The 58717-nt window shown below is 41.8% G+C and overlaps 1 protein-coding gene across 1 annotated transcript; it reads right to left on the bottom strand.

The window, feature by feature from the left end:
* Positions 1–5505: 5505 nt before the first annotated feature.
* SGPP1 (sphingosine-1-phosphate phosphatase 1) lies at positions 5506–25844 on the bottom strand. The gene is made up of 3 exons (XM_065636715.1): positions 24980–25844; positions 13136–13225; positions 5506–11843 (listed from the first exon to the last, which is right to left on the bottom strand). The coding sequence occupies exons 1-3, from the start codon at positions 25595–25597 to the stop codon at positions 11292–11294; spliced, it is 1260 nt and encodes a 419-aa protein (XP_065492787.1). The 5' UTR covers positions 25598–25844; the 3' UTR covers positions 5506–11291.
* Positions 25845–58717: the final 32873 nt, after the last annotated feature.

Consider the following 58717-nt stretch of genomic DNA (forward strand, 5'->3'; position numbering starts at 1 on the left):
TATAGTTCAGGTAGGGAGAACACTGCAGGCAAGTACTTCTGGTTTCCTGATCATCCTGTCTTTCTGAACACCTATGCTAGGGGTATACATGTTGAGATGTTGTTTGGTTTTGGTTTGTTTTGAGGTTTTTGTTTGTTTGTTTGTTTTTAATTTGTAATTGTTAATGGCAAGAACCCCTTATTCCTCCCTGAAGCAGAAATATCAAACTGGACACTACAGCAGGAGGTTTCCCTCCGAGTGGTAGCAGAGGGCACCCAAAGTACACCAGGAGCACTGTCAGTTCTTTTTGTATTTGTGCAAAGACTACACAGGACAGCCTTGCTTGAGCCTTTACCTTCTTCCTGGCTTTTCCCAAGAACCTCAGGATTAAGCCAACACATTAATGTGTGAGGTTCCCAAATACAGCACAGGGAGGCATTATGAGGCAGCTCAAATCTGCCATCTATTGAATTTTAGGGGGAGTAATTTCTTAAAAGCATGGATTTGTCAGATTCCATGTGCTGTACACTTTTTAATTGGGGCTGGCCTTCTAACTTAAGTTGAAATTGGTTGACACAGAGATCAGTTACAGAAGACTAGACCCCCAAAGTCCAAGTTCAGGAGAGAGAAGCGCTAGGCCATCAGACCAGATACATATTTCTGAACTGCTGTAGCAGAGATACAGTGTTTGCATAACTGCTGAAGTGCCTTGTGTATACATTTTGCAATATACATTTATTTGCATTGACAAGAAAGAAATCTCAGCAACCAGATGTTTAAAAAAAAAGACACCTGGGCATGCCTCTAAGTGAAAAGAGCCAAACCTGACCGTAAGAATTTTTAAAAAATTTTTCTTTCAACTATATATTAATGAGGTTAGTCAGCCTGAAGTCTAGACACAATACCAATACTGTCACAAGGCCAATGCATCAGGAAAGAACAGAACTGCTGTTGCAAGGCCAAGCACAATGCAGTGCTAATTAGCACTGCTATGATACCAGTCTGAATGCTAAACTGGTTGACTTTGTGCTTTTAGTGCTGTCTTAAAGATGCTGGCAACTTTTTCTCCTTCAAACCTTATTAAAAAAATAACAGAGACAGCGCTATGTCATATAAACATCAGACCAGAGAAAATATTCTAAGTCAGAAAGCAGCAAGTGTCAATTTGAGTAATAGCTTTATTTAATTTATAGGTCCAGCGTCTGCAACTGATCCACTACAGTCCGCTCTAATAAGTGCTAAGCAATTAGTAGTCATTCCAGCATGAATAATGCTGTGAACGGTAAATCACCAAAAATGAACGTGTACAAAAGTACATGCTGTACACAGTGGAAGCGTAGGTAACAGCCTCTCTACATTTTCAGTTTAAAAATCTTTACAGGTTAGTAGAAATCTGGGTCACCTTGTTCTGAAGTGTAATCATTTTGTACAAGGCAAACATGATCACATCCCTTTGCTTAACAGCATCAGATTGGCAATTGCAAAGTAACTCTCATAACAGGCATTTTTTTGGCAATCTTCCCAAGGCAGTTGTGAACTTGATTAGCCACCAGGACTGAATTCTTAACAGCAGGAATTATCCAAATACGGCTCCTGGCATACCAGGAGAGATGATAAAACGTGATGGATTAAATAATTCAGAGGATTTTTTTGTCTTCAGTTGATACTTTAATGTACATTCTGTTTATGCTTGTTAAGCTATCACGTCACATTAGCCTTATACATTTAAGGGGAAAAGAACTCTCAGAAAACAACCTGTTTGTCTTTAAGATTCTGAGAAGATTAACTGAATCCATCTACAAACCCAAATCTGAGACTACCTGGAATCAAACTGCATTAGAACTAGTACAGGCGATGGACTGTTCTCTAGCTACCACAACCCTTAAGCCAATATAGCTCCCCAATGTCCAGCTTTGGGAAACTCTAACTAGTACCTTTTTAATATTAAATAAATCCAGATTAGGGGAGAAAAAAAAAGGGGAAGGGAGAAGGGCACAAAAAGGAATTTTAAAAGTAAAAGACTATGAAGATGGAATTTTTTTCCTAACCCCAAGGATATTCTGAAAAAGGCAAAGGATTTACAGCTCGTCCCTTCTTCGCAACTCCCAATTTCTTCCACAGCCTACTGCTTCCCAACACCTCTCTTAATCCCTTATGTCCCCCTCCCCTTACCCATTCCCACCGCCTTTTTCTCCTCCATATGCCAACACGTTACCTCTGCTACACACAAGCTCCTCCCCGCCTTTCTGTTTCCTATCATCTACAATTTTAATCTGCATGTTTTGGACCAGCCAGTGTTTCACACAGAATGGATACCTGACGTTGCAGAGGGTGAACACCTGAAGGAAACCAGTTTGGCACAAGTTCTCTCCATTGCGAGTTGAAGGAACCTTGCACTGTGTCGTATCCCTGAGCAGCAACCCCGGCTGGAAAGCTGGGTAGGATGCTGGTCTTTGGAGCTGCTTGAAGGGAAGAAGCTTGAAGGGTAGATGAGAAGTAGGTGTCCAGAAGTGAGGAAAAGCGGCTTGTGGCACAGGGGAAGGCTGCACAGAGGGAAGTGCCAGATGGTGGGAGGCAGGAGTGACCACTTGTGCAGAATCGGGGAATTGTTCCTCTCTCACCCAGGAAAGGCTGATCAGAATGTAGTTGTAGGTAATTGCACCTACTGCAGACTTGCTGTTTTCTATCACCAATTCATAGGGTTTTCTAAAGTAGAACAAATGGCTTTAGTTCTGTTGAACTAATAAGTTTAGGATAGTATCCACATTTAGGATAGTATCCACAGAAACAAAATTCTCTTGTTGAGTTTGTTCATCAAAACTTCAATGAATTTCATTATGAAGCATCTATTTTAGCAGCAGCTTTTCACTGATTTTTATGGCAGTGGTAAAGAAGTTTGCAACTTTTCTCTTGAGATTAAGAAAACGACTTTGGCTCCCAGACAAATTGCTGCAATGTATGTGCACTTAGGGGAGGAAGAAACACCCAAGCTCCACAGATTCTTAGCAGATGTAGAATCCTTTCTCATACCTAAAAGATTTATTATGTACTTTAAAAAGATTTCTCTTTAGTATGTGATCCATGCTCAATAGTTGTGGGGACAGAAGAAACTATTAGTCCCAGAATGGGGAGGGAAGGTCAGATCAGAGGTAAATAAAAGCAGCCGTACTGACAGAGGGCTGCTCCATACCATACCAAACCCACATCATCTCTAAACGAAGGATTTGCCACACCATCTGGAGAAGTTATTGCACATGGTCGGAATAAGTCACTTGTATAAAGCCAAAGCATTCAGTTAAGTCAATAATAAAGGGTGTCATAAATATTTGACAATTAAAGGAGCAATAAGAAAATCCTTCAGAAAAGAAAAACAATTGTTCTTCACAGACTAAGGTTAAAGCACAGGGAAAGCTCTATTGCAAAATGTAAAACGGAGGAAGGGACAATTCCCAGTGTGCTGCTGGTTTAAGCTTTCGGACAGGAACTTTTAACCACGAGATACTTTCTGCAAAGTAATTGGCAAGGAAAAAGTCAAATCAGATGATCTATATGCAAATCACTGCTAAACTGATGTCAAAAGGCTGTTAAACATGTTTTATGTCTATAAAGGTTTATGCAGTTCTCCATCTGGTCCACTCTCGTGGTCTAACAGGAAGATACAAATCTCAGGTCTATAGAGACTTAGTTACCAGTTCAGTAATATCTGGCCAGGATGGGCTGCTCAAAAGGGTTCAAATTACACCTTTCTGCTTTCAGTTCTTGTAATAACTAGAACTGCCATGAGTGTATCATTAAGCTCCGCCAACTGTTGAGAAGCAACGCACACTCCAAATCCCTTCGAAATTATTTTATTTAGAATGAAGAATTAAGAAGACCAAGCACTTATGAGTCATTTTATGAAGCAAGGGACCAGAGCTTTGCTTTAGTAACAACTTAAGTCCTTATAATAAAACTTTGTTTCCCCAGCAAAGACCATAAACAGTCACAAACAGTGGAATGACAAATTAAAGATCTAGCCAAAGAGGTGTGATTTAGGTACATTTATTGAGGCTTTCATCATGTACTTTCTTTTGAGTTTATGCTTTTTGGGGTTCTTCAAGTGTTTGTGTGTGTGTGTGTGTTGGTGGTGGTGTTTTTTCTCCTTTCTCTCAGCCTCTTCAAAAATAACTTGAAACTTACAGAACAAACTAATAAGCAAGAGATCATACATTTCTGTGGTCCTTGGAATTAACATCCTGGTTACCTCATTTTTTGACAGCTCTAACGAAGTGCAAAAAGGCCTTGGTGGGACATAAAAAAACCCCACAAAAAAACCAAAACCACAGCAATCTCAACACACTGTAGATTTGCTTAGCTAAGAGTTCCTTCCTTATGTAACAAGTAGAATTTTGTGCACCAGCTCCACATAAAGCCTTTCAGTTAGCAAAACAAGGAGCAACGCTGTACAGTGGCCAATAGTTTCGAAATAGCGTAGAAATTTCCTTTTAAGGGGCAGTTCCCACTTCTTCTAGTGTATTCTGCAATACTTTTCAGATACGTTATTTAACCGCTCAAACCTTCTCACTGCACATTGTACAACTGCAGGAAGAGAGGAAGCAAGAGTTATACTAATTTTTTTTTTTTGCTGTGCTTCTCCAAGTAATTTAAGGCTACCTAATACAAACGAACTAATGCTTTCTCATGCTTGTATATTACATCGCAGTTAAAACCTCTTGAGACCATAGTAAAGCAAAATTCACAGCATTTGAAATTAATAGTATTCTGCAATTAGTCTGCTTTACTACGCAAAACTCATGCAAATATACTGCCTACATACATTCCACGAAAATCTGTAGATGTTCTTTTGGGAAAAAAATACCTCCACTTGGCCAATTTTCAAAGCAGAGGTGAGCAAAGTTACTGGGAGGTGACCCAACAGGATACTCACTCATGTGGTGGTTTTCTCTGAGGATTCTGATTACAGGTAAGGATTGAGCTGTCTCATTAAACTAAACCTGCAGCGTAAGTCCAAGCAGCCATCAGATAATCAGATATCCACTGGAAAACCAAACTGCAGTAGTTCCAGAACTTGTGAACCTCTTTGTTCCCCACAACAGGCGCTTTCCTAGAAAGCCAGTTTCTTCTCAGAGTAAGAGCACGTTTCCATATTCATTTATCAGCGTGCAGCAAGTGACAAAAGCTATAGAAAGATGCAACTTAAATCTTTGATCAATAGTTTGATCAATAGCTTCTTTTACTATTTAATACATGAAACAAACCAGTCCAGATTTTAAGGCAGTGGAAAAAGAAAAACCTAATTTCAGTATTTCCTCATATTTTTTCCCTAAACTTTTGCATCTAAACCCCACACCTCCAAAGACAATATTGTTGTAACAACTATTCCTATACAATAATGTGAATGTCAGTTTTCTTGTGATGAGTGTTTTATACTTGTGGTATGTGTCCAACCACGTGTCCCAGAGCACTGGAAGGAAGACAACAGAACACACCTGAATCCAACAGTAGTTTATTACCCACTCGTTGCAGATGAAGTTAAGACACTTCAGTCACCAGTCATTATGAGTTTAAATATTAGTTGACAACTGCAGAAAGTGTACAATGAGTACAAAACCATTAACAATAATATAACGAAAAGTTCTGATGTATTAATTATTAAAACAGTTGTACACTATTATACAGCAACCATTATATGATCCTCAATTAACTCAGGGCTTACATTTGAAAGTACCTTTTTTTTTTTTTTAAATAAAGTAATCCAAGAGGTTGAGAGACTGGGGGTTACAACTGCATTGTTTCCCAAAATACTAACATACAGCCTTACCTTACACAGATACAGCTGTTTTGTATTTTATGAACACTTGCTTTTACCAGGGAATGCAGTAACAATTAAAAAAATCTATATATTAAAAAATTAAACTCCAATACACAATATATTATATATCTATATTGTACCACAGATTTCATATAAATCAAGTATAGGCCAAATTTTGGCATCATTTTTAAGTGCATTAATACAAAATCCCCCTCAGATTTTGCTCTTGCTTTTCAGGTCACAAGCTCCTGAACTGATCTTTTGCAGTTATGATACTTTAGATATCTAGAACTGTCTTAAGATCTAATTTCCATTTCGGGAATATCACCATTTTCTTTCATTACACTTTCTAACAAAAATAAAGTTGTGGGAAAAACACAGTGACTAATTTAGTCAAAGTTTAGTGTCTAACAAAATGCTCCAACTTGATAGGGCTTTTTATTTACATTTACTGGTCAGTATCTTTAAGGTAATATTCCTCTACATATTCTTCTTTGATCCACAGGAACAGTTCCTAATTATAGGCTGCAAGCACATACTGCTTTGCTTCATTTTGTTAAATGGACCCTTACCAACACACAAATTATTTCTGGTGCAGAATGGAGTGCAAATATTTTTTTCTAATGCATAGTTAAATTTGTTTCAATTCCAGCATGTGATATTCACTTTTTAGAGAACAACTGAAAAGCTACATCATCTCCACCACACTACATCACATTTTGTTTCCAAATTAAGCTTTGTTTTGCCTTTGTTTCAAGAAGTGTTACAGAAAGAAAACCAACTTTAGTGACGCAACTAATCTGTTAATTTGACAAATATGGTATTTACAGTAAATTTTAAAATAGGTTTATCTATTTTTGCCAAAACAAAAGGCCACTTAAGCTTTCCACTAGAATAAAGTCCTGGTGTGAAGTCATTCAATGAGACCTCCTCGCACAAAAAAGTCAAAGTTTTTTCCAAGTCATTTGTAGAATATAGCAGTAAATTATATAACCTAGAAACATTAGACCAAAAATCCACCCAAGAATCAATTACAGCAAGTTGAGTCACTATACCCCAAGAATCAATTCTCCTGTCATCGTTTTATCTCCTGACATTATTCTGGGACCTTGTCATTCAGCACAATTATGGTACAGAGGAAAAAGCATCAATTACGTGTTGCAAATGTACAGCCAGTTCCAGCTGCTGAGAAACAGCTTCCCAGTTAAGCCCTTTAAAAAAATCTTGTAAAAACTGGGCTAAGCACGATTTTAAAAAGAACAATCTCAGATCTCAAAAGCAAGGATCTCACATTTCCACCTTAGAGGGCAAGACCCTCCACAGCCACTGCTTGGATGCAGGTTCGAGCATGGACGTGACCTTCAGGGTTCATTTTCAATGCGATACGGAAGGAACTGGTGCAGAACTCCAGTAAAATTAACAGGAGTTAGACATCAACGCCCCTTTATACCATTGATTTATTAAATAACTCATGTATTGTGTGGGAAGAAAAAAAAATTTTTTTTTAAAAATCACAATTTTATATTGAGAAAGCAAATACAGAAACAACTTTTAGCACAACAGATGTATTTACTTACAGCATGCAAGGTTTGTTTGTGTGTATTCGAGCAGCTAACTGCTATTAACAGCCCTTAAGTATTTACAAGTTCAAACTTACAATCTTCGCGTAAGTAGCAATTGCTTACAAAAAGTTCAGGACACTCCCTGGGAAATAAGCAAGAAATGGAGTAAAAAATACCGAAACCAGAAATCAAAACTAGTAGCAACAGAAAATGTAATAGCTTTTAAAATCCAGACAATTTAACACTGTTCTGGTAAAAACAAACCAAACCAAACAAACCCACAAACAAACAAAAGAACACACACACACAAAAAAAATCACAAACATCACACATCACATTTTAAGAGAAACACTTTTTTTTTTTTTTTTTTTAAAGGAGAAAAGCTGTACATAAACTTAAGAAGTAAATAAAGAAAATACAGCTCCCTTTGGTTTGCCAGTTTGTCTTAAAAGGGCTTCTCCACCTCCCCCCATTTGCAATGTGCATGGTAAGGGAAATGTGATCAGAGGCCGAAGAGCTTTATTGGTGATCACACAGGAGAAAGATGCTTCAACCCCACTTCATAGTATGGGAAGCAAAAGTAACAGCTTTTTTATAAACATGAACATGAAAACTTGTTTTCGTTTCAAAATAGTAAATCCTAAAGTTTACCCAAGATGCAATAAAGATGTTAGTCCTGTTTGAGAGCCAGGTCAGAAACAAATCCTGCTGCTATGTTTACGGCAGTCTAAGACTAATTGGAGTCTCTTCAGCCTCTTGGAAAACAGAATTTTGTGCCAAGTTCCACTCTACGTGACAGTTTCAGGTTTTATTTCATACAGTACTCAAATAAGACAAATTTAACTCATAGCTTTTTGTAATAAATGTGTATCTAGATGTGCTTCTATAAACTAGTATTTCTCTTTTCGGAACTATACAAACTGGAACTGAGGAAGTTCATTAGCGCTGACATATAAATGTGGTTTTGCACCACTGCACGAAAGGGTTCAGTTGTGTTGTCCTTAAGAAAATACATTTAACTACCTTTTAGATCTATGTTAAATTTACTTATAAGTAATTTGGTACCAGCTGATGCTCATACTAGAAATGTTTTTCATGTTCAACTCTAGCAATAGCTTAGGGCAAAGAAAGTGCTCCGGTTTCACCTGCTGTTTTGTCATGCCTGATTTGAAGGAATCTTAACTTGTTATTAAATAGAAATACACTAAAATACACATATTTAAGTTGGATTTTTAAATTTTTGCATTTCTGCTATTTTTTATTCCAGAGCAGTATTCATATTGCATGATATTTTGTGCTAAACTGCCCTCTTGAGCCTAGGCCCTTATAAAACATGAAAACAGACCAGTAATACTTTTTCCATGTAAACTTCAGCGAAGTAGCTGCAGTCTTAGAGACAGGGTTGTAAAGGTGCTGTATAAACATTCTGATACACATTTTCCTGTGTACTAGACTATGGATATATGGAACGTGACATTTTGAAGTTACCCAGTGTAATGTATAAAAATAGAAAATATATATTTATGACTAACAATAGAATAAACTACAGTGCAATTATCCTTAGCCTATTGAAAGCCCTACCTGCATATGATTTTTTTCACCCATTCTAGATCTTCCACAGTAATTTTTCTTCATTATGAGCAAAACAGAGCAAGCACAGCTAGAAAAGTCAGCTTTAACACCACTCTTATGCTGCAAACTTGCAGTTCCTAGAAGTCAAACACGTACCTTAAAAAATTAGTTTTGCTCACGTGTCTCTTCTGTGCTAGAATTTAAACATTCTTTGCTACAAGCTGTAAAGCTAGGATGTTTAAGGAGAATATGCCCTAAATTTCATAGGAAGTTATCCTACTATTTTCACCAGTCCTCAGACTAGTTTAATATCATTGGAACTACCTCACTGGCTTAGGCTTTAAGCATAAGGCATGCTGTGTACATTCCCCCCAGCTATTTATTTATTTTAGTGTGCAAAGCCAAACCAGTGGAAATCCCTCCCTCACAACCTTGCACATCAATTTACCTTTTACTGCATATTCAGCATAAAGCTGCAAAAGAAGAACAGATTTTTAAAAATAAATCCAGAAATATGCACTGAAACGAGGTAAACATTTTCTTCTAAGGTCTTTTCAACTATAGTTGTTTAACGCGCTATCAGTTCTGGATACATCAGTTTGAATACATTCATAGAAGTGCATTCTGAATGCACTGAAGAACTGCATCAGAAAAGTTCGCTTTTCACATCACCTAATGCCAGGGTACCACAGCTTCCACTGCTTTGAGGAAAGAGATACAAAGTTAATTTTGTTAATTTACATATTACCAGTTTGGAGATATAAACTCCAATACAAAAACCTTTCAACTCCAAATATTGTTTACAAAACCGTAAGTTTTGTATTCTATCTAACCACTATACTTCCCAACCAAACTATGTTTTTCCGGAAAAAAAAAAAAAAAAAGTACAATACGAAACTGAATAATTCATGTCTGGCTGAACAATGAGACAGGTTTTGCTGCAATATGACAGTTCCTGATGTGGGAAGAACAGATTGGGCAACAAATTAACACAGACAAAATGAAAGACAAGAGGGGCACATGAAATTACAGTTCAAGGGTCATATTCTACTCATCACTGGAAAAAGGATCATGAAAAGCTGAAAAGTGCATAATAATTCAGTAAAATTTAGATATGGGCAAATCATTTATGCATTGACCGTACTGTCCTGACTGCTCACTACCTGCCTATCAGAGTGATTAAAAATTTAATTATACTGTCTTCTAGCTATCTAAATAGAGTAAAAGTGATGATCACCTTTAAATATAGTATGTTAATGCATAAAAATACATATTTTTTTTCCAGAATAAGTATTATATTTTCCAACCAATACCTAAAACCAATGGTCTTTCTAAATTGTCTTGGAATAAATCAGGCCCATTTCTTTGCAGAATGGGGTAGTTTTATTGTTTATATTTAGGTAATTAATTTTGAATATCTGTCCACTGTATAAACAATCTCCAGAAAAATATATCCTCTTCCAGTAACTTACAATACACATTAAAAATACATACAAAAGGGATTATTGTCCATTTACAACATCTTGAGCTAAAGGATGTGATTCTTGGGTCATTTCATTTATGCAATTTTGATCAGGCTAAAATGAACATTCCCATTACCTAGAACCATGCCAGCAATGTGGACAATCTAACATTTAAAAATATCTGCCTAACTATGTAGTATTTTAAATAAAATCAGGCATTTTTACATCATAGTATATATGGCATTTCTTAATTTAGCAACAGAAAGGCACAGTTATTAAACCATAAAATACAGTACCTGAATCATATATACTCTAATGATATCTACCAATGCCAATCCAGACATTTTACTCTATAGAGGGGACTAAAGAAAAAGGCTTCTGTTCGTTTTGTTTAGAAAAATTCAACCTAGTTTGGTCCATTAGAAATGCCTATTAGCTGAAACATCTTGAAGCAGGGCTTTGGGAAATAAGAGGAAAGCAAATTTAGCAGTCTGTGGTCCAACAACTTGAATAAATTACTATGAAATGGCAAACAGATCATGAATGGAGCTTTCTGATGAGATGTCAGACATACCTGTTAAAATGTTAGCGTAGAGAGGTGCAGTATGACAGACATTCCAGATACATTCATTGCATCTCACATACACACAGACTTCATTACAGCAGTAAATCCAGACATGGCATTTATAGAGCTCAGCACTTCTCGTGGACAGATATTTGACTTCTGGCCCCATACCATCCCCAAAGATGTGCGAAGTTCTTTAAATGCTTTGCCTGCTACATATTGCTGTTAAAGTGAAGTCCCTGCTAAAGCCAAGCTCACTAGCCTTTCCTTAGCAAACTAGTGCATCTCTTCAAAAAGCAACTAGCTGTGTTCTTCCTATTTAAAGTGATAAAACTGCATCAAGAGAGACCAATAAAATGGAAAAGGCAAGGAACAATAAACATGAGGGAGAACCCAACCATTCCATAGGTAATATAGCGATAGGGAAGCTCAACTTCCATGCGTTGTCTTGCTTTCCGTACATCATCATGTGGTATGCAAAATATCTTACACGCCAGTGGAATAGTGGCTTTTTTCATGGCTACTTTTGTTAACAACAGAACTATTACTCCAATCAACAACCGCAATATGGCTTTTCCAAACACAGTCACAGTGAGAGCGGAAAGAGATAAAGGTAAGGTTTCGGGAGGAGGATCGAGCTGGAGACCCATCATGTAGTTAACGTGAGAGCCACAGGCCACTCCAGCACCACAGCCCAGAATCTGAGCTGTGTCTCCTCGGGATGTGCTCCAGGTGTCCAGAGTAAAAGAGAAGATGCCCAGGGCTAAATGGAGGCTTATGATAATTAAGGGTGCATATTTGTAAGTTAAGTTGAAGTTATCAATCTGGTCCACAACAGGATGGAAGACAATCAGGATAAGAATAGCATACAGAAATCCAGCAATAACATCCTGTTGAAGAGAGAGAAAGATACGATTTCAGTGTAATAACTATTTTAAAAAATAAGTTACATTAGCATGCAGATAAGTCTAGTTGCTCTGTTGCTAAAAGCAACTTGTGGATTAACATCTTTTCTCATTTACTATACAATATTAAACCTTTTTTATGTTAAAATAAGGAACTGCATTTGACCACCTATTAACAGGACACCTGCATCATAATCAGATCTAGAATGGTCATGATCACAAATGAAGTTATGATCAAATGATCCATGATCAAACAAAATTGTAGATCTACAGACTTTTAACAGGGCCTGTTGCGATAGGTCAAGGGGTAATGGTTTTAAACCACAAGAGGGTACATTCAGACTAGATATAAGGAAGACTTTTTACACTGAGGGTGGTGAGACCTGAATAACGTCATCTACACAACGCATCACTATTTGATGTGTGACTTTGTTCTACAACGTTACCTGTCAGCTGAAATATCAGTTCATCCCATCGTCCTCCACACAAGCGGCTCTGACTTGGGAAGCCGCCTTATCACTGATGCAAATGTGTCATTCAGCTTTTTTGAGCTGCCTTATTTTCACATGCTCCTTTTAGACTGTGTTCATCTACCAGCGGTGCTATTCACTTCCAGGCTTACTGGTTTCTGTCTATCAGCTTTTGTCGAAGGAGAAGTGATCCTCAAAAACCTCTTTAGCCATCTTTATTCGTGGTCTTACATTCTGATTACCATTTTGCAGTGTTCTTGTTTTCCCATTTTTACGCTGCATGCATTTGTGTTTGTTTGATTTTTTCCTTAATCCTTTTTAATTAAAAAAATCTGGTTTTCAAAGATGACAACTTTGTTATTTGGTTCTTTATAAACTTTGGTAAGTGAAATCCTAGCATTTAGCATGGCACTCTGAAATGCAGATGCTTTGAGTAGCTGACATGGAACTCAACTGGACATTAACAGCCACTCTCTCATCCTGCAAAATTATTTCTACTCCATAGAAGAAAAGTTACTCTACACCTTAGTGCAGTCATCAATTTCTGCACTAAAACTGCTATTAAACATCAGCTAAATCTCAACTGTGGGCTGCTTTTGTGAAAGAAGAATATAAATTAAAAGAAGATTAACATCCACTTTTAGCTATTGTATCAATTTCTCTGCTGACAAAATATAAGTATTCTGTTCCTATAAGAAATTTAAAAAATATATACATATACAATTAATGCACTGTAAAAACTTAAGTGTGATGGAAGTGTATGAAATCAGAACATCATTTAAAAGCTTAGTAGGAATATTTTCTTACCAAAATTGAATGCATTCCCATATAAATTCGACTACAGCAAACCAAAGAACACCAGCAGAATGCAAGGACCAGTCCAAACATAAGGGGATACTGGTAGGGGGGGAAAAAAAAAAATGGAGAGATAGTATTAGAATTCGGAAAACAAACAAACAAAATCACTCTCTAAGAATTCTATAATTAATTCCAATTAATGCAGCTTATGCTTAACATTTTCCTCACCCTAGCCTACCCAAGCCTATTAGACCACCTCGAGTAAGTCCACTTTTCATAAAGTCAAAACATTATTAAGTCAAACTTTTTCAACTATTCCCTTGTCCTCTTCCTTTACATTCAGGATATATGAATTTCAGGGCATTGGTCGTATCTTTTCAGACAAAGCAGTAAAAAGTCAATAGATCTTTGTAACAGTTAAGTCTTGCCATGTTATGATATCCTAAATTGGCAATATGGGCAGAGAAAAGCCTTGTGGAACAGTTTACACTGGGTGAAGCAGCTACATAATATACTAAGATCGTTAACAATTATCCAGGCAGAATCTAAAACTTCACCTTTCTCCTGAAAAAGAAGAACTCACAATTATTTACAAATCAATTCAATTCCGTACACACTGTTTTAAAGTTTCTGCAATCCTTGACCTGATCTCTGAGTATCAGTATGAAACTCCTAGGATAGTAATCTTTTTTGTTCTCTACAAACCCATATAAATTTCCAATCCATGCTTATTAAACAAAAACATCAAATAATTATTTCCAATTACTTCCACCTTCTAGTAGATCTTTTATTAATAAGGACTGTTTACCAGGAGCAAACACAATACTTTGTTTTAATAAGCACATATCAGCATGTGCAACTTTTATAGGTTTCAAATAGAAGTATGTTAATTCACATCTTGCAGCACACTAAGAAACACTTTCCCCACTACAATATTGCAAAATGTTGTACAAAGAAGGACACAGCTTCCTTTTTTCAGTATTAAAAATAATTATTCTATAAAAGAAGCAGTCACAAGACAAAATGGCATGTCTCCAAAATTGCTTCACTTCCTACATGAAGGCAATGATAAACATTTTCGATATAAACAGGCAGTCTAGATGTACTTGAATCTCAGAATAAAAACTAAGGATTACAGGCAGTTTTCTTGCCCTTTCCCTTGCTCCTTATATAGGTAACCTGAAGGGTGCAATATCCAACAAATCAGAGAAACTATCTTTGATCTGATTGGAGAAAGTTATATATCCTCTGTGAACGCCACTTAACAGATTGACAAGCTTCCAAATCAGTCTTTCAGTAGAAGGTTTGAGAGAAGATTATCAGTCTTCTGCATTATTCCAACATTCTTTGAATTCTCAGCTCCAGGACCATGTTAACATGACAAACCTAAAATAATTTTCTCTAACAGAAAATCAGGAAGCTTATGTTTCACATAAGAAACAGATTGCATGTTAAAATCAATTCTAAACGCCCAGCTCACAGTTGTGTTATATCTAGTTTAAACTCTAATTCCCTTAGCAATACTTGTCTTTGCTTCTACTACGTTCATCCATAAATTGTACCTAAACAAAATTATGTACTTAATGATTCATTTCTAACTGAAATGATGAAGGAACCAATTCAGTTTCCTGCCTTTCAGAATTATGCTAATAATGGGCAATACACCAGTAACTAGGTCATACTCAAGGCACGACTGCAGAGCTATCGGATGCTGACATTGTTACAGCAGCCACAAAAACAATCCTTGCACCACCAGAACACAAGTGCAGCCCCATCACTCACCCCCATTGTGCCTCTACCATCATTTCCATTGATCTCAAGGTAAAAGCAATGCCACCTGCACCAGAAGACACTCAAGCCACAGTCTCCCTGCCTGGTGCTGCTCCACTATTCCCCAGAGGATGACCCAAGCAGAAATGCTGTGTATACAGGGACAGGTATACCAGATATCCTCTGAAGAGGAGCTTCTAGCACTTCTTTACACACTCTGCAAGATGAAAGTCTGGGAAGACAGACTTCTTGTTTGTCAGAGACTAGCAAGGGAAGATTTACTGTGCAAACCTCTTGACTAGAAAATGTAATAGCATCACAATTACTGGGTGGCTGAATGAGCTCGCGTGTGTTCATGCACGTGTCAGAAGTTTCAAATGATTTTGCCCGTGACTCGGTACCATACATCCATTCTTGTTTCCTGGCACGCATCTTTTGTGCTTCCAGGCTCCAGTCAGAGTAAGGCTTTTCTTTAACAAATAAAGACTTTTCCTGCATTTCTGCAATACCTGACAGAAACAGAAGCTGGAGCTTTAGCGGGAAGATCACCAAAGCGACAGGCTCTGCAGTTAATGATACTGTGGGTAAGAAGTGGGGATTGGGAGGGAGAAGAAGTTGGAGCAGCTGAACAGCAAGGCCCTAAGAACCAGGAGTACGAAGGAAAAGGTGAATGTGAGGAGTCGTGTTTTAACAGTCCTGGGCAGGTCATTGTAAACAGCAGGGAGAGTAGAATAAATTCTGGAAATGAAAAGAAATTCTTGCTCTCAGGAACTCTTAAGGGAGTGTTGTTTGAGGAAGAAGGAAACTATTAGAGAAACTTCAACTTTGAAGAAAATTTTGGAAACAATATTTGGTTCTGTCATATCTCACTCTCTTTTTCGTAGTATTGAGAATAAACACCCATTAAAACATCTGAAAACACTGGCTAGTTTAGCTCCTCTGTAGCAAAGCATCTGTATTCAAGAGCCCAAACACTTCCCTATCGTGTTCCAAATAAAAAGCCAATTATACATTTAACCCTGATTCATATATTCTTAAAGTAATGAAGAATTTCTAACTTAAACCCAGACCAATTATTCTTACTGAATAGCTTTAGCATGACCTCTCCACAAATGTGTCTGCAGTATTAGGTACGTGCTGATTTATGGTATTTTTAATGCATGATAATAATAACCACAGAAGTGCTAAACCCGGTTTCTTTACACCCAAGAGAGCTTTTTCATGAAGTATACCTAGTTGTATTGTATTTAGTCCACTATAAAAGAGAGGAAGATTGAAACAATTATTTTAATTTTCCCTGGAATAATATTCCACAACACAACAGTTAAACTGATTTCTGTGATTAGTTCCCATCCCACCCTTTATGGTCCCACTATGTAATCAGTACACTTGGACAACTGTCAGTTTATATTTGAAGCCTACTTATCAGTCAGTAAAATAACTATCAGTTCAGATAAATACATCTTTATGTAAAGTACAGGAAATAGAATTTGATCTAAAGAAGGTTTTAACCTTCATCTGTCCTGATTCCTTCCCATGTTATATCCATACCTCCCTGCACCGGCCACATAACCATCTGATTTTTTTTTTTCCACACACGCTCCCAGTATCCACCTGTAGAACATCGTAAGGCTGCAGGTACCCTCTGGGGCTCATAGTTCACTGGCCTCCTTAGACAGTAGCAGAAATCAAGCAGAACAACCCCCCTACTTCAACACAAATAAAGCACAATATCCTGCCCCCTCCTTGCCCATTTTCACTCATACCTTTTAAAAGCAGCCACTGGGTTCGAGAATTCCTAGAACATCCAACTGGTAGCACTTGCTTAAAATCTGCCTTGAGGTGATAAAGCAACCGCTTATTATGTCCTTACATGTAGGCATAAGTGTACAAGGTGACTAAACTCACTCCCACACACCTTGTAGCTCAGCAAGAAGACGGCTCAGCAGCATGCCAAGTCACATCACCAGAGGACATCACCTTGATCCTTATATAAAAAAAAAGCCGATGCCACAAATTTAATTCCAAATTATTGTCTGAAAACAATGCAACATTGAGGCACTAGCAGGCATTTCCTAAATGCCTGTATGTATTAATGTTTTGCATATATACAGTGGTAATACTGTGGCTGTAAGTATCCGTAACCTCCCACTGCTTAGGCATACAAAACCTCCCCAAACACCAAAACATCTTATATAATATCAGTATGGTGCCTTAAGACTATTAAAATTTGTTATCAGTCCTGCTTTACAATAATAGTGGATTTCACAAAACTTCCTTTCTGATCGCAAATGAATCTTCAAACACAAAAAACCAAAAACCACAGACCAAATAAACAAAAACTACGAGCAAACAAAACAACTAACAAACAGCTTTTACTATGTTTTCTACTTGAAATAGGCACATTTTATAAAATATTAATGTGAAAAGCCATAACTTTGGAAAATACTGCATGCACAAATTTGAAAATTACCAGTTATCCATTACCTGTGAGTTATAAACTTTCGGGTCTTTTCTATATAGTTGTATACAGACACACTGACAGTCTGTACTTAAATAAAAGATAAAAAGCAAGACTGCTGAATTCCAGCAGTTTTAGTCCCACAGCTTCTCGCATGCCAAATCAGATCCACAGAGGCACGAAGGACAGAAGATCCCAAGTTCACTTCCACCCTCTTCCCCAAATTCACTGCTATTCTTGCTCATTCAGGCATCAGAAGGCAGATTGGCATCTTATCTCCTCACAGATGAGGGTCTGAAAGGTCAGAAATCACAGCTGGCAGAGGTGAACATAAAAACCAGGTTTCATTCTCTCAGCTTGTTCTTTCTGATAACAGAATTTCCATATCTTCATTCCTGACCACACTCCGAGTCACTTCGAGTCAGATATTTAGGAGCAGCCCGTTTTAGACAGAAACATCTCAAACTCTGCCTCCACGCCCTCAATTGAGATCATCCTATGTATATCCTGAAAAACTCATTATGCCTCCATAGCTACCATGCCACCCCAATGATTTTGAGTGTAGGGAATATTTATTGAACTGCATATCGCTTTTTTTTTCCTAAATTAAAAACCACACAACTTGTGAATTCAAAATCTTAACATTATACAAAAATAAAGACAGTCACATAGAATCCAATCTGCACTTCGAAATCACATGTTGACTCAAACCCAACGTTAACCTGGCATTTTTCACCTTGAGAAAAGTACCCCACGTTCATACTAGATCAAATCATTGATATCCAGCTTGCACAAATATTTTTCCGAAGGCCAGAATAAAACTCTGACAATATGCACAAGCATGTAGTACAAACACAGTATTAGAAGATGAAATGGAAGAAGACTGAATTGACAATTGATTGAAGAGACAAATGCAACATATAGATGAAAAAGACACTTTTGTTGACATTGTGGCTTTTAAATATTTGAATGAATGTGTTTCTTTGAAGGCATAATATCCATTAAGAAAAGTGTCCCAGTCTTGATGTATATGCCTAAGGGACAGATCACCAAGCATGTTATTTAGAAAAAAAAAAAAAAAAGTTAATTGATTTCTTGAATTCACATATTAAGTTAAAGCTAGGAATAAAGCTGATGAAGTAGACTACTCATCTTCTTGTAGGTCTCAATTTTATTCCTGTACCCAGAATCAGTTTTAATCAATTAAACTAATTAAATTGGTGGCATTTGGAAAATCGCAGTGAAACTACTCCCAGTAAGTCTTTGGGAATTTGATGCCCTATATTTTTAATGGGAAATTCCCATTTTATTTAATTACATCCTCCAAAACTGTCTTGCAAGCTTCTGACTGGATCACATAGAAAATGTTTCCCTCAAGTGCCTATCCTCCTCCCTCCCCTTAATCTGACATTTTGCCAAGAGTCTTAATAACATAACTATTGTTTAAAAATGCTCATAAGGAAACAATCTGTCCTAAAAGCTTTGACCTAGGTCAGAAAATTCTCTTTCATAATGGCACATTCTTAAAACACTCCCTAGCTGCTAATTTATTTACTTTTTTAAAGCATATTCTACACTACAGAAATTTCCAGCATCCACGAATGGTTCCAAACTGATTTCCTAATCTTTTCAGTGTCCTACAGTGTTACTCAATGATCTTTTTTTAATCATACAAAAACTCAGAAGTTCAGCTTGAGTTTGAGACAATTATCTCGGGCCAGAATTCACTGAAAGAATCCAAGCAGCACTTGCAGCATCATGCTTTCAATAAGATATTTGGGGTAGGTAGTGTCAATAGTCATATGAAAAGCTATAATCAATGTTTACAGGAATACCTCTGAGACACTGCTTGGCCAGATGAGTATGAAAAGCACAGCATATAAATGATTTTCTGGAAGGAGCAGAAGGGAGAAGAGGATAGGATGATTAAAAAGGAAAGACCACTTATGAGTCATTTTAGGAAAACTAAACAGACAAAAACCTGTCTTTTCAAAGAGACCAAGTGGTAAATAACACCAGTTAAGCTACATTTATCAATTATTTCCTTCTTTCTTCCACTGACCAACCTCAACATCAAAAAGCATAAAAAATTTGAGTGCTACATATCACTACAAGAATTCCTTCTTTAAATTCCAAGATAATTACTTCAATGCCAACCCTGCAGGGAGTTAAAAGGTTTAATTTTCTGCTACACATCATTTGAAAAGAAATTTAAGAGTTACAACAGGAATTAGAGCCGGTTACTTTTTTTCTTTGCAGTCATTACAAATAATAATAATAAAAAAAAAATCCCTCCCTGAACACACCCAACAAGAATCACCTACAGCTTGCTCATCTTATGCCCCCAACACCTAAAAAATAGTTTTTGTGCAAACTGAAGTTTTCTCAGGTTTAATCACCACACCCTATTTGAAAGTATGAGGAGTGATTTACATGTGTGCAGTTCACTAAGAAAAGAATAATGCTTTGAATCCATTTCCTTTGAATCCATTCTTCATCAAAAACTCTGCATCTAACTGTACAGCATTTGTTTTTACATATTCCTCCCAGATCCTTTATATTAAATATTTGCTTATGCAAAACTGAAAAATATATTTAATGCCATTTTGATAGGACAGGCTGCTGCACACCCCTGGCAGAGATTCCCCAAGGAAACTTGTAAGAACTGGCTAAGCTCTTCTCAAACTTCTAAGAGCACCTGAATCAAACAGGCCACACACTTTTTCCAGCTTCCTTTTCAAATAAACTACAGGTATTTACAAGGAACACAAAGGTCACCTCACAACTCAAATACACATGACAAGGCCAGTGCTGACCCTCCAGATTCCCATCTCTCTTTCTCAAGAGCTCTTCATCGCGTGGGCAATTCTGGGCTTTCAGATCAGCCCTTCAGCAGCACTTCTCATGTCAGAAGACGTTTTATTTAAGAAACACATGTAAGAAAACCAACTCAACAACCACACATCTTTTTGTGTAAGTTTCTTCACAACTTTGATATTTCAGCCAAAACCCATTCAGACTTCTGAGCGATGCGGCGTCTCTTTCTGAAAGCAGCCAGTACTTGCTCTTACACACAGAATTTGCATATAAGAGATTGCCACCTATGTGTAGCTTCCAGTTTTATCATTACATTTATTTTACTTATAGTGCAAGCTTTTCAACAAGGACAAACACTTAAAACTAGGATTTGCTCACTTTCTGTAAAATTCTTACTATAGCCGTGTCATGATTAGACTATCCATCCAACCCTGATAACCAGTCATTCCTCATTCCCAGTGGGGATCTGAGACAAGTTAGCCTTTTGAAATGAAAGAGAAGGCAGACAATTCTAGAGGTAATGTTTCACACTGGTCAATCAGAATCACAGAACGATGAAGTTTTCTCTGAAATCCCAATATAGATCCTGTCAAACCCATCTCTCTTGATTAGATTCATGAGCTTTGGTTGATCAAAGTGATGGTGTGGATGGAAGATTTCAGGACAGGTGTTTGACCTGGTAGACCAGGCTGTTCTTGCACAATTGGTACTATCAAGAGTCAGCACAGCACCAAAACTGAAAAATATTTTTAGGTGTGTCAGTCAAATAAGGCATTACAAAATAGATGCACTCCACTGTAGGTTTAGCAGTAGTGCTTATTAAGGTCGCTATTATAATCAGTGGGGTGGAAAGACAGTTGCTGATGACAGGATTTGCATATAAAACATTGGCAGAAAAGTACATAGGGAGGACAATGCTGCCGTATTTAGTGATTTAAACTGCTTCAGAAGATAAGCCCATTCAACCCACGTTGGTTAATGTAGTTACAGAGGCCAGTTACTCATCAATCAAGGCTCTGGGATCCTGCTGAATATCAACTTAAAGTCCCTCTGTTAGCCTGCAGTGACAGTCAGCAGCTCCTGACTCAGCTCATTAATGCAGAGCTCAGGAAGGAGTGTGAACCCATCACTTCCTAATCCAAACCAGTACTGCCAGAGTCAGGCTGCATCCTGGAGGAGCTCTGGGAGAAAAGCCTATTTTCCGTCTCCCTGACCAATATTTTTTTTCCCCTCCTCCTCAAAATAAAACAGTAGGGTTATGACACATTCAGGTGCCATCCTAACTCGAGCACCGTTTCTAATAAAATATGTGTTGATATTTATTTGAAATCAGCAGTTCAAAGTAACCAAATAGAATATTAAAAAAGACTTTTCCCTGTAGTCTCAGCTTTAGGCTTCTGGAGATTTTGTAGGTAATCAGTAGTTCACCTCACCTCTTCCTCCCCGTTCAGGACACTATATAAGCCGGCTTGGCTCAAACTGTCAATATTTCAAAAGAAAACAGTTTTTCCCCAATGTGATAAAGGGATATGATGTGATACATCATATCAAGATCTATAATCTCACTGTCTTTTAAGTGTTTGTCCTCCTCTTTCAAGTGTATCAGACTTTCAAAGACAAAAAGAAAAACACTAACATCTATAACACTCCTAAACTCTCCTGAGTCTTTGGCACAAGCTTTATATCTCAAGGTTACTGAAGTGTCTTTGAAAGAAGTGGTTTTCCCTGCTGAGATTTAACAATAATAAATAAATACATAAAGATTATGCAAGTGCAATAGAAAGTTTCAGGCAAGCTTTCATAACACAAGGAGAAAATGAAAAAATATATTCTACAATGGACAGAACAGTTAGATATGATGAAAATTATCTTAACATATAATTTGTTTCTGTCTCAAAGTCGACTGCATTGAATATTTGCTATGTCCAAAGTCTCTAATTGTGAAAATTTGCCAAAATCATCTTTAATAAAAATACATCATCTCTGAAAACAATTTACTTGAACAATTTTGTTTATAAGCAAATATTTTAGTTTTACTACATATAGTCAAAAATACTTTTGAATACTACATGAAAGGAAAAAAAAATGTAATAGGGTTGCTGATAGGCAGTGAAAACTAGGAAAGCACAAACATAATTCAACAGGTTAAAAGCAAACCTAACTGAATACTGAATTTTTCTTTTTAAAGGGGCAATTTGGGCCATACTTTGAAAAATAACTGCAGATTTGCTCTGTTCTCTATGTTGTTCGAGGGCAAGACTCACAGATCGTCTTTGTTTAACAGAAAAGAACTACTACACAATAGAGGAAGTCATAGCCCAATGAAAGCAAACTCCAAATAAATTATACAGGAAAGTGATTCCTTTCTCACTGGAGTAACATCTTTTAGAGCAAGAGTGGCTTTCTTTGGTTTAGTATAAGCTTCAAAGTGGCAAACTCAATTAAATTCACCTGTATTCCAGAACAGAAGTCCCTACAGAGAGCTGTAGCTGTATCTGCTTAAATTCAAACTCAATCTTGCTGTAGTACGATTTTTCTGAACAAACAGCCCTAAGATGCAGACTCATTATGATCAGGGTCTGTGTAATGCTTGTTTATACTAAATATATAGAAAGACCATAGCCCAACATTTGCCAACGACTTTAAATCTAACCATCTGTATCTACTGATAAATAGGTACAATTTAATTAAAAATCAGAGTTTTTACAAGCTCCCTTATAATTAATAGCTTTCCAAGAAGTTCTGAGGTCAGATTTTTTTAACACACTCTATTTCCAGTATAGCATGACAAAAAGTTGTCATACAGATTCCACTCCCTTTCAACACTGGTAAAATATAGAGAACAGAGCATTAGATGAAAGCTTAAGTCTCTTTAGAGGCGAATCAAGACATTCGACGTGCCGCAGGTTAGCCTTTGATTAATATTGGGAAATAATTTAAAAATTAGAAAGGGTATTTTTTAAAAAAATGAACATTTTGAAATGGTAGAAGTTGATTTCATAGAGGTCTGTTAGTCAAACTCATAGGAAAAATTAAAATTAGAACTCAAACACTTTGCTTCTCCATTTCTTAAGCGTGGCTCTAAATTAATAACAACCGGCTGCATGTTTATGATTTCTTGATATACATTCATTATAAATATGCTTAATCAATTAGCACTGTATTTCACATATTGCAGTTTCAGGGTTGGCAAACTGAAATCAAACTTGGTTCACTGGCAAAAAAACATTTCACACATTGTCAGTTTGCTGGTTCTATAAAAGCAATCAAGCCGGGTTCTCCTCTGTACACATGACATCAGCCTGTGCAAAGCTAATCGACTGATACTACTAAATGAGGTTCCCCACATGCAAAGAAACAGAAATCCAGTTCATTTTTCCAACTGACATCAGCCCTACGCATCTAACAAGTAATAATCAAATATTTAGACTGTAGTCAGTCATATAAAACAAAAACTTTAAGCATCTCAGTGACAGAACTCCAAATATTTATTTCAAACACTCACAAACCATGGCATTATCTGATGCCTGTACAACTCCAGCAGAGTGATACTTCACATTTCCCTAGAAAAGAATACGAATCCCTTATAGCTTTATTCTGGGCATGTTGTATCATCTTGCAGAAGTAGATATATAAACTCTGATTAAAAGAGAAGCCAAATACAACCTCTAACCTTCAACTACCTCGTTCTGTTCAGGCACCCGTTCTATATGCTGAGATAGAGGCACACGGTGTCACACTGTGATAGCAGACAACTGGTGATTGTTAACACTAACTGGGAGGAGCTCAGCCGCTGCATAAAGCTTAAAAAGAGAGTTCAGCCTACTAAGATGCCATACATCTGACTTAAATTAGGTAGGTATTATAATAAGAATTCGTAAACATTAACAACTTAAGAGTAGACAACTTCTTCAACATTACATACACAGCCCACAAAACCCAATACTGAATATTTTTGCCTGGGAAAGACTTCTCCCTCATTTACTACTGAAATTGGTGCAGCAATTTAGAGAGCTGAATACGTGTTGTACTTTCCTTGGAGTTCTTACTGTCGCCCATGCTGCCAAAAGCAAATGCCAAAGCACGTGCCACAGCTTGCATGAACAAGATGATCAACCGTGTTATTTTAACTTAATCTATTGACCCAAAGAGCAATAGGCAGATCTGAAGATTTTGCTGAATGAAGGTGCTGAAAAGACCAGAGATTATCAGTTCCTGCTAATTATTACCACATTAATAGTTGTAAAACCATCTGAAAGGATATGTACCCCTCAAAACAGAAATAATAATTTCCAGTTTGTGGGTAATGAAACTAAAAAAGTGTTAAAGAAAAAGCTAAAGCTGCAAAGTGACTCAAAGCAAAGAAGGATGAGCAAAAAGCCCTTTAGTCCCTGGCTCTCCACCAGATTCTCAGTCAGTAAAACCAAACGCCTGCGAAAATATCAGATTCCTATCCAAACTTTGTGCAAAGCATTCACCGTACAAGAGATTAAGTTGAAGGAAAAAAAACAACTAACAAAAAAAGATACAGAATGATAAAGCAGACTTTTAATGTGTGCTGAGATACCCACGCACAAAGTCAGCAGAATTTCCACTCAAAAGACAGATTAAAGCAATTCTTGTTACCTAAGCACTCGCTTGGATTATATAAAAAATAAAGAGTTTTTAAAAAGGAAAAAAGGCACGGATTTCACATTTTACCCAAACTCAGCCCCTCTCTCTCCTCCCCCAAAAGAAACCAAGTCTGTCACCGCCTTAAGACTCCGGGGCTGGAAGACACACGGCGAAGGACGAGGAGGTGTTACCTGCCAGCGGCCGTAGCTGAGCAGCAGGAGCGCCAGGGGGATGGCGGTGCCCGACATGGCGTGGGTGGAGGGCATGCTGTACTCCGAGTTGTAGAACACTTCCAGCTTCACCACGGGCGGGGAGGCGGGCCGCGGCCAGCGGATCACGTCCTTGGTGCACTGTCCCACGTACATCACCCACACCCAGATGATGATCAGCCTCCGGCCCAGCCAGGCGTCCAAGTTCCAGATGCAGAAGGGGAAGAAGAGGATGTAGAAGAGCTCGTTGCCCAGCTCCGTGCCCAGGCTGAAGAAATAGTAGAGGAAGCGGTTGCGGGTGGTGAACTCCTGGCTGCCGTCCTCCTCCGTGAGCGAGTTGCGCCGCGGCCTCCTCCTCCAGCGCTGCGGGGGCCCCGCGCCGCCGGGCACCGTCCCGTTCCCGGCGGGATGCCCCTGCCCGCCCGCCTGCTCCGCGGCCGGGGGGGCGCCGTTAACCACCGCTCCCCGGCCCCCGGCTCGCTGCTCCGCGTCGGCCCAGACCGAAGGCCCCTCCACCCCGCAGAGCCGCTGGAAGGCGGCCACTTTCCGCGGGTCCTGCAGGTGAGCGGCCAGCCGGGCCAGGCGGCGGCAGAGAGCCATGGCGGGACGGGCGGGCTGAGGGCGGTGAGGCGCTGCCCGCGGAGCTGAGGGGGCTTCGCCTGAGGGGCGGCGGAAGGGATGGGGCTCCTGTCCGCGCCGCGGGGAAGCGCTCCCTGAGGAGAAACCCGCTCGAGGGTGAGGCGTCGCGGAGCGACGGACACCGCCCGGCTCCCCGCGGCTCGGGCCGCCGACCGCTCTCGGCTCGGCTCGGCTCCGCTCCGCTCAGCTCAGCCCAGCCCAGCCCAGCCCAGCCCGGTTCCCGGCGCTCGCTCGCTCCTCAAGCACGCACGCGCCCTCCGCGTCACCGCCCCGCCGTGCCTGCGCACAGCGCCCGCGCGCACGGGCGGGGATCCCCCGGGAGAGCTCACCGCGGCGCGGATTGGCCGCGGCTCTTTCCAGGTCCCGCCCACACTGGTGGGGGGAACCAATCCGGGCTTGGCGTTGCGCGAGGCGGCGGGCGGCGTGCCTCGACCTCGAGCGTGAGGTGCGGAGGCGGCCGCGGGTGAGGGGGGGACGGCGGCCTTGGGCCTTCCCGGGGGCAGCGGCGGCGCGTCCGCTCCTTCTCCCCCAGCCGCAGCCCGGCCCCCGGCGAGCTATTTGCCCTTGTTCTCACTTAGGGTGAGCTGCTGCCGACCTCACCTCAGCCACCGTGCCTGGCAGAAGCACCCCCGGGGCCTGCGCTTGGCGGCCCCTGCCCTCCCCTGCTTCATCCTCTGCCCGGAGCGACCCCAGAAGCCTAAATCTGCCGGTGTAAACGTGAGAGGGAGAGCTGATTTCAAGCAGTGACTGTGAGTGGTCTCAGCCTCAGCAGTAGCCTCAGAGTTCAGCCAGACCAGAAAATTCATGATCAAGTACTTTGAAAGTCCCAGTTGCTGGAGTTTTCATCCTGAAATGCTTTAGAACTGCGAGCTTTGGTCACCAGTGTGCTCTGATTCTCCTGCCGGTCCAACTGATCTATGGTTTGCTAATACTCCAGTGTATTTGTATCTTCCCTTAGAATTAGGAGATTAAACGAGTGATAAACTTGCTGCTTTGTACTGTTTTTATAAAGGGTGAACAGTATCACCTAATTGACTACCCTGCTTCCCCAGAAATAAGACAGGGTCTTATATTAATTTTTGCTCCAAAATATGCGTTAAAGCTTATTTTGCGGGGATGTCTTATTTTTCCATGAACAATCGACATTTATTCTTAAAAAAATCAACATTTATTAAAATATAGTCATGTCTTCACATTCTGGAACATCATCATAACTCCAAACCCTGAATTCCATCATGAATTTCTTGTGACTCTATTTCCTTTTTCCATGTACAACAATCTACATTTACCAATATTCATGAACAAACATCAACATTTATTCAAATGCAGTCATGTCATCATCTTCTGGAACATCATCGTCATTTTCCGAACCCTATCTGTCCTGCTGCATTCTGTTGCCAATTAATTTTACTTTTTTGCATGTATAGCTGCCTTGACACTATTTAAATTGACTTTTTAATGAACCGTAACTAGGGCTTATTTTTGGAGTAGGGCTTATATTTCAAGCATCCTCAAAAATCCTGAAAAAATGATGCTAGGGCTTATTTTCGGGGAAACACAGTAGCTATCCTAACCAAAATAAAAATCAGATGTGGAATTCAAATAATAAAAAGTTGAAATGGAGGAATACAATACAAATCTACACAGTGTTTCAGGAGGAATAGCTATTCTGTTTTGAGGAGGTTCTCGACTCAGATTTACTGCTGCGTGATATTCTCATTAAAATCGGGTGTATGCAATGCCAATAAACCATGAGAATGGAGTATGCCGCCAGATGTTAAGAAGAAAAAGCCTGTTAGAGAACTTAGTTGGAAGACATGGTGTCCAAAGAAGTTCCAGTGGTAGGTTCTATGTTGTACTACATTTTTAGCAGTGATCTGGAAGCAGATCTAAACCTGTTGCTGCAAAAACTCAGCTGTGGGATTAATAGAGTCCTAAAGAATGACGAAGACAGGGCACTGATCAGAATGGTTGGTAGCAGCATCCCATTCAAACTTAGGGAATTTTAATCCAGCCAAATATATAGCTGACTCTCTTGAAAATCACGTGTGGAGGCTGTAACTGGAGAATAGAAGACTACAGCCTGAGAAGGTAATGACTTTGAGAAGGATTTGAGGGTCAGAATAAGTAAGCAATCAGATAAGGGCTCTCCCGTATGCTGTATGGCAGAAAAGTATTAATCAATGTATAAACAAAGGAATTTTAAGAAGTTCATTAAAAAAATGTTTATTTTGGGAGGTGGCTTGATTGTAGTATATAGGAACATTCCAGGAGGAAAATACAGGATATTAAAGGGCTCTTTAATCTACTGAAGAAAGGCATAATAAGAAGTAATGGCCAGAGGCAAAAGCCAGCCAAATTCAAGTAGGAAATAACACGCACATTTTTACATGGTTAACCACCACAACACATTCCCAAGAGAAGCCGAGGATTTTCCATTGTTTTATGTCTTCTTTTGAAGATTAGATTTATTTCTGAAAATTATTTTTTAGCTGAGAAGTTATGCTTTCTTTTATTGCATGATTACAGGTTGAAACCTGATGGTCCGTGGTACACGTAGTGTCACGTTAATCTAGTGGGACCATCATGGTTTAAATTTTAAATACCAGAAGTAGACATTTTGTTAATAACCATGAGCATTAGAATATTCTTTTTTTCCTTGAAATACTTATGCTCCATAAAAAAAGCTGATCTGAATTAACCTTTTGGCTGCAGAATATACTCAGTAAGAGAATATCTAGAGGTTTTGGCCTTTTGCTTTCTGAATTTATAGTTTTAGGATCACTTGGAAAAATTTATCTGCATTTCCATTTCTGAAGGAAATTTACAAGAAAATTTCTAATAAAGTCTGGATAATAATCTTCGAAGAAATATTTCACAGTGTGAATATCAATTATGTAAAATTGCCTCAAGGCCAAGATAATCAGAATGCACAAAATGAATCCTGATAGATTTCCTATATTGTACATTATATTTATATATTTATATGTTTCATATGTTTCCATTGTACCGTCTTAACCTCACTTGAGGCATTATATTATTATTTTGCCAATGGAGGAGCTGCTATTACTGAAAGAGGGATGAATGAAACATAAATAAGATTTCAGATCAGCGGCTTGTCAGAGAAACATGATAAAACCACCCTTGAAATGGTACATGATCAATTTTTCTGTCTTGAGAATGGAAAGTGTGCTGACATTTCTCTGCCTTTGGAGAAATGTGTGATGCTAATACTGCAAGATATATGTGCTTCGTAATTTACATGCTTCCATTTTTCCTGGCTCTTGAGCAGAAAATGCAAAGATAAAAGCTGAAAAACAAGCTGCACCTTCTTTTTTGCATTTTCCCAGAGTCAAGCCACAAACAATCTCCCCTTCAACACAGAACAAACTGAAACCTGTTAATTAACTTGATGGTGAATTCTGGAATGAGATCTGAATAACTGTACAGGAAAAATAAATCACGGTGATTACAAAGGATGAAGAGAGACTTGTCTTTATGGTATATGCTTGGTATTATAACTCTTAAAAAAGCAGAAAGCATTTGTGTGTGTGGTTGAAACTTGTTTACTTTGAACTATTAGTGTGAAAATTACATTACATTAAAACCGAAGTAGCTTTTAAATTACCTGTGTGCATTTAAAGTAAATAACCATTGCAGTGGGCACTCCAGGAGCATGCTCTAGAAATGAACTTCTCCAGAAAATGTCTTCCTTTGTACTATCTGCAACAGACATCCCCAAAGCTGTTCTGAATACACTTCAGCTTGCCACACAAGTGCCATCTGAGTGTGACACCCGTGACACAGGTGTTCTGAAGGATGCCTGGCAAAGCAGCGTTGTCGCAGCCCCGTCGCAGTCAGTGTTTGACAAGGCAGCTGTGAGCATCCATGGCAAATGAGGTGCAGAACATCACACCCACAGCTGCTGCTGTCACCACCCTGCCTGAGTGACGGGAGCAGAACCAGGCGGTCCTTTTCGAAGAAGAACATCTTGCTTGGCATCTGTTTGGATGACCGCTGGTTACGGAGTGTATTTAAGGTGCTGGTTCTGCCTTGTAAAGCTTTAAACAATTGGAGACCTGTTTATCTGAGTCACCGGCAGCTACTGTTTCTCTTTCCTAACATAACTGAAGGAGCAGGTGACAGGACATTCTCCAGGATTGCAGAACTCATTGTATCTCATAATCTGAAATAGCTTAAATCTGGTCATCTTTTTGTCCAAAAGACATCTGTTTGGTAGCATTTTGTGAAGAGAATTGAAATTATTTCCCAGCATGATGAAGGATGGAACGGAGTCTCTGTAGAAGTCTGAATGGCTAGTTTCCTGTTGAAATAATCATTCCAATTCTGCTAGGGTTTTTTTATATTATTAATGATGTTAAAGTGCCTAGAGTCAGAGGAAGGCTTCATTTTAGACAGATTTGAATGTAAATGAATCAAACGTACTAATTGTACTAGGTTTATTTTTATTTTTTTAAGAAATTGGTGAGTTGAGTTCCCTGTTTTAAGAAAGCAAGAGTATGTTTATCACAAGATTTAGTCTTGAAAAATATGTGGGAGAATAAGGAAATGTTTATTATTTCTAGTTAATACATATTACTGTAAGTAAAAAACCCCAGAGAGTGCTTTAATTTGTTCTGGAGTATGAGCTGTTGCAGTAACTCAGTGAAGAAACACTGGGGAAATGCGAATGTGCCATTAGAGCAGTGGGAGAAATGACACACTGAAGGGTTTCCAGCTCACTTATGCTGTGCTAGGTCATTCCTGAGTTCTGCACAGTACTTTCTTAGTAAGCAATTTAAGGTATTAAAATATAGCTTATCTCTGTACAAGTTATCACTTGTGAATTCCAGTGACAGCTTTTGCAACAGAACTTAAAAGAATGTAGCTATCTTTAGTAAAAATGTATTTACTGAACAGTGTAGTGCTTCTCTTGGGTAAGGTCTAACAACTATATTATTCTCCATGGGTAAAAAAAAAAGGTACTTTGGAAAAAATAAGGCTTGGTTCGTGTCTAGTTCTTGTTGGTATTCTAATTGCTGTGCTAAAAACTTTATCAACTGCAATAAAAAATGAAATCAATGACTTTCTGCCATCCGCTGAATTCAGTTTAGCCTGGTTAGGCATTTATTTCTGCAGGATAATGCTTGAAGTTCCATGTGTAAGAGTGACTTTTTGTTTGGTTTTATAACATTTTCCCTCCATTATTTGCTTTTGTAAATTTGTTAAATTCTTTAGGCAAGTGTCCTAGTTCGCACGGAATTAAATTGGTAATAGCATTTGGATGTGGTAGGGAAAGGACACCTGTCACCTCCGAAACCCAGTCCGTTGGCAGACCAGATAAGCTGAAACATGAGGACCCAAATAACATTAACTTAGCGACAGCACCTTCAGCACCAAATGCAGAACGTACAAGCCTTGTTTAAACGGAGGATGTTTTGCTGCAGAATTACAGGTCTGGATTTCCCAAGGAATGGAATTAGGTGGCTTTGGTGTGTCCCTGTTTTAGCACAGGGTGGCACAGCAGCACATGTTCTCATGTCGCAAAATGTATTTGTATTGTACTGCTGCCTCATTCAGATGAGGGCCGAGTGTGCCCCTCATTATGAAATTTGCCCAGCTGCTTGGATTGATTTTTCTTTTGTTTTTTTCCTCTCTACGTGTCTATATCAGCACATAATCTTGGAAGGGCACAGAATTTTAGTGATAATTGAATGAAGATGCAAGGTGTACAATGTTAAAATTTGTTATAACAAGAGTATAAAAAAAAAGAAAATAAGTAATAAAAGAGACTGAGTGATAGGGTCTCCTCTGTAAAGTCACTCTAGGAATGCAGTTGTTATAGTCTTTTATAGTATTTTCATTCTTCTGTGAACTTAAATCCACATGTTTAACCCTGTCATCTGCCATTTCAAACATCATTCAGATAAAGTGACATTATTTAAGGAGCGTTTCTATTATGTTAAAAATTAGATTATTCCATTTTTGACATTATCGTAGGTTATTATACGTCCTCAATTGCAGCATGAGAAGATCTTAGAAGCATTAATTGGTAACTCCGCAGAACATTTCTATGAGGGAGTATAATGAGTACTTCCCGCCCCCTTCTTTTTAAACTGGGAAAGAGGTACAGATTTGGTAACAGTCTCATTATACTTCCATATCCTCCATTTTCCCAGGCTCCTGTAGTTTTAATTTTCTAATTTTGTAATCTGCTGACTGTATGGTAAGAAAATTGAGATTTTTTTTTTTTTCCCCCCGTGGTGTCTCAAAGAGACTGACAAATCCTAAAGCAGCAACAAACTCTTAGTCTTTTTGCCTCTTAGTCCTGGAACCTGGAATTGAAAACAATTAAATTTGGGAAGGCAGGGGAGAGGTTTGTTCCTTTGTGAGTGGGCTTCGTTTGCTCTTTTTTCAGAAACAACAAATCAAAAAAGAGGATGAGGTTTAGATTCCTGCTTTTTTGGAAGCTTGGCTTAATAATATCTAGTCGTGGGTGTGAAACTGTCATTTCTGGAAGGTATTTCTTCACACTGGCTACCAGGGATTAAATTGTAGAACTGCCTGGTTTTACTCAGAATTGCTGACTGTGACTTTTTTTTTTTCCCCGTGCTGTCCTTTATTATCCACACCATTTACCTATGGAAGTGACAAGTTACTAACCCAGTGCAGGCAGCTGTTTAGGTACCATCACTGCATTATTTTGTAGCTGTATTTTATTTCTAGCGTGACAGCTGCAGAGGGCTAGGAAGAAAAAAATAATTAAAAAAAACCAAATACAACTTGTGCATAGTTCTTCATTAACCTAGAGCCCAGAATCGGGGGGTTCCTTCCATACATCTGAACTTTTATGGTTATACAATAATTGCAGCTTTTTTATCACTGCAATTTCTGCAGATCCTTTAAAGATATATGTCCATCAACAAAAGAATTAAGTTCTTTCATGCTGACTTGCATCAACTGCAATTATTGCCCACTGGATGGAATTTTGTGTGCAGGAGTGGGAGTTACATCGGTGTCCGCGTGCCAACTGTGCTGCAGGGCCAGAACTCTCGGCAGCGGGAAGGTTCTTGTCGGAGCACGTCGAGAGCGCAGGGATCCAGCTCCTGCTTCCCCGGCAGCCGAACCCGCTCCCTGATGGACCAGTTCAAAGAACATATCCCAGGGATGAAAACAAACCTCTCCGTATGGTGTTGTGGAGTTGGGGGGGGGTGTCTAGGACTCCCATCGGAGATGAGGTGATCACATTCTAGGAGTTACAGCTTCATTTAAAAAAAAAAGCCTTTTCATGAGGCTAGACCCATTCTGATTACTGAAACTCATCAAAGAGATGCACCCCACACCACACCGATGGGAAGGAAATCATGGGAACCAACCTGAGTAGCAGGAGCAGAGAGTTGACCACGTGGCATCCTAGGACATGAAAGGGAGAAGGAAGGTGACGTGTTCAGATCCTCCCATCAGGCTCAAAAGTTCATGCGCAGGAAACCAGGCAAGGCATGTGCGTGCCAAATAAATCAGTAGGAAAGAGAGATGTGGTGTGATAAGAGAATCGGAATGCAAAGTGTAAGATATACAGCAGATGGGAATTTGCATTAGCATGCACGGATGGATGTTTTAATTAGTTCTGGACTTTTTTCTTGGGAAATCCCAAATCGCCAAGATTATGAAATGGAGCTGATTCATGTTCAAGGGTGTGTCAAGTTACTCATCGTTAGAGTAGGAGGAGAGAAAGCTTCCCTGGGGTTCTTTCTGACAACATTTGTTCATTTTCCATTCAGAGGCAGAAAAGAAGCCAAAATTTAGGGAATATGTTCAAAATTCAGAGTAATCCTGAATTCTCTTGGGTTTCAGGAGCATAATTTGTAACCATAGCTGTTACTACAAATGAGATCATCCGTGTTAAAACAAAGGTCTGATCTGCAGCCAATAAAAAAATGTGTGAGCATGTTAAGCACTGTAGTATTTTCATTTTAACTCCTGACCTTCAAAGTACAACCTAGAGGCCAAAATTTAGCCCTTATGCTCCCCGTGCTATTCAATGGAAAGGGCAGATACCTTGACAGACAGACCAGGAAGGCTCCAGGCTGATGAGAGACCTGTTTGGAGGTAGCTGAAAACAAACCAAGTGCAAGGATGGCTCTGAAACCCCATCCCACACCTTGGGCAGGGCGACGAGTGACACACCTTGAATCATATGTGATACAGGACCTACTGATGGTAGTCAGTTGTGAGTATATTTATAAATAATTGGGTAGATCTCACTTTTTTACAGGATAGGATGCTCGCTTTTGATGTAACTGCCTAGTGGTTAGAGCTCTTGCCTGGGAAGTACCTTTCAAAGCCCTTTTGACAATGTGACAGTCAATATTAATTCACTCTTCGTATGGTCCTGTTTATGGCAGATGAATTCAGAACATCCACAACATCCCCAGGAGCCTTTTGATGTGCTGAAAATGCCAGTGAGCCACTTCCCATGATCTTCCATCTTTGGGATGTTTTGTGCTCCCTGTCCTGGGAAGGGTCTCAGGGAAAGGCCAGATGTGCTCAACACACGATGATACTCAGAACTCTAATTTCTTGCCTTACCACTGCACGCTTTTCCAGGTAAGGCAACCCAGGCATCCCAGGGCAATTCAGAACCTGTATGACAAGTCTTTTGAATATAACCGGTAGTTCTGCGGGCTCTTGCTTGCAGGGTAGCACGAACATTGCTGCTTTTCTCAGTTATGCAGAAAGTGCTCAGAATTATGTAGATGTCTGTGATGTTTCCTCACATGTAAACTAACCCTTAAAATATCATCATGGGGGAAGCAATTCAAATTTTAGGACTGGATGAATTAAAATACATGGGCTTATATGACTTGCTCTCAGACAACCAAGCCCTTAATAAAGTGCATTGTCACGATGGATAGGTTTTACGGTTTTTAGTTTGGGCACCAGAAATGGGACTCAGGTGGATTCATTTGGCCAAATTCAAGAAAACTACCTATAAATCTGCTGTGGCAGCTGTCTGACCCTGGAGGTATGTAAAAATTCCTACCGCCTACTCATTTGTCCTGGCAGTTCCCCAAGTCACTAAGCTGGGCTGCCCATGACTGCACAGGCAGCAGTGACAGGCAGGGCCAGGCTCTTGGCTGAATCCTGCCCTGGTTCAGCAGCACGGCAAAAGCAAAAATGTGTCTGAATTCCACCTGGATGTCCAGAGAAGCCCGCTGCTATGCACGCTTGGAGCCTCGTAGTGACGAGTCCTGCACTGTCCACAGAGAAACCACAGGTTTCTGTGAAAAAGATGAGGGAAGAGAAGCACCAGAGTTTATCCTTCCCAGAACAGCTCCATAAACATAGTCGACTAGGGAGTGGGAAATCTAAATTCAGTTTCAGCTTGGCCTGATGGGATGCAACCTACTCATGGCTCCACAGACTGCTGTAGATACCAGGTAATGCATAATCATGGCATTGCATCTTCCATCCCTCCTCCTGAGCTTAGAATGTTTGCTGTAAAACACAGAGGGCTAGAAAGAGATCTAGCAAGACAGTGCATGACTTACAGTTTGGTGACTGGGTTGTAGGAGATCCGTATTTCATAGAATCATTGAATGTCCTCCCACAAGGATCATCGAGTCCAACTCCTGTCCCTGCACAGGACACCCCACAGTTCACACCGTGTGTCTGAGGACGTTGTCCAGTCTCTTCTTGAACACTGTCAGGCTTGGGGCTGTGATACCTCCCTGGGGAGCCTGTTCCAGTGCTCCACCACCCTTTTCCTCCTGTCCAACCTAAACTCCCCCTGGCACACCTTCCTGCCATTCTCTTGGGTTCTGTCATTGGCAACTAAAGAGAGGAGTTCAGCACCTGCCCTTCCTTCTCCCCTTGTGAGGAAGCTGTAACCGCGAAGAGGTCTCCTCTCAGTCTCCTCTTTTCCAGGCTGAACAAACCAAGTGACTTTAGCCGCTCCTCATATGGCTTCCCCTCCAAACCCTTCACCAGCTTTGTAGCCTCTTCTAGACACTCTCTAGTAGCTTCGTATCTTTTTTATACTGTGGTGCCCAGAACTGCACACAGTACTCCAGGTGATGGATGGAGCTCAAGTACTTTGGCTGAAAAGAGAGCAGAGGCACCGGATTAGGTGATCTGAATCAACAGGTACTTGGAGGCCCCACTGCCCCTGGAGTTCAGTGAGATTAGTCAATGCAACACAAGTTAAGCAGCTGTAGATTTGGAGTCAGGGTATGTAAATGGTAGAAGTTGGCCAAGAACACAAGACTGCTGATTCACAGAGCTGTGGTGCAACCATGCTTAAAGTGTCATTTAGGATGCAGGAGCTCTGTGCTAATTTGCCTGCACATCTTCTAATACCACCCTCCTGATCTGCTGTGTCTGCTGAAAAGCAAGCAATAAAATATGATGTATAGTAAGAGCAGCATTTTTTGAAGAAGTTGCTAATTTTGGAGGCAGTAGGAGACTGCATATCTTTTTGATCACTGTATTTTAGAAAAAAAAAAAAGTTTATAACCAAACATGACTGGAGGAACTTGCAATATGGGTTCATCAGTTAAGAGCCTGAGTGTTCTAAGGGTTGTTTATTTTTGCTATTGTGCTAGAAACTACATACTGCTGATGAAGGGGCTTTCACAACCAGCTCAGCCAGACAATAAAGGAAGACAAAACACTATTCCTGAAGGGGTTGGAGTTGTCACATTTGCCTCATGTTAGTTTTTCTGGCTAATCAGATGGTTTTTGCCTTATTTCTTGTAGGCTGAAAATGCTCGCTTTCTGTAATGTGATTTTGCCTTATGGCTCTCCTGCTGTCCATGTCTCTATATCTAGATATGGATGTATATGTATGCATGTACACCTTTTTTAATATGCCTTGTTATCATTAGCTCTGTCTGCTTTCTCCCCTGCATTTGTTTGGTGGACACTTAACCCATGTGTGCAGTCAGGAGAGCTCTTAAAACTCTCTTTGGTTTTGTGTACATAGTGTGTCTGGCAGAGCTTCTGCAGCTGGAAACTGTACAACCGCTTTGGTCCTACTCTTTAATCCTACCAGCATGGGTGGAGTGCTCACACTTTGGGTCATATGGTGGTACCAAGGCCATATTACTATATTTCACCATACTTTTCTCACCATTTAAGTGCCAGCTGAAGAAAAGCACTGGCAAAGTCCTGATAATGACAATAACAAGGGCAAAACTTAATTTGTTCTGAGAAAAAAAAAAATCCAGAAAGAATCACTCCTTTAGTAGAGTCATTTCTCTGTGGGATATGGCTTGTAAGTCCTGCCTAGGACAAGACTCTTCTTTCATTTTTCCTAGTGAACTTGGACTTTGTTGAGAAACTGGAGAGACAGAGTGATGCAGTTGCTTGAGGACATGTCATATGACCTTGGATAAGTATGAAAAGAATCACAGAATCACAGAATGTTAGGGATTGGAAGGGACCTCAAAAGATCATCTAGTCCAATCCCCTCACCGGAGCAGGAACACCCAGATGAGGTTACACAGGAAGGTGTCCAGGCGGGTTTTGAATGTCTCCAGAGAAGGAGACTCCACAACCTCCCTGGGCAGCCTGTTCCAGTGTTCCGTCACCCTCACTGAGAAGAAGTTTCTTCTCAAATTTAAGTGGAACCTCTTGTGTTCCAGCTTGATCCCATTACTCCGTGTCTTACTGTTGGTTGTCACCGAGAAGAGCCTGGCTCCATCCTCGTGACACCCACTCTTTATATATTTATAAACATTAATGAGGTCACCCCTCAGTCTCCTCTTCTCCAAGCTCAAGAGCCCCGGCTCCTTCAGCCTTTCCTCACACGGGAGATGCTCCACTCCCTTCATCATCTTCGTGGCCCTGCTCTGGACTTTCTCCAGCAGTTCCCTGTCCTTCTGGAACTGAGGGGCCCAGAACTGGACACAATATTTCAGATGAGGTCTCACCAGGGCAGAGTAGAGGGGAAGGAGAACCTCTCTCGACCTACTAACCACCCCCCTTCTAATACACCCCAGGATGCCATTGGCCTTCTTGGCCACAAGGGCACAGTGCTGGCTCATGGTCATCCTGCTGTCCAGCAGGACCCCCAGGTCCCTTTCCCCTACACTGCTCTCTAATAGGTCATTCCCCAACCTGTACTGGAACCTGGGGTTGTTCCTGCCCAGATGCAAGACTCTACATTTTCCCTTGTTATATTTCATTAAATTTTTCCCCGCCCAACTCTCTAGCCTGTCCAGATCTCGCTGGATGGCAGCACAGCCCTCTGGCGTATCAGCCACTCCTCCCAGCTTGGTGTCATCAGCAAACTTGCTGATAGTACACTCAATTCCCTCATCCAAGTCATTGATGAATATATTGAATAGTACTGGTCCCAGAACTGACCCTTGAGGCACTCCACTAGATACAGGCCTCCAACCAGACTCCGCCCCATTGACCACGACTCTCTGGCTTCTCTCCTTCAGCCAGTTTGCGGTCTACCTCACTACCTGATCGTCCAGTCCACACTTCCTCAGTTTTGCCGTGAGGATGCTGTGGGAGACGGTGTCAAATGCTTTACTGAAGTCAAGGTAGACCACATCCACCGCTCTGCCATCATCAGTCCACCTCGTTATGTCTTCATAAAAGGCTATGAGGTTGGTCAAGCATGACTTCCCCTTGGTGAAGCCATGTTGACTGCCTCTGATGACCCTCTTATCCTTGATATGTCTTTAGATGGCACCAAGGATAAGGTGTTCCATCACCTTCCCAGGGATGGAGGTGAAGCTGACCGGTCTATAGTTGCCCGGGTCCTCCTTCTTGCCCTTTTTGAAGACCGGAGTGACATTTGCTTTCCTCCAGTCCTCAGGTGCCTCTCCCGTTTCCCAAGACTTGGCAAAGATGATGGAGAGCAGTCCAGCAATGACTTCAGCCAGCTCCCTCAGCACCCGCGGGTGCATCCCATCTGGACCCATGGATTTATGGAGGTCCAGATTGCTTAATTGCTCCCTAACCCAGTCCTCATCAACCAAGGCAAACTCCTCCATTGCCCTGCCTTCCTCTGGGGCCTCAGGGGTACGGGGCTCCTCAGGACAGCCTCCGGCAGAGTAGACAGACACAAAGAAGGCATTCAGTAATTCTGCCTTCTCTGTATCTTCTGTCACCAGGGCACCCACCCCATTCATCAGTGGGCCTACATTGCCTCTGGTGTTAGTTTTATCTGCCATGTATTTGAAGAAGCTCTTTCTGTTGTCCTTGACCCCTCTTGCCAGGTTTAACTCTAAGGAGGCCTTAGCTTTCCTAATTGCCTCCCTACATCCTCTGACAATAGCCTTATATTCTTCCCAAGTGGCCAGCCCCTCCTTCCATGATTTGTAAACCCTCCTCTTCCACTTGAGTTTGCCCAGCAGTTCCCTGTTTATACCACGCAGGTCTCCTGGCTCCCTTCCTTGACTTCCTACGTGTCGGGATGCTCTGATCTTGAGCTTGGTAGAAGCAGTCCCTAAAAAGAAGTATCCAATATCGTTTATACAACCTAATCATAAACAAACTCTAACTAAAACGTTAAAGCTTTGTAGACAGAATCGCAGGTTTCTGCGTATTAGCCAGTATGCAGAGAGAGCTTACCCTTCTGTCCTAGAGAAGTTTCCAGCCTTTGAGTCCCCAAGATTTGGTGTTCATGCTAACAGCAGCTTGCTCTGTGTTGTGTCCAAAGAATGACGGAGAGAACAAGACAAATGTGGTGTAGCAGTGACTAACAGGTGTATTTCTGGTGCAGATTCACTAAGAATACCTTCTTAGCTCATCAAAATCACCACCCTCAACAAAAGCCTCATGAAAATGGAACCAGGACTTTTGCACCCAGAGAGAAATAGCAACTGTTCATCATGCTGCTGTTGCATATCATGTTCAGTGAAATCCTGGCAAATAGCACTACCCCCAAGCGGCGGATTCTATTGTTCAACTAAATGACAATGACCTGCAAGATTTTTAATGAAGATGCATTAGTTTTCTCTGCAACTTAACAAGCTGGTTTGATTTTTAGAAAAAAGTGCTTGGAAAAGCTGCATGTCAGGCTCTCCTAACACGAGCTCAGTGTCTGTCGGGATGCAGTTTCGCAGCACCAGACCAGCCGGGCAGAGCAACCCCGGTGACGGCAGCTGGGACCAGCTGCAGCCCAGCGATGGCCGGGCAAAGCCACAGCGAGGAGGTGGGACCGTGTCCAAGCCAGGAGAGAAAGCGAAGGAGGCAAGGGCAGGATCAGGCACGAGGCCTGAACAGGGGCACCAAACCCCTCGGAGCAGGGAAAAGAGGTTGCAGAGTGTGTTGGTGCACAAAGGACCCTGAGACTGTGAAAACTAAAATGTATTTGTTAGGGCATGCAAGATATTCGCGAGAAAACCTGAAAACAGCTTAAATCACAAATCTGAAACTCCCATCAGATTCTGTGTAAGCCTGGCTGAGTTTTATGATCTGTGTCACTGAATCTGAGCCGTGTGTTCAACAAATCTGGCTTGATTTATATATTTTGGCTTAAATAGTTTAAAAAACTGACATTTAAAAGTTTGTATAAATAGTCATTTATAGCCTCGTGGTTCCAGCTGCTTTTTTGGGCCATATAGAGCTACTAATATAAGTACTGTTTTCATGCAGAGTGGGAGGAAGCCTATATGCATGAACCTGCGTGGGACTTAAAATAGACTTTACTGGTTATTTTTTACAAGGTGGGTTTTTAGTACAAAGCAGCCACACTACGCTCCCAAATGTGTAATTATAAAAAAAAAAAATCCAAACCTCTTTGTAATACCTCACTGTGAAACGTTTAATTTCCAGCGGAGAAATCGTTGTGTATCGTACTCACACATCCCCTTGGGGTCCAGGGGGTTGCACTCAGTACTGAAAGTTGAATGTGTCTGAGTCTTGGCAAGGTCATAAAATGTTTGAAATTAGTTTTGAGAAGCCTACGGGACTACTGCTGATAAAATTAAGATGCAACTTCCCTTCTTAGTGTTGAAATACTCTCTGTAAAGACAATAAATAGATTGAAATGTAAAGAAGTTATTTAGGCCAAAGTTGATAATTGCTTAATGGGCCTCCAGGGCTCTCTTAACTCCAAATAGAGTCAAGAGGAGCCAGAAGTCTTTAGCACCTCTGCAAGACATTATGTTGTTAGCAGGCATAAACCTTACCAAAGTCATTGTTCCTCTCTGCATTTCTGTTTCAGGGGAATAAGGACACTGATTTCCTTTGTAGATCAACTGATGAAAAGTGCCAGAAAAAGCTATTATCAATGAATACCTGCATTCGTGAATCATTTCCATGTAGCCGTTAAGATGCAGGAACCTTGGCACATACATACAAAACATTATTACATTGAATCCACTGATGTTTCCTTACCATGAACAATTAAAATATCAGGTATAAACTGCCAGCAGAATCTTTGACAAAACAAAACTGATTCTTTGCAAAAGCTGTTTTCACACATTCTCCCCCTGTGCTGGTTTGACTGAAAGCAAGTTAATTTTCTTCATGCAGTTAGAAACTTCTTTTCGTAGCTAGCACAGATGTTGTTTGGATTTAGTTTGAGAACAAGAAGATAACACCCCAGGACAAAGTTAATGTTTTTCTTCAAGTAACTCTCCAGTGTTTTTGATTCGGAACAAAGAGAATGTAAGAACTTACTGGTATCTTAGTTGTTGCATGGGAGACCAAGATCTTTCCTCCATCTGCAGGTGTGAGGCAGGTGGGAAGCGGGACATGGATGGGACAGACCCTGACTGACATCCAGGCTGATCAGTAGGAATATTCCATGCCATTAGTGTCATGTTTCATATTTAAGGAGAGTCAGGTTTTCCAGCTAGGGAGATGGAGACCCGTTGCGGTTCTAATGCGTTTTGGAGGAGTTCTGTCTGGGAGTTCTTTTAGTTCAGCCTCTTGCCATCCTGCTGTTTTGCAGTGGCCTCTGGGCCTTTCTACTTTGTTTTCTCTCTCCAGGATCGGCTGTTCAGGACCAGGATTGATCTCTTTCTTCCCGGGACTGGCTGCTTGGCACGGACAGAGTTCGTGAGGAATTGCATTGCGTATCTTATATTTTATATCTTATATCTTATATTTTACATTTTATATTTTATATTTTATATTTTATATTTTATATTTTATATTTTATTTTCCATTATGTATATATTAGTAGTAGTGGTATATTAGTATTACTTTGTTATTTTATTAAACTGTGTGTCTCTCAGTCCATGAGTTTCTCCCTTCCCTTCCAATTTGTTCCTCTGTTTGGGAGTGTTTTGGGGGTGGGGAGTGAATGAGTGGCTATCATGTTTTTGATCGCTGGCTCGGATTAAACCACGACATCCCCACACAGTCTAACCACACTCAAAAGCAAAGCATAGGGAATACAGGATTACAACAATATTTGTTTGTTGTGCCGGAAAATTGATATCAAAGTCTTATATGTGTCCTCTGACTAAACCAGAACAGTAAAAAACACCACACCACAGCATGTGTGTGTCCTAAGTTTAGCATAAAACTACTTCACAATTTTTTTTATTTCACAAAAACAAGATAATCCTGCAGATGACAAGAGAGTAGCTTTCAAGAGGAATATCTGACTAAAATACCAACCGAAAGCATATCGCATCCTTCCCATGGCCGAGATCCATAGCCTCCATGGTGGGTATCTCTGAGGGCTGGAAGAAGGACAGGTCCCTCCTGGGCAGGAGGTGGCCCTGGCCCCAGCAGCTGCTGAAGGCTGGGAGGTGTCCAGCTGCCTCCAGCAGTGGCCTCATGCTGTCGCTTTGCTATGCCCATCTAGGTGATGCCTCCTCTGAATTTAAAAACCACGCAGGGCTGGGATCAGAGCTTGCTTCCACAAGGACTCTTCAGGCCTGTGAATAAAGCTCCACGAGGTAGAGGGGGGAAAAGAGAGCGTTTCACCTGAAAAAAAGTTAGGTATAAAGAGCAGAGCTGACAGAGGAGTACAAAGTTTAATTTAAAAAAAACCCCCCACCAAACAACAAAACCCAACCAAACAAAAAACCAAAACCAACCAAACAAAACCAAACACCAACCAAACAAAAAAAACCCCACCACAAAAACACAGGACAAAATTTACTGACTGCGGGCACAAGGACAGAGGCTGCAAAATGTTTAGCTAAAAGAAGCCAGGGAAAAGACATGGAACCGTTTTTTAATTACTCTGTCTGGGAAAAGATTATACAGAGATTAAGGGAAGGGCATGTTTGCAGAGATAATGCAGCTTGAGGGACAGCCAAGAGATCAGAGGTTGTCCTGAGCTTTGCGAGTTGTCCGGTGCCATTCAGCTGGTGAAGCCACATACGGCAGCACTTGCTGGCACCGGCTGCCAGGACTTCACCTTCACACTGTGCGGGCGCTTTAAACTGTGCTGGGCCAAAGCAAAGGTGCGGATTATGATAAAAGGACTCCAGCATGACAAAGCAAAAATTTTTTTTTTTTTTGGTTAAGATTGCTGTAACTTAAAGACCATGTTGTATTGCAGGTGGGTCTGGGTACGTCGGCGTGGCGGGCACTGGGATACCACAGAAGGCTCTTTCCTCCGCTCCATGCCCACGGAAAGCTGTGTGCCTGCGTTCGTGTCGTGCCAAGCCCCGGCAGAAAAGCCCCGTGGGAGCAGAGTATATTGACTTTGAATCAGCACCAGGCTAATGAGATAACACGGCTTTTAGTTGGCAGCTCAGGCAGAGCTCACTTGGGTCTGAGGGGATTATACCATGGATGGTTATGCTATACAAAGGCTGCTTGAAAGCTACTTGTGTGATGAAAAAACCCGTCGTGTATTCCTGATTGCTTTATTTATTCAGCTATATTACTACCCTGTTTTACTGAGTGCCAGTTTGCTCCAGTAAATTTAACTGTTACCCTCGTCTTCCCTCAGAAATCTGCTGTTAGTCCAGGGCCTCTGGGAGAGCTGCGTATGGAAAACCAGTCGGTGTGAAAAGCCGGCTGCTGCCATGGAGCGAAACGGTGCAAATCGGCACATGGCAACCAAGAGCGAGTAGTGCTGCATCAACAGAGAGCAGATCCAAGTGCATCTTTCTCAGCCTCTTGCCAGCCTGGGTCCATCTTTGCGGGTTATCTGGAGGTGGAAACCAGCTTTTACACAGGCAATCAAGGCCAAACGAGGCTCTCTGCTGTTTTCTAAAGTAGGAGCTTTCTTCAGCCTTTTCACAACAGCTGACTTTCCTCTTCGAAGCCATACCTGATGTGTGTAAAATTAGTTGCAGCATTAGCCCCTAAAATCTGTGTGTGAATCCCATGTGTTCTGCCTGAATGAGCTACTGATGCAGCTTTTCGTATCACTGAACAGCACTTGTCAGGAGCGAGCTCTGTGGTTTCCCTCCAGTGAATATACAGCCATTTTGGTAATAGAAAACAAGAGTTAAATGTATGAAAGGAAGAAAATGCCTGAAGTGAATGAAAAATGCAGATCCTGAGTTCATCTGCCAAACTTTTGATATCTCTCAGGTCTGTCTCTGGACAACTCAGCTGTGTTGTGCTTCCAATAAAATACTTGCTACTCGCCATGGCCAAACTTAGAAAAAACTAGGGGTGTGTGGGGGTATGGTTTACTGTTTTCTGTTTGGTTTGTTGTGGTTTTTTGGTTTGTTTTTTTTTTTTTTAACACAGCTGTGGATTTGTGACCTTCATCCTTCCCCGCATACTGTTCTGTACTTCGTGCCTTTACTCAGTGACCCCCTCAGGGCTTTTCTTTTTGGAGAGAATTTGAGACATTGAGTGCTACGTGATAAAGATGCTATCAGGAGCCAGACATTTGCAGTGTTTAGATCTGGTGTTAAAAAGATTAAGTTAAGTTAAAAAAGGGAGTAAAATATCTGAAAAGGCAAACCTGGATTCACTCTTCCTGAGAAGATGGTGAGATGATGCATTTCATGAAATGGTACATATCCTTTTTTTCTGTATTACTAATTGGTTTATTCTGATGAACTATAAAACTGTCCATCATAATATTAGACACATGCACTACTTTGCAAAGTTTCATAGCTGTACAGAAATATATCTGAGCAGATATCTTATGCTACTCAAAATCTAGAAGTAAACTAGCTAGCTGTAACTATCTTGAAATAAAACATTAGAAGGACAGACAAGGGATTGGTAAAGATTTCACTGTAAAAGCATGGGGAATTAAAGAGTTCATCTACTGAAGGATGTTTTAGCTTTCTTCTCTTTCCACCAATTTGATCGTTGCCCTTACGACCAGATTTATTGTTCTTGTAGTGACTCAGAAGAAAGAGATACAAACTACCGGGTGGAAAAGCCACCTAGTGGTAAAGAGCAATGGTGCCAAGCAGGAGCAAGTACCTCTGAATTCCAAGGAAAGATTTGTTCTCATACTGGGCCACCGTGCTGTGCCATGCCATGAAGGCTATTTCTTATTACTCCTGGGAGCCTGCAATGTGTACTACACACAAGCAGGAAACCCACAAACATATTAAATAAATTTTCCAAAGGACAGCACCACAAAACTTTATGTTGAATCATTGCCTGTTTTATATGTGCTGTGTAAAAAATCAAATCTCCTTTAGAGCTGTTTCAGAGAATTAAAAGAACATGAATTTGCCCCATTTTTCTTTCTACCTGTCCAAAGAAATGCAAGAGTTGCTGGAAGTCCAGCCATCCAGAACCCAGAAAGAGAAGAATGCCCATAAAGCATCCGTGCTATTTATTTTAAATAATCTTCATTATGTCATGGCTTTAAAGCACAACTTAATGCCTTCGCAGAGCTAAGGAAGAGCATTGGTTCAAAGCTGTATCTCCATTGTGGATCACACTGGTTACTTTTTTGAGGATAATTTCTACGTCTGTTGAAAAGAATTAGGAAAACCATCCAATTTGGCAAAAGTAAAAATTCACCCCCTTAGGAAAAGGCTGCTGGGGGAGGCCGAGCAGGACAGCGCACGATTGTCATGTGAAAGTTGCTTCTTCGGAAGGGCTGAGAGGAGCTGGTGAGTGGTCACAACAGCTCCATTCCTTCAGGACCCTTCACCTCAGCACAAGCAGCAGAGTTATTGCAAGAATGAAGGCGTATCTCCTTTTGGCACATCAATGATTAAACCTGAGCCTTTGTAAAGAGCGATAAAATAGGTGGCGTGTTCTTATCTAAATAGTTGAAACGTGAAGTTACAACCCGTATGCTAGAGGCTTGCTTTTTATAACATCAAGGTCTTTGCAGCTTTGTGCTTGAACCGTGGTGTTTTCTTGTTTGCAGATTCAGCTGTGAACACACAGGTCGAGGAGATTTGCAGACACGGAGGGATTAGCTCATACACGCGTGCAGATGCCCACGTTGTGTAGCCAGAGCTTGCGGGATTCTTCAGCCTCTGCTGGTTATTGAGTGGGGGCAGAGGGAAGGAGAAGGGGGCACCATGCAGAGCTACAGCTGGGTTGTATTTCTGCTAGAAATTGTGGGACTGTGCAAGCACCTGACTGCCTGCGACACCTGTGTCTGGCTCTGGGGGCAAAGCAGCCCTGGTCACCACCGACCTCTGTCACTGCATGAGAAAGGGGACATGGCAAAGTCCTCAGCTGTACCAATGACAGGTATGAGTGAAGTGGACTATGAAGATGGAGTATTTTTAGGTAGATGAATTCCAGCTTCAGAATGAGAGGCTTAACAAGTCAAGCTAGGCAATTAGAGTAATTACTCCTAAATGTTCAATTGGATAAATGCATCTGTATGCACACACCAGACCTGAGGTTTACTACATGTAGTAAGTGTGTAAATTGTGCAAATCTGTGCATCAAATCACAGCATTGATGAATGTGAACCAACAGAACTGCATCTGCTGAGCTAAAGGAGGAGCCAAGACGAGTAGGAAAATATTCAGAGGTACCAGCATTGCCCTGGCTGGCGTGGAGCTTGGTAGCCAGGGTGGTCAGGATGTGGAGCTGGGAGCAAGGACGACCAACCCCAACAACTGGCTTGTGCACACAGAGACCTGCTCCAAGTTGTGGAGTGTTGCTCAGAACACACTAATTTCTTTCTTCTTCCTGCAGCATTTGGCCACTGTAAACTTTTTAGGCATCCTTGAGGCAGGTACAGTGTGGGCAAAGAGAAACCTAAACCAGGGGGATAGAAATCTATGGCAAAAAATAAAAGGGACCTGGGAAGGAAATTGTGGAAATGTGCCCCATTTTCAGGGTTGTGAGGAGCAGCGTTCCCAGCTTGTGTGCACAAACATTACACATTGCTTGGAGTAAATTAGTCAGCTTTCCAGATGATGATAAAAATAAACCTGTGTGAGAAGGCACATATGAGCCTTTGGCTCTCTGTGCTGGTTAATTAGAAAATTTTGGGGATGGATGTGGGGGGGTGGTGTCAGAGTGCCTGAAAGTGCTAGCATTTATAGACGGACTCGAGGCTCCCATATACCTGCTGCTTTTCTCTGGTTAAGTCCTTTCTGTTTACTAAACATTTCCAGAGGTGCGGTAGCCAAAGTCTCAGTGGACTCACTGTGTGAGCACTTGCACGGGTCAAGACATCCTGCACGACTGCAGAACCTGCACGCTGTGCAGCGGGTTCTCTGCTCTCCAGAAATCCTCAGCCTCTGAGGGCATGTTCAGTCCAACTGTTTCATGCTCTTCCCAAAAACGTGGGACTTATAAGCAATTCTCACCCACGTGGGCAGCACAGTCACGCAGGAAATCTCACATGATGCTGGTATCTCGAAGTAAGACTGTACAGACAAAGCAGCTTCATCTGTCACCCATTTCCAGCCTTTAATAAAGACCTTTGAAAGATGTGGGGAAGTCACTCTGGTTTACAATCCGTTTGCTTTGGTGACTGTAAAGGGAAACATGGAAACCTCATGAGCAAACACCCTCTGATGAAATTTCTGCAGCAGCTTTTCATGGTATGCCCGGATTCCCAAATCCCCACTCAGTGCAGCTCCCTCCTTTGAATGCATTTCGTGCATCTATCACCAAAAAAATGCAATCAGCAGAAATCTAACAGGCTCCTATTTACCTCAAGGGGGAGAAAAGAAACCAAAACCTCTTACACCAAGCTCTTACCATCCCACTGCCTGGTTTTTCAGTGGAGTTTCTTTGCTGTCCTTCCACAGGGCAATCTCCCCAACCATTTACACCATTCCTCATCTGACATGAGGACTCACAGCTTTCGAACCCTCTCCTGATAACCTATAAGAAGTTACTGATCCATAATAAACTACTGTGAGCCTTGAGTAAGGATGGGTTAAAGGGGGCTCGTGTCTTGGGGGCTGCACATCTGCCTTTTTCTATACAGCCCTGAAAACACAGCTGGGAAATCAAGCCTTCTACCTTCATTGCTTCCCTACTTCTTGTGCACTGGCTTGTGCTTTATGGGTACACGGTGGGGACAAAAATAAGCCACCATTGTTAAATAAGTAAAAAAGGAGCACTGCTGCTCAGTCACCTTGAGCAGAGAGCAGTGGAGACTTCCCAAGTCTCGGCAATGAGTTTGGTTTTATCTGTGTGGGCAGCTCCTGTTGTGCGGAGGAAAGAGGAGCCCTGAGTTTGCACGGTGAGCAATAATGTTAATGGGAACGAGGGGTGGGACTGGAAGGCGTTTGATCAGTAACACTCAAGGTTGCATGGAAGCTGATGGGAGCTGTGACACATCAGCTGGCACACGTAAGATCATAGAATCATTTTGATTGGAAGAGACCCTTAAGATCACCGAGTCCAACCATAGCCTAAATCTGGCCCTAAACCGTGTCCCTGTGAGATGGCCTCGGCTTCATCACCCTCCGTACCCGTGCTAGGCAGAGGAATGTACTGCTGCATGTCTGTTGTTGTCCATAAGCCCTCGGGTGGGCACTGCTGTGCCTGTCTGGGCCTTGAAAAGAGAAAATAAATACATAATTGTATATGGTGAGTCTGAAATATAGATACTGTTCTGGGCAAAGAGGCAATGCTGGGAACTGGTTTTCAGTCTCTGGCATTTGAGACTGGAAGAGAATATCACAAGGCACCTCGATGCAGATGTGATCACCTGTTTGATTGCATTTCTTTTTCCATGCTTTACTCTACTTATTTCCACTTCACCCTGCCCTGAGCAAACACAGCTCCGTGCTGGCAGGGATTATTTTTTGTCCTCTTCCAGCAGCTGCATCTTTGCTTTGTCTGTGAGCAGCTTTGCCAAGTTTCAAGTTAGGGTCCCGATAAAGCTTTAACAAAGCATCAAACTGCAAAGGCAAAAAAAAAAAGACATTGCAAATGTAATGAGTAAAATAATGTAAATGTAAATAATATTCTACAATTGCAAGAACTTGGGACACTGGGAAGTGCTCGTGAGGACAATTTGCTTTAAAAGAAGCTATTGCAGTGGAAATAACTTTGGAAAAGCTGTCCTGTGTTTCTGTGGGCTGTCGGGGGTGGGTGGGGGGATTCAGCATCCCTCTGCATCCAAATCCTTCTGCCTCCAAACCCTTCTGCATCCAAATCCTTCTGCCTCCAAACCCTTCTGCATCCAAATCCTTCTGCATCCAAATCCCTCTGCATCCAAATCCTTCTGCATCCAAATCCCTCTGCATCCAAATCCTTCTGCATCCAAGCTCTGCCGCTCTCGGCAGGACAGGCAGGGACCCTGGCGGGTTCCTGCAGCAGCTGAAAGGGATATTGTGAGACACAAGACCCTTTATTTGAGGAGAAGCTTTATTGCCTATTTAATACACTCCCAGAGCACAAAACATGAGTCGAGTATTTACCTTGAGATTTAGGCTCAACAGTACAGTAATCCTGAACAATCCCAGAGTTCTCTCTTAGCGTTTGGTTTTAATGAACAGGCCTAAACTGAGGAATGCTTTATCTCTCTGCGTAACTTGAACTCGTTGTTAAAGGTTTGGGTTAAATTTTTTTCTTTGTCAAAAAACAGGGCATGTTTTGTAAATTTTCCTTGCAGACATAGGAATCCCTTCTTTTTAAGAAATTTCCATAGGTTGATCAAAACTAGACACTCTTTTCTACATAGTGCCTATTTGATTACAGGTCTGTTACCATTCAAGACCGAAAAAGCAGAGTTTTCTCAGGTTCCCAGGCCGTGCTCGTTGCACAGTTTGGGGGTCCGGCCAGCCCTGCCTCGCTGCCCCTCTCCTGGGGAGCCCCTGGAAGCCGCTTCTGCCTCCCTGTTCCTACAGGAAACCTGGAGCTTGGAGGAAATTTAACCTGCAGAGTCTAAAAGCTTTGCCCTGACATGCAGCAGCATTTTCCAAACAGGATGCTTATGGGTAGACCTCATGCACTTTGAGTTAAACAGCAAAATAAACCTTGAACACGCAGCTTTCTCGTGGTGTTTCAGCCTCTCCTTGCTGGATCTGGTGGTGGCAGGTTTTGCTGGGAGCCTGCTGTGGGCTCTCCCACCTTAGTCTCACACTCGTTTCTAAGCCATGGGAAGCTTATCATTCCATTTGATATCTTTCTTCTTATCAGATCAGGACTATAAAACCGGCTATTGCCTTTTCTGGTTTCTGGGGAAAACTGTTCCTCCTTTAACTTCTCTTTTCATCCAACTTGTTGGCAAACCATCCTTTAAAAGCACAGAGAGGCACGGACTACAGGCATAAAAATTCCAATTTTTCAGGTTTTCACAGCTAACGTCAGGTACGATTGCAGAGGAACTATATATATAGCATGTGCCTCCTGGGTGTTTACATAAGCAAGCAACGTTAATTCTGTAGTACAAAATTGGAAAAACATAGATTTAAGCTCAATAGCAAGATCCCTTGCTTCCGCTACTTTAACCTTTCAGTTTTTAGGCTGGAACAAGAAGGTTTCATCCCATGATGCTTAAAACAGCCTGAAGAACAACAGGGCTGCTCTCAGTGCCAGGTATCAGCTCTCGCCCAGAAACTCAGGGTCACATAACATTTACAAATCTTTGGGCCAGACATTCAAAACATCCGTTTTGGGGGCCTTTCCAGCCACTAGCAACAGTGGCGGTAATTCCTCCTTGGAAAATTCCCTTCCAAATGCTCATTACCTGCTGCCATTTCCCCCTCAGCGTGACTAATGCGCTTCCCCGCTAGATGTCATTGCTGCTTCTGCAAATCACAGGGGGCTGATTAAAAGCGTTTAATGAAGGTCCCTCATTTAGACAGGCCCTCACCGCGCTGGTGGGAAACTCCCCTCCCAGCCGGCACTTTGTGGAGGAGACTTGCACCAAAATGCTTCTGGCTCCATTAGGAGGGTTTACGGTGCCGACACGTGTTGCCAGGATCCCACCTACTCCCCCAGCACCGCTCCAAAAAAACACCAAGATCATTGGAGTTGTTTAATTGTATTTACTCCCTTGGATATTACGCTATTTATAATTAAATATGACCCACGGCAGCCTCAGTTTAGCGTAGCTGTAAATTCACTGAGGGTCACAGTGTCTGTCTTTGGTCTGAGGGTCCGGGACCCAGCGCTGCCATGAGCCAAGGTCCTGGCTTTGACAAGCCCACTCTGCAGGAGCAGAAAGAGTATTTCTTATATTCAATTTATTCAGTTACCTGGTTGAGGATAGCTCGAGAAAGTGATTGACAACTGAAAAAGCAGGAAAATTTGTTTTCTTCCTCTTACCTAAGAAAGGAAGACAGCTGGCACTTCTGAAATCTTGAAATCCAGAAAAAAAAGGTCCAAACCTAATTACAGGAAATGCTCCTTTCTTTAATAAATCAGTTAGTTTTATTTTTTTAAAAAACACAAGATCTGTGTCTTTTCCTGTATGTATTCAGGACAGTTAAGATATTTTGTACAGTTAAAATAAATTCTAAAGGAGCTGATTACTCATTTTTAATTGCAACACAACCTCCATCCAGTCTACCTAAGTGGAAAATAATCTTGTTAAGAAAAAAAGCATCATTCACCATTTCTAATAGTTTTATTAAAAATATAATTAGGAATCTGAATAAATGTATATAAGATACAGACTCACTTGAATAAGTAAAAGCTACAGGTACCCTCCTGGTTAGTCACATCTATTTAATTCTGACAGTTGCCGAAATCAGTCTTTCTTTAAAAATGGAAATAACTGTAGAGACCCAATGCAAAAAAAAAAAAAAAAAAAAAAAAACCAGATAGATTTTTAAAATTAAGATTTCCTGGTTGTTGAACTCTGCCATTGTTAAAATTCATCTTTTCAATCCTGGAATATACAGTTAATTGCCTTTTCTAAATACAATGCACAGTAGCCAATTACCCTTTTGCAGATACATCTCTGGATTCAGCTTTTTCATTACACTATAATTATAATGAATCTTAGAAGGTGTCATGAAAATGAGGGATTAGTAGCACTGAAAATGAAGGTTTAATGGCGTGAACTAAACATCAGCTACGAGCAACTTCTCTTCGCATTTCAGCTCTGGCCTCTTACCCCATTCCCATTTCACTTTTGGACTTGCCTGAAGTGAATAAAGAGCACGGAGCCAAATTACACAGTGAACTTTGCTACTAAAACAGCATGGAGTAATACTATGAACTGGAGAGAGATTTACATTTTGTTTTAGTCCATGGTAACAGTGGAATAAGAGCATCTCTGTGTCACTCAGAGCTTTCTCGGAGGCCCATCTGGAGTTGTTTCATTGCTCCAACAAGCACACACTCTCCTACATCCAGTTTACCTTTCCTTGCACTAGCAAGAGTTGAGTTTTGTCTTAAAAGATGTGCTCTTTTACAGAAATTCAGTCTGCTTATGCACGCCTGCCTGCAGCTTGTTTTGTATTGCCTGGAGAGACCTTGACCTGGCTTTTCACTCTGGGTCAGTGAAACATCTGGAGCCCAGAGCTGCATCTTGCTACAGAAGTGTAAGCTGCCCCACGGCAGGACAGTGATTGCACATCTGGCTGTGAGCACCGGGCCCTGCCCGCCAGCTGGCACTGCGGCTTTTGCTGTGGTCCAGCTGCTGCAAGGTCACGCTGGAGGGGGTGGCTTTTGGGTACGGCTCAGCTCCATCAAACTGCTGGCAAGTCCAGTCCTCCTGATCCCTCGCTTCAGTGCTCACCGGCACTTCAGTGCTCACTGGCGCACAACCAGCCCAACCAGAAGCTATTTTTATTTTTTGCAATGAGCTGTTGGTTGCTTCAGCTCCCTGAAGGGCGAGATGGCTGAGTGGTCAGTGGGTACCAGCGCTGCGGTCCTGCTCGGTGACAAGTGCAATGGGGAGGGGAACAGGGACCCGCCGTGTGCCTTGGGGGCTGTGGGCAGGTAAATGGGCTCAGCCACATCACAAAACCACATGCTTGAGATTAGTCCCTTTGCATCACACCTAGTGATGACAGGACCATGGGATGGATGTGTATAGTAAGCTGATCTGATTGATCAGAAGCATCCCAGAAAGTACCTCCATGAAAGAGTGGAGTGGAGTGGAGTGGAGTGGAGTGGAGTGGAGTGGAGTGGAATGGAATGGAATGGAATGGAATAGAATAGAATAGAATAGAATAGAATAGAATAGAATAGAATAGAATAGAATAGAATAAGGATAGAATGAATATTTTCAGTTGGAAGGCACCTACAATGATCATCTAGTCCAACTGTCTGATCACTTCAGGGCTGACCAAAAGTTGAAGCATCTTATTAAGGGCATTTTCCAAATGCCTCTTAAACATTGACAGGCTTGGGGCATCTACCACCTCTCGAGGAAGCCCGTTCCAGGGTTTGGCTACTCTCTTGGTAAATAAAGGCTTTTGAGTAGTTTTCTGTTGGATCTGCTACTTGAGCTGACTCACCCTGTGGGCCTCTCATTGCTAAAACTGGTGTAGGACAGAAGGAGGGGGCACAGCTGGGGTGGGTTGGGATGGGATCACCCTACCGTGACTGCCCCATTTAGATCAGCTTAAACAAAGTGCTGGCTCATGCTGACCCACGAGGCAGAGCTGCCAGCAGCTGCAGCCTGTGCCCTGCCCGCTCCCCCCACTCTGACCCGTCAACCATGGATCCCACACTGGCTCCAGCCAGACAACTGAAAACCAACCACGTGCCTTTTTCCGGACTGTTCTGTACCTGCTTTGGCTCATTTAAGCTGGAATTTATGGCTCCCAGAAGTGCCAGTCCCGATGTGGAGGAGATGTGAAGCCCATCCGGCTGGAGGTGGTGGTGAAGGACAGAAACACCTCTTGGAGCAGCAGCAAGGTCTCACGTTAGCCACCCTCCACCCAAGCCCTTGCCCTGCCAGGACTTCATCACTCTTGATGCCCACGTTTCCCCCCTCTTTGGCCTGCACCTTCTCATCTGCATGAGCTTCTGCTCTGCCAGGGACTCCTCTGCTCTTATCTTCCTCCAGGCACTCACCAGGACCATTTTGCTCCTTGCCCACCAAACCCTGAGGAGGCTCAAGCATCGGTTCAACCAGCTTATGCCTGAACTGGTCCAACCTCTGCGTGCCTCCAGCAGGAACAAGCTCCTGCATGGGTACCCATAATGATTCCATTATCTCTGGCACCTCCAGGGCTGTGCACAGGCTCCTTTTCTTCTGCCAGTGGCCATGATATGCCCCTTTGCCATCGGAGAGTTCTGGATTTTATGTACTACAAACCCTAATAATAACAACTCCTGGAAGAACTGCAATCATCACAGAATTTCTGCTGTGCATGCAAGGTGTACTTCTTTGACCTTGATTTTTCCAATGCAAGCAGTACATGATACATCATAATATATTGCGCTGGCCTATGTATCAGTAGATATTCTCCAGAAATTAAAATCTGCAAAAAGCATTTATTTTTGCAGAATACAAGACAGGGATTCACTGTGTAGACACCGGGAGATGCCTAGCAGCTTCCTCTGGTGCCCAAAGCTGACCCAGTCTTGGCAGTATGTAAGAGATCTGGGACTTGACACAGGACAAGCCCATGTCGGGAGCAATTTAGGAGTGATAACGAGAAGAGTAACCCTGATCAGCAGAGGGGACAGGGGTTATTGCTGTCCCCCAAGGCTGTGGAAGCCCAGCGCTGGCTGTGGGAGGCTCCTCGCCAGCCGGCAGCCAGTGCAATGGGTGAGCTCACACTGACAGCTCGGCCATGGGGTGCAACATCCCTGGGGTGGGGACGGCAGGTTGCAAGACTGTGGAGAGGTGTGGGGAGAATGGGGATCATGGGTCCTGCCTTTGGGGCTGGGGTGGGATGACAGCAGTGCTGCACCAGTTCCCGCTGATTTAACCCCAGCTTTGTGGCCCTATGGGCTCTTTTGGTTGTCATTTTCCTTTGACTGCCGATTGCTGACAGCTCAATGTTTGGACTAAACACAAAATAATGTGTTTCGTTTTTTTTTTTTTTTCCTCTGCAAATTGCAAGCAAGGTGTTGCTCTGCAGTCAGTGCCAGGCAGTGGATGAGCAAGCAAACCTGGTACCTGACTGGTACTGCCGTGTGGCTGGTGGCTGCCCACACATGATGTGGTGGTGGTACATGTGCTTCCATGGAGCAGAATCATATAATCATAGAATGGTTTGGGTTGGAAGGGACCTTCCAAGCTCATCCAGTCCAACCCCTGCCATGAGCAGGGACATTTTCACCCAGCTCAGGTTGCTCAGAGCCCTGTCCAGCCTGGCCTGGGATGTCTCCAGGGATGGGGCATCCACCACCTCTCTGGGCAACCTGGGCCAGGGTTTCACCACTCTCAGTGAAAAACTTCTTCCTTATATCTCGCCTAAATTTACCCTCTTTTAGCTTAAAACTATTACCCCTTGTCCTGTCACAACAAGCCCTGCTGAAAGGTCTCTCCCCATCTTTCTTATAGGCCCTTTCTAAGTATGGAAAGGCCACAATAAGGTCTCCCTGGAGTCTTCTCTTCTCCAGGCTGAACACCCCAACTCTCTCAGCCTGTCCTCCCAGCAGAGCTGTTCCAGCCTCGGATCATTTCTGTGGCCCCTCTGGCCCCTCTCCAACAGGTCCATGTCTGTCCTGTGCTGAGGGCCCCAGAGCTGGACGCAGGACTCCAGGTGGGGTCTCCCCAGAGCGGAGCAGAGGGGCACAATCACCTCCCTTGACCTGCTGGCCATGCTGCTTTTGATGCTGCCAGAAGGTCCTCCAGCACCCAGCACCATGGCCTTGATGGCCAAAAATAGCTGGGCCTGTCGCAAGGAGGACGATACTGCTGGGGAGCTGGAGCCACACTTCAAGGGGCAGTCTGTCATGCAGTCAGAAAACACAACAGCGTCCTATTTAGCATGCATTTCCCTTGGCTCCGGGAGAACTATTCAGAAATAAATAAGAGGACTTGGCTAAAATCCTGCCACGCTGCTGCACCAGTGTTTGGCAGCTCAGGACCCTCACGGTGGGTTTAGGGCAGGGGACATGTCCCCTAACACTGCTTTTAAAATAGATCAGTGTGTAAATGAAAGAGCAATTTAAGGACTCCAGGCGATGCAGGACAGCGAATGTTTCTCAAAGCATGGGAGCTGTCCCCACACAAATTATAACAGATGACAGTTTACTAAATATATCCGCAATACCAAAACAAACAGCGCTAACTAGCAAAACAAGAGGTCACTGCCGTCTGTCTGCCATGTGCCACTTTTCCTGATCAGCGAGAGATTTTCGCCAGGAAAACTGAAAGGTAAAGCAGAGACGTAGAGTAAATGTGAGCATCTGCCAGGGAGATGGATTCCCATTTTGGCAAACACTATCAGTTGTGCCTTCAGGGGTCAGTGCAATATCTCATTGTAGTCCCTACCTATCCTCTGCAACCAAAAAAGTCAGAGTCACACAGAAAATCTTACACTGAAGACAACAGCAACTCTCTACAGGTAAGGACTGAATGAGACTTGCAAGCTAGAGATGAGGATAAATTGGAAAAGAATAAAGGTAATGAAAAGTTACTTGTATCTCTTGCCCTGAAGTACATTTTAAATATCATCTGCTTTTCAGGTATGTGCATAAGTATGCATAATTCTGCATCTTTAATTGAAATATGTATTCAACTCAGCTGTTTTTCTGCTGACAGCTCAGTGGAGATACATTGTTTATAATCACAAGAATTATTTCACGGTATTTACATTGTGATCCTGCTAAAAGATCTGAGCCACGCCCTAAGATCATAGAAACCTGGAAAAAAACACATTTCCAGCCCAAGAACTGAAATCCAATGATAAATATTACAGAGAAAAAAACAAAACAAAACAAAAACCTAACAAACAAACACCAAAACCAAAACAAAAACCCAAGCAAAACAACAGCAACAGCAAAACAAAACAAAACCAACAAAGACCAACAAAAACAACAAAGATCAACAAAAAAGCAACCTTCTAGACTTTACACACATATGACTATATCAGCCTGAGGGAATAATGAACCCATATTGAAATGAAATTTTTAGAAACCATAAATCTAATTCCCTCAGTCCTTCTTGCAAATCTCAGCCAACTGAGTCATCAGTGAAGAAATAATCATTTTAGTGGGAGTCCTAAATAGCCCCCTGCACAGGTCTCATCCCAAGTGGGAGCGGTACACGCAGCAGGGCTGTATCCGGGCAGGCTCATGTTTGCCTGAGCTTTAATCCGCTTGCAGACAAAATCCTGAACTTGAATGCATGGAAAATTGCTGTTGCTAATCTTATTTTGCAGGGAAAAAAAATAATGTACTTCAACCAGCATCTGGCAAGGTACAGGCTTTTAGCTTCTGACTTAGAAGAAACCTTGTATGCATGTACACTTCGCTGGCTGGCAAAGCTTCTGGGATTATATTTTTTCCCTTAAAATTCTGAAGGCGCAAGAGCAGCCCGAATTCCCCTTGTCTGTGTTATGTCTCACTGCACGGTGGCAGTGGGGCAGCAGGCATTTCATAGGCCATAAAACCAGAATGGGCTTAATCCTCTTCTCACACTAGATTTACATTTGTGTGACTGTTAGTAAAGTTGGCAGTAAAGATGTTGACAGAACTGAGGGCTGGCTGGGGCCCAAGGGCACTGATTTTTAAAGGTGGTGATTGGGATTACCAAATCCTTCTTCCAAAGAAGCCTCAGCCTCACTTCCTTCTCTCGAGAGCTTTTTTGTTCTCCATTGAATCAGGGCTGAAAATGGGCTGTAGCCACCCAAGACATGTAGGTGTTGCAGTGGAAGCAGAAAAAAATCAAATCGCTGCTGCCCGAGAGCTGCCCCGGGGGTGCCTGGCCCTGATGGGGAGGTGTGAGAAGGGTCCCTGGTACAATATGAACGAGAGGCGAGCGCTGATGTTGTTTCTGCAGTCCTCAGCCCAGGTGTGTCCTAGAACTATCAAGACCTACAACTAGAGAGAAAGGGCCTTTCCCTGGAGGTGGCAGGGAAGGGAAAGGCTCCCAAGAGATTGAAACAGCTGCTGCTCAAAGTGAAACTACTGCAGGTCTTGTCCGAGCCTCAGAGAAAGGGCTTCAGGGGTGAGAGGGGGCCATCAAATGAAAAATGAAAAAGCCCTTGGATGTCTTCTGCTGCCCAGTTTGGCTTTACAAGCACCCGGAGCTTGCAGATGGCCCATTGGAGCTATTTTGCAAAGAAGCTGCTTGCCCAGCCGCTGTTATTTCCTACCACGTCCTGCAGGTTCCTGAATCCAGAGCTGGCATTTGACCACTACGCTGTATTTCTCCAGCTTCTGCTACGGTTGGCTGAATACGGTGTTTCTCAGCAGGTTTCTCTCACCCAGCTTTTGAAAAATAGAGTCCAAACTGAGATTCCAAACTGCTGGTGGGACGCGGTGTGCTTGGGAGGCACCGGCCAGCCTTGGAGCATGAGGGTAAAGCTGATAGGACCAGCGTGGTCTTGATTGATTGCAGGCTCGTTACAGCGCTCTCACAAACACACTGTGGTACAGGTGCTGCAGCAGTGCCAGTCTAAGGATAGAAGAGGTGGTATTTTTCATTAGACGGACTAATGTGAGTGAAAAAAGTGGATAAACTTCTAGGTAAGGGGATTCTGAGCCCAAAACCTTGCCTGAGTTTAATGATAAGATTGGGTCAAGGTCTTACGGATTCCTAAATGTCGAACAGTTTCCTAAAATAGTCTGCTAAGCCCACTAAGCCCATCAGGAATGCAAGGCTTCAAGTGCGATCCAAAAAAATCACTTAAATACCTGGAGCAGGACTTGGACAGATCTGAGGTACCTCAGTGAAAACCTGTGATCCAAAGACTCTAC

This window comes from Caloenas nicobarica, chromosome 5, assembly GCF_036013445.1.
Source record: "Caloenas nicobarica isolate bCalNic1 chromosome 5, bCalNic1.hap1, whole genome shotgun sequence".
Lineage (NCBI taxonomy): Eukaryota > Metazoa > Chordata > Aves > Columbiformes > Columbidae > Caloenas > Caloenas nicobarica.

Excerpts from the sequence above, each read along its gene's own strand:
- SGPP1 (XM_065636715.1), bottom strand. The coding sequence starts at position 25,597 with ATGGCTCTCTGCCGCCGCCTGGCCCGGCTGGCCGCTCACCTGCAGGAC. Across the intron at positions 13,226-24,979 it reads TCAGCTACGGCCGCTGGCAG|TATCCCCTTATGTTTGGACT; the intron begins GTAACACCTCCT and ends CCCCCCTACCAG. Across the intron at positions 11,844-13,135 it reads TGGGAATGCATTCAATTTTG|GATGTTATTGCTGGATTTCT; the intron begins GTAAGAAAATAT and ends TCTCTTCAACAG.